The 72,089-nt window shown below is 43.9% G+C and overlaps 1 protein-coding gene and 2 pseudogenes across 12 annotated transcripts; 1 reads left to right on the top strand and 2 right to left on the bottom strand.

Moving 5' to 3' along the window:
• Positions 1–36,642: 36,642 nt before the first annotated feature.
• On the bottom strand, positions 36,643–37,543 carry LOC141735577 (recQ-mediated genome instability protein 1-like; annotated as a pseudogene).
• Positions 37,544–38,042: 499 nt separating this feature from the next.
• Positions 38,043–38,848, bottom strand: LOC141735667 (recQ-mediated genome instability protein 1-like; annotated as a pseudogene).
• A 1,480-nt stretch (positions 38,849–40,328) lies between these two features.
• LOC141735494 (heterogeneous nuclear ribonucleoprotein K) lies at positions 40,329–61,075 on the top strand. 12 transcript variants are annotated; one of them, XM_074568375.1, is made up of 15 exons: positions 40,329–40,520; positions 42,750–42,829; positions 43,729–43,826; positions 45,173–45,229; positions 46,690–46,733; positions 47,675–47,747; positions 48,332–48,445; positions 49,758–49,886; positions 50,370–50,677; positions 51,026–51,080; positions 56,314–56,364; positions 58,222–58,243; positions 58,318–58,400; positions 58,850–59,019; positions 59,870–61,067. In XM_074568375.1, exons 2-15 carry the CDS (start codon positions 42,781–42,783, stop codon positions 59,898–59,900), a joined length of 1,284 nt encoding a protein of 427 aa, XP_074424476.1. In that variant the 5' UTR covers positions 40,329–40,520; positions 42,750–42,780; the 3' UTR covers positions 59,901–61,067. The 12 variants fall into 12 exon arrangements, with proteins under 12 accessions (XP_074424476.1, XP_074424479.1, XP_074424474.1 ...); XM_074568378.1 differs by having other exon boundaries at positions 40,388–40,520; positions 58,333–58,400; positions 59,809–61,055; XM_074568373.1 differs by having other exon boundaries at positions 40,388–40,520; positions 59,809–61,055.
• The last annotated feature ends 11,014 nt before the right edge of the window (positions 61,076–72,089 follow it).

Genomic DNA, 72,089 nt, shown 5'->3' with positions numbered 1-72,089 from the left:
CCGAAACCGGCTGAAAACCAGACAGCTGTTGGAAGAAGCATAAAGTCAACAAAGATCTGCAGTAACTGGGGGAAAGGTACAGGCGGCAGTGAGAGATCATGACCACCAACTCAATTAGAGACTGAACAGGACTTACCCCCCCACGGTACTGGAGCATGCGCACATCAATTAAAGGACATTGTAACTTTAAATGAAAGTGAGAGACTGTACTAACTAATAGAAATTAAGATAAGGTACTAACCAATAATTATAATTAAGGGTGTGTATTTCTGTGTTTTGAACTGTATAAATATTCCGAGTAGGCCGGTGTGCTAGCTTTGTGGATTACCACCTAGCACCCATCTCTGCAGAAATGATTTAAATAAATACCTCTATGTAGGAATGTGTCTGAGAGAAAATGGTCACGTGAGCCAGCCTCCCTACTATGAGAGATTAGATTAAGAGCAAAACAGGTGGTAGAAGATGGAATTAGTACATGGGAAAAACAGGAACTGAGAAGGTAGAAAACATGTTGTGCTAATGACTAAGTAATTTACTATGTGAATTCTTGTAACCAACCTGATCTGTGAATGAACTGCATGGACAGCGCGTGAACAGAGACTGTAAGCCAATCATATAGCTGCCGCTAGCGCGTGCTCTTATTGCCTGTCTATATCTACTCTGTGAAAACTTGAATAAAGGGAGAACGATCATACTCATATTGAGATTCCATCGTTACTCCGGGTCCGTCTCCCACTCCGACATCCTCCGACATCTGGTAGCAGAGGATGGTTCAGCGCGACTGAGTTCTCCGAGACTGCGGTAAGCAGCTAGAGGAGGGGAGTGGGAAACTTCAGCTGGGAGACGTGCTGCTTGGGCGCATCAGCGGGAGCAGACAACGGCGTGAGGTCGCTCCTCACCTCCCAGGCGCAGCTATGGAAACAGAAGCTGCGGCCACGCTACTCGCTGGGATCCTCTCTAAGAGAGGGATTGAAACACCAGCGAAACTGTTGCTCAAACTGATTAAATTGGGCAGGAGATGGGGCAACAAGTAACAAAAGAAGAAGGGGCTATATTAAGACTTCTCCTGCATATCCTCTCTAAGAGAGGGGTGAAATACGATGAGCGTATGCTCCGAAGGTTGTTAACCTGGTGCAGAGAGAACGGATTTGCACCAGAGCCCCAGACAGCTTTCAAACCAGAAATATGGGAGGCTGTTGGGAATAAACTGTGGGAAGTGATAAGTAAAGGAGACAAAGAGGCATCACTGTTGGCGACGACATGGTGGTTGGTGTTATCGACCTTACAAGATATGAAGGCGGAGCGAGCCACGGCAGCCGGGGCTTTTGCAGCATTACAACCCACGGGAGGGGGATCGAACAGGCCAGATCCGAAGGTCTGGGACAATCCCCTGCTGATCCCCTCTGCTCCACCTGAGGCCGAGGGAGGAGGCAGAATGTCAGCAGAGAAGGACAGAGCCGGAGCTGTTTGCTCCTGCCATTGCCCGCCTCGCCCCCTCCCCTCCCCAGTCGTCTCCCTGAGAGAAAAGTGCTGGTTTTGTATGTCTGCTGTGTAAGTGTGTGTGGGCGCCAGCTTATACCTGCTGATCAGCATGTATGCTACTGTTTGGTTTTTGTTGTGTGCAGTGTCGTTAGGTGACTCCCCTTGAGCAGGTGTTCTGCCCAATGTGGTACTGTTCTCGTATGCAACTAGGGCTGACACTCCGTCAAGTGAAGAAGTTTGTATATACACAGTGTTTAGACGTAAGGCGAGCGCGCCCCAGGCAGATACACCAGCATGGGCTGTAGAACTGATGGAAGTCCTGAAATATTGGGGGAGTTTTCACCAGCCGACACGTTTACGGTCTCGGGAACGGCTCGCCTGTGCAGGGTGTATGGCTGGTTGTTTGTTGTTTGTCTATAAGATCATGGTTGATTGGGAAAAGGAGTTGAGCCAAAATCTATAGGATGCTCTGTAGGAAAATGAGAAACTTAAGGAAAAATGAGAAACTGAGCTCTTGTTGCAAAGGCAGACTTTTATGTCAGTCGTAAGTGACGAAGAAAAAAAAAAAAAGAGAAAAAAAAAAAGGAAAAAAATGAAAAAAAAAAAAAGAAGAAACCAAACAGGAGCAATTAGATGGGAAATGTGCCATGTTAGCACAAAAGTATGCCATAAGCATTACGAGAAAGCATCAGAAAAAGAGAAATAGGACACCTGATTCAAAGCAGTACCATTTTTTGTTTTTTTTCCTATATGTGTCTATGTTATTGCATGCCTTAGTAGATTGCTCTGTGTTATACCCTGCGAGACTAAAATGAACCCCAGCAGAAGCGGTCTCTTGAGGAAGGGGGTGGAATATGGGAAAGCAACGGAAAATCGGCGAGGAGGATTGTAAATACACTCAAGGGACTCGCACCTGGGTGCTGGAAAACACATATAACACAACAATTGTTATTCAGTCTCGGGTGCTGGCAAGAAAAACATTTGGATGACATAAGCCTGTAATGGACTCACAGACACCTTATCTAGCTGCTTGAGAATCTTGGCCTGTTGTGGAAGAAGATCAAAGCACAGCACCAGCAAGAACAGGGAGTCCGCATGCACTCTTGCTAACAAGGACTCTTTTGCTGCCAAGGATTCTTGATAACAAGGACTCTCTTGCTGCCAAGGATAAGTTTAGCAATGCTACTAGTCCAGCTATTTCTGAGGTATTGCTAGATGTAGATAGTATTCGATATGCGACGCTGCAAAACAGAGCTGCTACTGATTTTTTGCTTTCAGCTCACAGACATGGTTGTCAAGATTTTAAAGGACTGTATTGTATGAATCTAAGTGACCACTCCAAATCCATCCATGCCCAGCTGCAGGAACTGCACTGACCGAACCAGCAACTTGTGGAGACCACTGGGTGAAATGTCTTTGCTGGATGGACTTGGGGGTGGGGTTGGTTGAAGCAAATTGTACTCATCGCCTGTGTGGAAGGAATTTGTCTGTTATGTTGAGTATGCTGTTTACTGTGTTTAATAAGCATTATACGATCAGTTGTAGATGCCGCTTTGCATCGTACCCTTGTACAAGTTGTAGAATATGTTGCTCTAAAAACTATGTGTGTATCCATGAGAACCCGACCTTCACAGAAGAAGATAACAAGAAGGGATTACAACAATGTAGTCAGGTATCAGACAGCCGCTGTTAGCAAAGCTGGATCATGAGTTTGGTGAGACTCGCTGCATACGCTGGCCACACGTGCAGCAACTCGTAGCCTGTACTTTTCTACTCGATCCAGTGCAGGAGAGTCTGGTGGCACTTGCTGCGTGCACTGGCCATGCATGCAGCGACTCTAGCCTGTACTTCTCCACTCAGTCCAGTGCAGGATATAAGGAGGCTGCCTCGGGTCAGAGAGGGGGAGAGAGACATGAGCGCACTTTGAAGGTACAGGGGATACCCTGAAGCACTGTGTCTGCCCCCGCCCTCCCCATAAGTTCTATGTTCATTAACCCCAACAGCTCAGAAGGCATCACAGCATGTTGAAAGATAAGATATAGTCTACTACTGCTGCAAGACGCATTGAACACCTTCCTACAAGAATTTCAACTTTATGCCCTGATAGGACAGTGGGATGATGCAAAGAGCCTGACTGCATTAGAGTGGGTATTTTTGCCACATACCTTTTCAAAACCAGTAACTATGATGATTGAAATGTTACCACGATTGTTTTTCCAGGGTCGCTTGTGCTGTCAGCAACCGCAATGTATTTGAAATATTACAAAAGGATTTCTCGTGGGTAAATCCAAAGAAATTGGCTTTCTGGGCTAAATTTAGGAATCTGGGTATTTATTGCCTTAGCAGGGTTCTTTTTGATTCTGTTTTTAATTGTGTTTAGTATATGACCTGCTAAGAGCGTCACAACAAGGATAACATGTCCAAATTAAAAGCGGTCAAAAATGGTTTCGATGATTGGTCAAACTCATGGGGTATAACAAGATGGTTATCAGACTTACTAAAGCAAGGCCTCATGCTATTGTTGGTTATATTATTATTGATTATGGTAGCCTCATGTGTTCTCCGCAAAGTGACTGACATGATAGAAAATGCCATGCATAAGGTCTGGCTGGCTCAAGAAGAAAAAGGGGGGATTGTAGGAATGTGTCTGAGAGAAAATGGTCACGTGAGCCAGCCTCCCTACTATGAGAGATTAGATTAAGAGCAAAACAGGTGGTAGAAGATGGAATTAGTACATGGGAAAAACGGGGACTGAGAAGGTAGAAAACATGTTGTGCTAATGACTAAGTAATTTACTATGTGAATTCTTGTAACCAACCTGATCTGTGAATGAACTGCATGGACAGCACGTGAACAGAGACTGTAAGCCAATCATATAGCTGCCGCTAGCGCGTGCTCTTATTGCCTGTCTATATCTACTCTGTGAAAACTGGAATAAAGGGAGAACGATCATACTCATATTGAGACTCCATCATTACTCCGGGTCCGTCTCCCACTCCGACATCCTCCGACACCTCTACTCTGTGTGTATATTGGTATCTTGCACACCGGCTAAATGACCCTGCTTTAGGACAACAATACTATGCATCTCTCCACCCAGTAATTCATATTGCAGATACAAATGAGGATCATTCACATAATGGAGATTATTGTCTCCAGTGAGAAGCACTAGACTGAACTGCTGATGGGCTCAAAAAGGGATACAAGGGAGAGATCAAATATAGGCAAGGTGAAGTATAAACTCTGTAAAAAGCAAAAGAAGAAGATGACTTAACAGTTCCAGTTCAAAAGGAATGGAATCTCCAGACCTCAGTTGATTAGTAGTGCTAATCAGATTTCCTCCCACTTCAGCATTTTAGTTCCTGTTAATTTAGATTTGTTCATCTTGAACAGCCTGTTACAGCTGCTCAGGAACATGCTAAACATCTGCCCTGCAAAGACTTGTCTTAGTTTATACAACATTTTGATTAAATGCTGTCCCTAAGACAGCAAGAAATTGTCCATATCCAAACCAGTGTTACAGCCACTTGTTTCTGCAACATGGTTTTTTTTGTTACACTAGACAATGTTATTTGGGGTATGCTTGGAAAAAAAAAAGACAAACTTTTGATGGTTTATTTATTACTACTTCTTACTGACTCAGCTTTATTTTCAGTGCCACATATTGCATGGCTGCCAGCCTGTTGGAAATATTTCTGTATTGCATTTGGTTAGCGATCCTACAATTTCAAAAGCTTGTGATCTCTTATGGAAGTCTGCAGATGTAGTTCCCTCACCCTTTTCAGCTATAGCATGATAATGCATGCTAGAACACAGGCTCTGGCACAGACTTTGGAGACGGATGTGGAAAGATTACACAATTTTGCAATAAATTCATTATGACCAAGCATCACCAGTTAATGCAGTAAGTTATCTGGCCAAAGAAATAAGTAAGGAAAAGAAAAACAAAACCCCAAGTCTTTGCTTTTCTGATGTCCTGTTGCATCAAAACACAGGTTGCATCAAGCAGAGAAAGTACAATGATGTGCTTCAATGTCTTTTTCAGTTGCTATGGTACAGTTTCCTATGGAAAATTCCTTGTTCTGTGTGGTGTTTTCCCTGCCTCATTTAGGACAGCAAAACTGTTCCTTGTGTCACCTGAGAAACTGTACTGTCAGTTTCCACCTATTGGTGAGAAAGAAACTCATCAACAGCAAAACTCTAATGGAAAATGAATTGGATAGAAGTTTCTGTGCTGGAGGCCAGCATTACACTAGGGAGGGAGGATGGGTCAGGAGCCAAGGAGACATGCCACCACGCAAGAGATATGGCTTCCACTTCAAGATTGGCCACAGATTTACAAGGTGACAAAGACACTAGGATCTTACTTCCTCTCTCCCTTTGCATTACCGTGCAGGAACCACCCATTAAAGCCTATCATTAAGGACCATCTTGAGATCATCTTGACAGGATCATCTTGAGTGAGTTCTCAGGGCAAGTGCAGGGCAGACAAGGGATCAGGGCCAGCCAGCATGGGTTTAGGAAAGGGAGGTCCTGCTTAACCAACCTGATCTCTTTCTATGACCATGTGACCCGCCTTCTGGATGTGGGGAAGGCTGTGGACGTTGTCTATCTGGACTTTGGTAAGGCCTTTGACACCGTCCCCCACAGCATTCTCCTGGAGCAGCTGGCGAATCATGGCATAGACAAGTGTCCTCTTCACTGGGTTAAAAACCGGCTGGATGGCCGTGCCCAGAGAGTTGTGATTAATGGGGTGAAATCTTCTTGGTGGCCGGTCACCAGTGGTGTCCCTCAGGGCTCAGTCTTGGGTCCGGTTTTGTTTAATATCTTTATCAATGATCTGGATGAGGGGATTGAGTGCACCCTCAGTAAGTTTGCAGACGACACCAAACTAGGTGGGAGCGTTGATCTGCTTGAGGGTAGAGAGGCTCTACAGAGGGACCTGGACAGGCTGGATCGATGGGCCAAGGCCAACTGTATGAGGTTTAATAAGGCCAAGTGCCGGGTCCTGCATTTCAGCCACAACAACCCCAAGCAACGCTACAGGCTTGGGGAAGAGTGGGTGGAAAGCTGCCCAGCAGAAAAGGACCTGGGGGTGATGGTGGACGGCCAGCTTAACATGAGCCAGCAGTGTGCCCAGGTGGCCAAGAAGGCCAACAGCATTCTGGCTTGTATCAGGAATAGCATGGCCAGCAGGAGTAGGGAAGTGATCGTGCCTCTGTACTCGGCACTGGTGAGGCCTCACCTCGAGTACTGTGTTCAGTTCTGGGCCCCTCTGTACAGGAGGGACATTGAAGTGCTGGAGCGTGTCCAGAGGAGAGCTACCATTTTCTTCATTCTTATCCAGAAGCTACCAACTTTGACCCCCTGCAAGGGGAGGACTCAGAAGTCTGATGAGGAGTCAAGGACATGGCTCGGTGTGTGCAATCTAGTCCCAGTTCACGAAGCAAACATCCTGTCCCCACTGTTAATCATCAGGTCACAGTGACCCTAGCTTCAAATTATTGCAACATTGTATTGTTTGATGTGTAACTATGTGGGCATGATGTAATCTGCTGTCAAAAAGAAGAGAGTATATAAATTGTCAGGGACGTCCCTGAGCTGAGCCTCGATTGGACACCTGACCTGACCATCCGCTTTTCCCTTTCAGCCCTCTGTGCGATTACTGGGGCTCCCCATGCTGATTGAAGTGTGAATATCTTATCAATAAACTAATAGCTATCTAACCCCCATTATGGTCTTACATTTTGCCTGATGGTATCAAACTGCACAATTATTTCTCAGAACCTTTTCATCTACACTCCCCAAGAAACTTGTCCAGAGAAAAGCATGTGAAAGTAGAAAGGATGTTGAGAATAGAAGCTAAAACTTAGCTTTAAGCATGGCAAAGTTGTAAGCAAAATCTAATGAAGTTACAGAAGGGCTTGAACCAAAAATCAAGATTTGAATATAGCTGAATTTTGATAAACTTTGCATCCTGATCTGAATGCTTAAAAGCAATCATAGAATCATAGGGTTGGAAGGGACTTCTGGAGATCATCTAGTCCAACCCCCCTGCCAGAGCAGGGTCATCTTAGAGCAGGTTGCACAGGAATGCATCCAGGCGGTTTTGAATGTCTCCAGAGATGGAGACTCCACCACCTCTCTGGGCAGCCTGTTCCAGTGCTCTGCCACCCTCAAAGTAAAGAAGTTCTTCCTCATGTTTAGGTGGAACTTCCTATGCTCAAGTTTGTGCCCATTACCTCTTGTCCTGTTGCCGGACACCACTGAAAAGAGCCTGGCCCCATCCTCCTGACACCCACCCTTTAAGTATTTATAAGTGTCAATAAGGTCCCCCCTCAGCCGTCTTTTTTCCAGACTGAAGAGACCCAAATCCCTCAGCCTTTCTTCATAAGAGAGATGTTCCAGTCCCCTAATCATCTTGGTAGCTCTCTGCTGCACCCTCTCCAGCAGTTCCCGGTCCTTCTTGAACTGAGGAGCCCAGAACTGGACACAGTACTCCAGATGCAGCCTCACCAGGGCAGAGTAGAGGGGGAGGATGACCTCCCTCGACCTGCTGGCCACACTCTTCTTGATGCAGCCCAGGATGCCATTGGCCTTCTTGGCCACAAGGGCACATTGCTGGCTCATGGTCATCCTGTTGTCCACCAGGACTCCCAGGTCTCTTTCCACAGGGCTGCTCTCCAGCAGGTCAGCCCCCAACCTGTATTGGTGCATGGGGTTATTCCTCCCCAGGTGCCGCATCCTACACTTGTTGAATTTCGTAAGGTTCCTCTTTGCCCATATCTCCAACCTGTCCAGGTCTCTCTGTATGGCAGCACAGCCTTCCAGTGTGTCAGCCACCCCCCCCAGCTTTGTGTCATCAGCAATCTTGCTGAGGGTGCACTCTATCCCCTCATCCAGGTCATTGATGAATACTCTCCAAGACTAAACAAAATTATAATCTTCAAAGAAAGATACCGCAATTTAATTTCTATGCCACTGCAATGTACAAATTCTTTGGAAGAGCAAAAGCTTTGCATACAGCAGTAATTTTTGTGCTAAAACCCACCACCCACCATTTGAGTTATGATGGGCCACATCATCTTCAACAGTGTGTGCTTTTATATTAATATTCCTAATACAAAGAGAGTCTTGCAGAATTGCTCCTCGACTTTTTTGCAATAAATGCCGGTCGTGATACCTTTTAAATATCAAGTTCCTTTGATGATCATGAGAACAGCTGTTAAATTTCTCAACAGACCTTTTGTCTTTCTTATCTTTTATCTTTTTCCCTCACTCATCCTCTCCTTTCTTCTTTTTGTCTCAAAGAGGTAGAATTGTATACATCGTTGTCTCACAGGGTTCCACTTCTTATTTGAGCACTTTCTGATTATTGCTTGGATATTTGCAAGTCGTGGGCTTTTGTATTTTCCCTGTAACTTCCCTATAGTCTGAACATGATTTATCTGCTTCATCTTTGTGATGTTGGCTCAGTTTTGCCCCGTCTAAATAATTTGAGTAGTAATTATGTCTAGGAGTTTATATTTACGATGACAATTGCTATATGTAGAACAGCAGACACCTGTAACAACATGCTTGCTGGCTTAAATAACACCTACAGGTAAAAAATAATATTTTTGTTGTGCTTGCAACAGAAGAGGTATTCCCTGTAGCTAAAGCTTGAGGACATACAGTGAATTCTGTGCATAGGGATCCATTTGTTAAAGGTAACAAGCAAAATGCTAAAGAGTCTACATTGTATTTTCTTTGTTCCCTAATCTCACTATAAGAGAGTATCATGTTAAGAGATCAAATGTATTCATATTCTTCATATCTTTCCATTCATGGGGACAGTGTGCATTTAATAAGTCTTTACACTATTAATTATTTTTCCCTGATGGTTTGCTCCACCACCTCATTTCACTGTGTTGAAGAGGAGGGGAGAAGCTTTTGTCTCCTATGAATCAAGCCATCATCTTTTGTGGATCAAATTGGAAAGTATCTGCCCCAAAAAAGCATTATTTTACTTATAGTCACCCTACAGATTGCACAACTTAACAATACACATCAAGAAGCTCAATAATCGAAGTGTATTAGGATGTAGAACTGCTCAGCTTGCATAGTATTAAATGGCTCTTTAATTTATTTAAAACAACACAAAACCTAATTCCAAATAAACTGTTGTCAGAGACAATGAGGTTTATCACAGATATAGTTAGATAAAGCTTGTTCCATTAAAGAATGAGAGACAGAACAAAAACAGTGCTCACTCTTACTGGCTGGAATCTGTTCAAATAGACTTTGACCTAAGGCTTTCTTAGCCTGATTACCCAGAGTGTTAAAATGCCATGCAAAGCTCAAAGTTCAGCTCAATACCGACATGGCTTCTAAGAATTTGATGAACATGACTGGCAAACTGGTAACAACAGACAAGGAGAAGGCTGAGGTATTCAACAACTTTTTTGCCTCAGTCTTCACTGGCAATCTGTCTTCCCACACCTCTTGAGTGGATAGACCACAAATTCCCTCCCACTGTAAAAGAAGGTTAGGTTCAAGACCACCTGAGGAAGCTGAACATACACAAGTCTATGGGACCTGAAGAGATGCATCCCAGAGTCCTGAGGGAATTGGCTGATGCCAAGCCACTCTCCATGATATTTGAAAAGTCATGGCAGTCAGGTGAAGACCCTGGTGACTAGAAAAAGGAAAACATCACACCCATTTTTAAAAAGGGTAGAAAGGAGGACCCTGGGAACTACCGACCTGTCAGCCTCACCTTCGTGGCTGGTATGATCATGGAGCAGATCTTCCTGGAAGACATGTCAAGACATATGGAAGGCAGGGAGGTGATTTGAGACAGCCAACGTGGTTTCACCAAGGGCAAATCATGCCTGGCTAATCTAGTGGTCTTCTACGATGAAGGGATTGTGTTGGTTGATAAAGGAAGAGATATGGATGTCATCTATCTTGACTTCTGTAAAGCCTTTGATATGGTCCCCCACAACATCCTTCTCTCTAAATTGTGGAGATATGATTTTGATGGGTGGACTGTTAGATGGATGAGGAACTGGCTGGATGGCCATGCCCAAAAAGACACAGTCAATGTCCCAATGTCCAAATGGAGATCAGGTGTCCCTCACGGATTTGTATTGGGACCAGTACCGTTTAATATCTTCATCAATGACGTAGACAGTGGTATCGAGTGCACCCTCAGCAAGTTTGCAGAGTGGTGCAGTTGATTGGCTAGAGGGAAGGGAGACCATTCAGGGGGACCTTGACAGGCTTGAGAGTGGGCCTGTGTGAACCTCATCAAGTTCAACAAGGCCAAGTGCAGGGTCCTGCACCTGCGTCGGGGAAACCCCCAGTATCAATATAGGTTGGGGGATGAAGGGATTGAGAGCAGCCCTATGGAGAAGGACTTGGGGGTACTGGTGGATGAAAAGCTGGACATGAGCCAACAATGTGCGCTTGCAGCCCAGAAAGCCAACTGCATCCTGGGCTGCATCAGAAGAAGTTTGGCCAGGAGGTCGAGGGAAGTGATCCTCCCCCTCTACTCTGCTCTCATGAGACACCACCTGGAGTACTGCATCCAGCTCCGGGGTCTCCAGTACAAGAAAGACATGGACCTGTTATAGCAGGTCCAGAGGAGGGCCACAAAAATGATCAGAGGGATGGAGCACCTCTCCTATGAGGACAGGCTGAGAGAGTTGGGGTTGTTCAGCCTGGAGAAGAGAAGGCTCCAGGGAGACCTTATTGCAGCCTTTCAGTACTTAAAGGGGGCTTATAAGACAGACAGAGAAAGACTTTTTACCAGGGCCTGTAGTGACAGAACAAGGGGCAACAGTTTTAAACTGAAAGAGGGTAGGTTTAGATTGGACAGAAGGAAGACATTTTTTACGATGAGTGTGGTGAGACACTGGAACAGGTTGCCCAGAGAAGTTGTGGAAGCCCCATCGCTGGAAGCGTTGGATGGGGTTTTTTTGAGTAACCTGATCTAGTGGAAGATGTCCCTGGCCCATGGCAGGGGATCAGACCTAGATGATCGTTAAAGGTCCCTTCCAACCCAAATCATTCTATGATTCTATGATTTTAAAGAAATCTCATATAAACAAATCTTAAAGGGGGGAAACTGAGAAGGAATGCCCTACCCCAGCTGAAGTATTATGTTGTCTTAGAAAACAGGGGCTAGGGAAAGGAAAAGTCAAGGAAACTTTGCACCATCTTTGTTTGTTACTAACATGCTTCAAATGAACATGGGGATGTCTAGAGCTGACGCAAAAAACTACGAGCTGCAGGTGTAGCTCTGCACAGCAGCCCCTGGGCAGCAAATGGCAATGCAGGTGCTGACAACACTCCTCCTAATGCAGCCCAGGATACCATTAGCCTTCTTTTGCTGCAAGGGTACATTTTTGGCTCACGTTCAATTTGGTGTCTGCCAGAACCCCCAGGGCCTTTTCTGCAAAGCTGCATTCCAGATGGTCGGCCCCCAACATATATTGGTGCCTGGGGTTGTTCCTCCCCAGGTGCAAGTCTTTGCAGTAATTTAAAAAACAAAAAAGATGGGAATTCCATTTATTTTCAGTTTTATTCCACATCCCTCCTTCATATAGTCAGAATTTACAAATAACATTTTTTAAAGCTAATTTAATTTTACTTATTGTCAGGAGACCAGCTCCAGTGCAGGTAAGTCCGTACTGGGGAAGGGAATCGCGGCAAAAAAGGCCAGCAAGGGGATCGGTTTTGGGGCTTTTCGAAGCCTGGAAAAGTGGCCAACCCGGGCCGGTACCCGGCACTTCCGGGGGGCGGTGACAGCTGAGGAGCCGGGGGCGGAGCCAGCACCCCCGGCGGCAGGTCTGAACGAGGCGTAAATTCCCCTCCCCGTCCGTCGTTGGGCACTTGAGCAAACAAGCGGTGAGTGGGTGTCGCCCAGGGCATCGCCTGAGAGCACCACGATAAAGGCACTCTCTAAGGGGCTAAGGAGCTTAGCTATGGCTTCCACCCGGAAAGCCAGAAAGGATGTGGGAACCCAGACAGAGTTCCCACGGAGACACGCAGCCGTCCAGGTCACAGGCTGCAGGGAGTGCCAGAGCCTTTCACTGGCAATGGGAGGCAGCTATGAGAACTGCTGTGTGCATTGTGAACAGGTGAATGATCTGCTCAGCCTGGTGGCAGAGCTGAGAGAGGAAGCTGAAAGGTTAAGGAGCATTAGGGAGGCTGAAGAAGAAATAGACTGGTGGAGCCAGGCTCTGTCCTCCTTGAAACAGAAACAGGAGCACCTGGCAGAAAGCAGCCAGGATCAAGGGGCCCCTGTACCCTGCTCCTGTCAGGCAGAAGCCTAAATGAAGGGAGTGAATGGAGGCAGGTTCACGGTCGGGGCAGCAGGTGAACTCTCTCCTTGCCCCCCCTGCCCCCCCCACCCCAGTACCTCTGAGCAACAGATATGAGGTACTGAATGGGGACAGCCAGTCAAATGAGGACGTGGATGATGGGCAGTCTACACTAGAGACATATCCACAGTCAGAAAGGCGTATCTCCCATATCATGACCACGCCCACAAGGAAGAAAAGAAGGGTTGTATTCATTGGTGACCCCATCCTAAGGGGAACTGAGGGTCCAATACGCTGGGTAGACCCTCCTCACAGGGAAGGCTGCTGTCTTCCTGGAGCCCGGGTTAAGGACATCACCAGGAAACTTCCTAGTTTGATACAGTCCTCAGACTATTACCCATTACTGATTTTCCATGTAGGTGGAGATGAAGCTGTGACTTGTAGTCCAAGAGCAATCAAAGGGGACTTCAGGGCCTTGGGAAGGTTGGTGAGGGAGTCTGGGGCACAGGTTATTTTCTCCTCACTCCTTCCAGTCGCAGGCAGTGACGTGGGAAGGAACAGATGCATCCGGTCTGTTAATACATGGCTCCGTGGCTGGTGTTGCTGCCACAATTTTGGGTTTTTTGACAATGGGATGGCCTACACAGCACCGGGGTTATTGGCATCAAATGGGAAACACCTTTCTCAAAGGGGGAAGAGGGTCTTTGCCCAAGAGATTGCGGGGCTGATCAACAGGGCTTTAAACTAGATGTGAAGGGGGAGGGGGATGATAATATTAGGCTTGTCTGTGACAAGCTGTGGGACATCACATCAGGGTTAGAGGGACAGGGCGCTAGTTAAGGGCCTTCGACCTGTTGCCCCGAGGCATGCTGGGGACGCTGCATCACAGTCAAAGTCTTATGAAAGTGAGCTAGGGGCTCCTGAGGTAGTCTGAGTCAGCAGGGAAACACCCGTGAAACACCCCAAGGGGTGCTCCTCTAAGAAGGCGTCACAGCCAACAGCCTGGCTGAAGTGCCTCTACAAGAACACATGCAGCACGGGCAACAAACAGGAGGAGTTGGAAGCTACGGTGCTGCTGGAAAGCTACGACGTAGTGGCCATTACTGAAACCTGGTGGGATGAATCCTATGACTGGAGTGTGGCTACAGGCTGTTCAGAAGGGACAGGCGAGGAAGGAGGGGCGGAGGTGTTGCCCTCTATGGTAAGCAAGGGATAGAGAGTGAAGAGATGTCCCTAAAGAACAGCCAAGAGGAAGTCAAAAGTTTATGGCTAGGAATTAGAGGCCAAGGCAACAAGGGGAACCTTGTGGTTGGTGTCTACTACAGGCTGCCTGATCAAGGGGAGCCTACTGATGAAGCCTTCTTCCTCCAGCTTCAGGAGGCATCGCGCTCGAAGGCTCTCGTCCTGCTGGGGGATTTCAACCACCCCGACATCTGCTGGACAAGGAACACGGCGAGCTGTAGACAGTCCAGGAGGTTCCTGGAGTGCCTCGATGATAATTTCTTAAGACAGGAAATAGACAGCCCTACCCGAGGGGATGCCATACTGGACCTCATAGTCACCGATGCCAGTGAGCTCATTGGGGATGTCAAGACTGGAGGCAGCCTGGGCTGCAGTGACCACGCACTGGTGGAGTTCACAGTCCTAAGGGATATGTGTCACATGAGGAGCGTAGTCAGGACCCTGAATTTTAGGAAAGCAGATCTGCGGCTATTCAAGGAGTTAGTCAACAGGACCTCCTGGGAAACGGTCCTCAGGGACAAGGGGGCAGAACAGAGCTGGCAGCTCTTCAAGGATGCTTTCCATAGAGCACAAGAGCTCTCGATCCCCAGGTGTAAGAAATCAAGCAAGAAAGGGAAGAGACCAGCATGGCTGAGCTGGGACCTGCTGGTCAAACTAAAAGGCAAGAAGGAACTGCACAGGCAGTTCAAGCAGCATCAGGTAGCCTGGGAAGGGTATAGGGATGCTGCCCAGTTATGTAGGGATGAGGTCAGGAAGGCCAAGGCGCGGCTGGAGCTGAACTTGGCAAGGGATGCTAAGAATAGCAAGAAGGGCTTCTACAGGTACATCAACCAGGAAAGGAAGGTCAAAGAAAGCGTACCCTCCCTGATGACTGAGAATGGCAAACTGGTAACAACAGACGAGGAGAAGGCTGAGGATCTGAACAGCTTTTTTGCCTTGGTCTTTACTGCCAGCCTCTCTTCTCACGCCTCCCACGTCGAAGGACCGCAAGACGGGGACCTGTGGGACAAAGTCCCTCCCACTGTAAGTGAAGTCAAGGTTTGTGACCACCTGAGGAACCTGAACATACACAAGTCTATGGGACCTGAAGAGATGCACCCCAGAGTCCTGAGGGAATTGGCTGATGTCATTGCCAAGCCATACTTCATGATACTTGAAAAGTCGTAGCAGTCAGGTGAAGTCCCTGGTGACTGGAAAAAGGGAACCATCGCACCCATTTTTAAAAAGGGTAGGAAGGAGGACCCTGGGAACTACCGCCCTGTCAGCCTCACCTCTGTGCCTGGGAAGATCATGGAACACATCCTCCTAGAAGCTATGCTAAGGCACATGGAGGACAGGGAGGTGATTCGAGACAGCCAGCATGGCTTTACCAGGGGCAAGTCCTGCCTGACCAACCTGGTGGCTTTCTACAATGGAGTGACTGCATCAGTGGACAAGGGGAGAGCTACGGATATCATCTATCTGGACTTCTGCAAGGCCTTTGACACGGTCCTCCACAACATCCTTCTCTCTAAGTTGGAGAGATATGGATTTGAAGGATGGACTGTTCGGTGGGTAAGGAACTGGCTGGATGGTCGCATCCAGAGGGTGGTGGTCAATGGCTCGATGTCCAGATGGAGAGGGGTGACAAGTGGTGTCCCTCAGGGATCCGTACTGGGACCAGTGCTGTTCAACATCTGCATCAATGATATAGACAGTGGGATCAATTGCACCCTCAGCAAGTTTGCTGATGACACCAAGCTGAGTGGTGCAGTCGATGTGCCCGAGGGACGGGATGTCATCCAGAAGGACCTGGACGAGCTAGAGAGGTGGGCCCGAGCAAACCTTATGAAGTTCAACCAGGCAAAGTGCAAGGTCCTACACTTGAGTCAGGTGAATCCTCATTATCAATACAGGCTGGGGGATGAGGTGATAGAGAGCAGCCCTATGGAAAAGGGCTTGGGGGTACTGGTGGATGAAAAGCTGGACATGAGCCAACAATGTGTGCTTGCAGCCCAGAAGGCCAATCACATCCTGGGCTGCATCAAAAGAAGTATGGCCAGGACGTCAAGGGAGGTGATTCTGCCCCTCTGCTCTGGTGAGACCCCACCTGGAGTACTGAGTCCAGTTCTGGAACCCTCAGCACAATAAGGACATGAACCTGTTGGAGGGGGTCCAGAGGAGGACCATGAAGATGATCAGAGGGCTGGAGCACCTCTCCTATGAAGACAGGCTGAGAGAGTTGGGGTTGTTCAGCCTGGAGAAGAGAAGGATCCAGGGAGACCTTATAGCGGCCTTCCAGTACCTGAAGGGGGCCTATAAGAAGGATGGGGAGGGGCTGTTTGCAAGGGCATGTAGCGATAGGTACAAGGGGCAATGGTTTTAAACTAGAGCAGGGTAGGTTTAGATGAGATATTAGGAAGAAGTTTTTCACTGTGAGGGTGGTGAGACACTGGAACAGGTTGCCCAGAGAGGTGGTGGAGGCCCCATCCCTGGAGACATTCAAGGTCAGGCTTGATGAGGCTCTGAGAAACCTGATCTAGTTAAGATGTCCCTGCTTACTGCAGGGGGGTTGGACTAGATGACCTTTAAAGATCCCTTCCAATCCAACGCATTCTATGATTCTATAAGATGCAATACAGACTTGTGGTGGGTTGGCCCTGGCTGGCAGGTAAGCCCCCATCCAGTTGCTTTCTGGCTCACTTCCCCCAGACTGGTATGAGGGAGAGAATTGGAAGGCCAAAAGGGAAAAAAAACTCAAAAGAGAGTTTAAGTGAAGCAAAGCTCTGTGTGCAAGTCAAGCAAAATAAGGAATTCGCTCACTACTTCCCATTGGCAGGCAGATGTTTAGCCACTTTCCTGAAAAGCAGGGCCTCGCCCAGTATATAGGCCGGGGAGGGGGGGGGGCAGGAAATCGACGCTTGGGAGCAGGCTGGGGGCTTCCGGTTGGAGAGCAGTGGTACATTAATTGTGTTTTGTACATTCCTCTATCAGTATTATTGTTGTCGTTTTCCTCTTTCCTTCGCTGTTCTGTTAATCTGCCTTTATCTCAACCCACGAGTTTTGCCTTTTACTTCCAATTCTCCCCCCATCTCGCCGCTGGGGGGAGAATCTCGGAATTTATTAATAATTGAACCAAATCTATGGGGGAAACGGGGGGGGATACTTTCCCCCACTCCTTCGCCTCCCTTTTCTCCTTCAGGCCAGGTACAACAGCTTTTGAGAATTTTTAATATCCTTGGGATATTCAAGTCCAGGGTAGTGAGCTTGCTGCGCGCCCTCCTCGCTGCCCGAAGGATCTTGAATTCTACCATTTCATGATCACTGCAGCCAAGGCTACCCCTGAGCTTGACATTCCCCACAGCCCCTCCTTGTTGGTAAGGACAAGGTCCAGCATAGTTCTTCTCCTTGTTGGCTCCTCTACCATTTGAAGAAGAAAGTTGTCATCGACACATTCCAAGAACTTCCTGGATTTCTTGTGCCCCGCTGTGTTGTCCTTCCAACAGCTATATCGGGGTGGTTGAAGTCCCCATGAGGACCAGGGTCTGTGAACACGAGGCTGCTCCTTATCTGTCTATGGAGGGCCTCATCCGCTCTGTCGTCCTGGTCAGATGGCCTGTAGCAGACCCCTACTGTAATGTCCCCTGCCCCTGTGTTCCCTTTAATCTTGACCCATAAGCTCTCCATTGGGTCTTCATCCATCCCCAGGTGGAGCTCCATGCACTCCAGCTGGTCATTGACATAGAGGGCAACACCCCCTCCTCATCTCCCCAGCCTGTCCTTCCTGAAGAGTTTGTATCCCTCCATTCCAACACTCCAATCATAACAGCCATCCCACCACATCTCTGTGATGCCAATGAGATCATAGCCCTGGAGGCGTGCGCACATCTACAACTCCTCTTGCTTGTTCCCCATGCTGCGTGCACTTGCATAAAGGCATTGCAGCTGGGCGCCCAATGAAGATGCCTCACTGGCTGGAATGGCTGCATTTTCTTCATGCTGCTCTTCAGGTGGTCTTCCTCTGGGGTGTTTTATCTGTGACTCCCTGGTTTCTATTGCCTCAGGAGCCCCTGACTCGTCCCCATAAGACTTCGAGTGTGCTGCAGCGTACCCAGCACATCTCAGAGCAACAGGTTGAGGGCCTTTGCTAGTGACCCATCCCTCAGACCTTGGAGCATCATCCCTTGGCTTGCATTGGCGTGAAAAGGACAAAGCGGTTTCGGCAGAAAATAAACCCCCTTGCGTTCTAACGCTCCTCACCGAGGTGGGAGGCTAGGTACGGCTAGGTTTAAATTCTGAGTGATGCCCAATTCAGCACTATCAGTCCAATCACATTTAATATGTATTAAACTGTTACGATTTGGATACACTAATAGTGGACTGCACCTTCAGTCTAGTCGTGCTCATGAACTAGCACGGCCACTCTCGAGTCTTTGGTCGCGTTCAGTGAGAAACCGAAACAACTAGCTACTTAAAAAAGTGCAGTTTATTTAAACAACAGATATATAGGTTCTTAGGATTGCCGGTGATAAATACACTGTCTGCAAAGCACGTGCAAATAAGGGTATTGTTAATTATACAAAATGCACAACTAAGTTATAAACAATACAGCCTGGCTATAAATGTAGGAGAGAGACTTCTAAGTTTCCCGAGGAAGCACTCGGTATAATCTAAGTCTTACCCAAAGGCGTCCCTGTGGCGGGGGGAAGAAAGACTCAGTCTGTCGACTGGTCCCGGAAGTCAGTGATGGAGTCCTCCTTGACTTGTTCGTGATGGTGTCTTCCCTGATATCCCCCCTCTCTCGGGCTATTTTTATACTATTTGTTATCTTCAAGGTGGAGTTTGAGTGACTTTAGTCATACATACTTTTATCATGATTGGTGTAAAATTCTCTCGCTTCACAATTAAAGGTATAGTTTACAAGAAATTCAGGGTGCAGACTCAAGAAGGAGTGGTCACACCTTGGAGGCGGGTAGTCTTTGGGATGGAGGTGTGTTTTGGTATTATAATGACATTATAATGAGCAAAGTTCGCACAAAGGACAGCATTTCATCAAAATTTGACAAAATGTTGGCTCTGAGTATTGAGCGGGCAGCTAATTGGCAGCTTATCTGTTTCATGGTATCATCCCATTCCCATATCCGCTATACATCATAAGGTAAAGCCGCGGAATAATTGCATCCCGTCCCGTACCTCATGTAGCTTATCAGGGAACCACAGGTGTTGTATCCTTCATGCCAGCTGCAGCTATTTTCTACCTCAGAAGCCTCTTGATTTTGAGTTTTTTGAGTGTCTCCAGGGAATCCTGACATTGATCCTGGCAATAATACTATTTTTATTATGTATGGCTACCTGGAGGCTCAAATTCTAAAATGACGAATTGGCAGATGGAATTGATGCTATTCAGTTTTACCTTTTTATTCCGTTGTTTGTAGTCAAAGAGACCCAGAGTGGCCATGGTCTCAAGCCTTTGTTAAACACAATGCGATGGCAGGAACAAGAAAGGGAGACTTGAGTTTGGCCACTGTAGTTCTACAGGAAAATGAGGTGTTACATGAGTGGACCTGGAATAGTTGGTACCCAGTCCTGAAAGGTAAGGCAGGGGTGGAAATCCAAGTAGGGTGTAGAATGATCAACGGCTCAAACCATGAGAAGGCCATAAGAGTAGAGATATTTCGCCCTCAGAACCCACGCTCAATGACGACAAAGCACTGTGTCACCGACGAGTGGGATTGCTGGTATAATTTTACTCTTGTGGAACCCACTCTTGTAACTTGTCGTTGGCAACAGGATGAAATAGCGCTGCTATTTGAATTCAAGATAGACGTAGCACCTGAGCTTTGGGATAATGCACTGTCACGGTACACTGCAAGCACTGGAACACCAGAAAACAAAAGGGGGTTAAATCTCTCCACTCTGGTTATACAAGGAAGTGAAGTATATTCCAGAGATAAATGGAGATGGAATGAATCACTTCAAATGGCTAAAATCGAGGCCGCCCTTGGAAAGAGAATACACATTGGTTGCCAATTTATCAATGGGTCTACTCACCACAGGCCAACTGTAATTAAAACCATCTATGTAGACTCTACCAAACCGGACAAATACAACACTGATTGTTACAAAATTATGGAGCCAAATTCAGATTGCTGGCACAATTTCACTTTCATCAAACCTACAGTAGTGTATTGTATTTGGGGCTACGAGGGCACAGAATTGTTATTTGAATTCATGATTGACTCAAATACACCTGAACTTGCTGAAATGAATCCAGAACCTACACCCCCACAAACTCTCAAAGGCGTACCTTCTAAGCCCTCCATTAGTCTAACTCCTTACATTTTCAACATTGGCCCTTATGTTATTAAACACACAGGTCAACAACAGATACTGTTTAATCCCACATATTCCCTCAAACGAGTAGAATTGTCAATGCAGATTAAAATCTCTGCGATCAAACCCACCTGCTTACCATTCCTGAGTACATCTTATGCAGGATGGTCAGCATGGTTACGCAGACGAACTCTTGCCACTTCACAACGACTGAAGAGGGATGTGACTGGTATTTTAGGAACAGGCCTGGGAGTCTTAAATAGTATAGATGCTGAGATACTTGCCAACAAACTAGTCACAACCACTACTGATCTGGACAAATTAAGACATCCCCTACAGTCCTCTCTACTAGCATTGGGAAACCACCAATGGCTTTTATCGAATATATTGCCTCAGTGGGAAGAAACGGGTGAAAAAGACCATCAGCTGATCACAGATGCACTTGGTACAACCCAAAACAATGTTTCCTTGGCTCTTAGTTGTATCCAAGCCCAATTGTGGATGCAATCTATGACAGCCGCAATCATAAGGGAAGGTGAAGAAGGCACCTTGCCCACCGAAATTCGAAAAGTAATATGGGATAACGCAATTGAATTTGAGAAAAAATTTCAGTCCTGGTGGTATCTGGTTAATTTCACCTATGATCCCATTGAGACCAAGGCCACAGCTTTTGTCTTAACAATACGCAATGCTTTGGTATACACCATATACCCAATCATTGCGCTGGGGTTGAATCACCAAGGAGCCATACTCTATCCAATAGAGCACAGAGTGTGGGCACAACAAAATGAGAATAAAGGGCAAACTGTTGATGTTGACGCATGCGTTTCACGAGACCAACAAGGATTCATTTGTGAGAGTAATACTCTCAAAGCACAAGACATTTGTCTTGACACCAACCAGAATGTTTGTCACTTTGAGATACATCCCGATGAAACCCCAGAGACTGTGCTTGTATATATTGGGAAAGGGTGCGTTTGCATGAGGTCTCCCTGTAGTCTTGTATTCATAGATGACATAGTAGTTGATATAAGTAATCACTCAAATCTTTGTGTTTGTAACTTTACTAACATTATCGGATGTGACTTCAATTATTCAGCTCCTGTTACATCTTTTCAATTGCTACAATCTAATTACACATTGATTCGAGATTTGTTGCCTACCCCTATCGGAATGAATCTCTCACTGGTGAAGAAGCTGCTACAACACGATGAATTGAAGCGACTGTTGAAAGAGGCCCAAGAAAATGGACAGAGAACTTTGATTACCGTCCATCATGATGTTGAAGAAATACACCAAGTGCTGGAAAGAGTCAAGAGAGACGGAGGACATGGATGGGGAGATACTCTTTTTGGATGGTCGCCGACACTTACAGGACTTTATAACAAGATGCTCCATCCTGTTGTTGTTTTACTAATACTCATTGTTTTGTGCTTCGCTTTGACAATTGTTTTGTATGATAGACTTTGGATTATGATGAAAAGTTTAACTCATTTGATCACTCCACGAGATGTATTTGCACTTGATATCCCTCACCACAAGAACACATGTGATCTTTCCTATCAGTATTGAGTATCGTGGAGCTTGAGTGACTGTAGTCACGGGGTGGATTATGTGGAATAAATACTAAATTGGCTAAAAATACAAAAGTACAGCATTGTTCTCACATTAAGGAAAAGTATAAAATCAAGAGGCTTCTGAGGTAGAAAATAGCCGCAGCTGGCATGAAGGATACAACACCTGTGGTTCCCTGATAAGCTACATGAGGTACGGGACGGGATGCAATTATTCCGCGGCTTTACCTTATGATGTATAGCGGATATGGGAATGGGATGATACCATGAAACAGATAAGCTGCCAATTAGCCGCCCGCTCAATACTCAGAGCCAACATTTTGTCAAATTTTGATGAAATGCTGTCCCTTGTGCAAACTTTGCTCATTATAATGTCATTATAATACCAAAACACACCTCCATCCCAAAGGCTACCCACCTCCAAGGTGTGACCACTCCTCCTTGAGCCTGCGCCCTGAATTTCTCGTAAACTATACCTTTAATTGTGAAGCGAGAGAAATTTACACCAATCATGATAAAAGTATGTATGACTAAAGTCACTCAAACTCCACCTTGAAGATAACAAATAGCATAAAAATAGCCCGAGAGAGGGGGGATACCCAGGGAAGACACCATCGCAAAGAATTCCATCACTGACTTCTGGGATCAGTCGATGGGCTGAGCCTCTCTTTCCCCCCCTCATAGGGACGCCTTTGGGTAAGACTTAGACTATACCGAGTGCTTCCTCGGGAAACTTATGGAGATTTCTCTAGAGAGTCTCTTTTCTACATTTAGAGCCAGGCTGTATCGTTTATAACTTTGTCGCGTGTTTTGTATATGTAACAATACTTTCATTTGCACACAGTGTATTTATCGCTGGCAACCCATAAGAACCTATACATCTGTTTTTTAAATAAACTGCACTTTTTTAAGTAGCTAGTCGTTTCAGTTTCTCACTGAACGCGACCAAAGACTGGAGAGTGGCCGTGCTAGTTCATGAGCACGACTAGACTGAAGGTGCAGTCCACTATTAGTGTATCCAAAGCGTAATAGTTTAATACATATTAAACGCGATTGGACTGATAGTGCTGAATTGGGCATCGCTCAGAATTTAAACCCAGCCGCACCTGGCCTCCCACCTCGGTGAGGAGTGTTAGAACACAAGGGGGTTTATTTTCTGCCAAAACTGCTTTGCCCCTTTTCACGCAACAGTATTATAATGACATTATAATGAGCAAAGTTCGCACAAAGGACAGCATTTCATCAAAATTTGACAAAATATTGGCTCAGGGTAGCGAGTAGCAGCTTATCTGTTCCACAGTAAGCTAGTTAGGCAGCTTATCTGTTTCATGGTACGATCTCGTTCCTGTATCTGCATAAGACAAGGCCACGGAATAATTACCTTCCGTCCCGTATCTCATGTAGCTTCGCAAGCATCCTTGTACAGGGAACCGCAGATGTTGCATCCTTCGCATGCCAGCCGCAGCTGTTTTCTACCTCAGAAGCCTCTTGATTTTATACTTTTCCTTAATGTGAGAACAATGCTGTACTTTTGTATTTTTAGCCAATTTAGTAATTATTCCACAGCTTGTCACGAGCAATCCAGGTAATATCCCCCTTCCCCAACAAGCCTGATTTAAAGCTCCATCAACGAGCCTGTCCTGGTTCCGGCGGGGATAGGGTTAATTCTCCCCAGGACAGGTATTCCATGCCATGTGAGCCATGCCCACCCTGAGCTGCCGGGGGAGGGGGCAGGAAGCCGCCAGGAAGTCGCCGCTTGGGGCTGGGGCATCCTGTGTCCAGTCGGTGAGCGGTGCAGCGGGTTCGGTAATCGTGTTTGTATATTCCTCTGTCCGTGTTATTGTTGTTGTTTTCTTGTTCCCTTTGCTGTTCTGTTAAACTGCCTTTGTCTCAACCCAAGAGTCTTGCCTTTTTTTCTTCCGATTCTTCCCGTATTGGGAAGGCCCGAGCGAGCGGCACGTGGTTCTTTGTTGCTGTCTGAGGCTAAACCACAACAGAGCCCCACTAGCTCATGAGCAAACGCCCTCTTCCCCCTTTCAGAAAGATGTGCCCCGTCCGATGCCAACAAGTCTGGTACCGTGCAGGCCATCCCATTGTCAAAAAACCCCAAAACTGTGGCAGTGACACCAGCCACAGAGCCATCTATTGACAGACTGCACACATCTGTTTCTTTCAGAGTCCCTGCCTATAACTGATAGAATAGAAAAAAGATAACCTGCACCCCAGATTCCCTTATTAACCTTCCCAAGGCCCTCAATCTCTTTTGATTGTTCTTGGAGTATGCGTTGCCACCTCATTGCCACCCACATGAAAGAGCAACAGCGGGTAGTAGTCTGAGGGCCAAACCAGGCTGGGAAGTTTTCTAGTGACATCCCTGACCCGGGCCCCAGGGAGGCAGCATACTTCCCTATGAAGAGGGTCTGCCTGGCATATTGGACCCTCTGTTCCCTTCAGAAGGGAGTCACCTACTACTATAACCCACCTCTTCTTCCTTGTGGAGGTGTTTTTTAAACAGGGGATAGGCCTTACTGGTCCTGGCAACTCTTCTGATCTAGTCGAACCATCTTCCATATCATCCATGAGCTGGCCTACCTCCTTGAGAGCCTCATACCTATTATACAGAGGCACCTGGTTAGGGGATGTGGGCAAGGAGGGGGTTCGCTTGCCACCCCTAGTACAGGCTAGTTCTCCTTTTGGCCACTGCCTTCGGTCTGGCAGGGGGAGGGTACCAGATCTCCTTCAGCTCAGGGTTTTTTGGTGGCTCTTCTGTTTTTGTTTTTTTTGTTTGTTTTTTTGTTTTTTCCCTCTCAGGGAGGTCAGAGCCTGATTCCACCTATCAATTTCTGTCTCACACTCCCTGATGCTCCTTAGCCTTTCCACTTCCTCTTTTAGCTCTGCTACCAGGCTGAGTAGATCATACACCTGGTCACACCTCACACAGCTGTCATCTCTTCTACCACCCATTAGCCTTAAGAGGTTAAGGCACTCCCTGCAGCTGGCAACCTGGGTGGCTGCATGCTTCCAGGGGAGCTCTGTATGTATGGCTACGTCTGCTCTAGCAAGTGCAGAAGACACAGGAAGCTGTGTCTTTCAGGTAGAGACCATGGCTGAACTCCTCTCTTGAGCTTTACTCACCCTTCTTGCATGCCCTTCCATGCAAACTGCCACGCCACACCTTGTTTGCCATGCTCCTGGTTGCTCACACTCCCTAGGGCTGCCTTTTAAGGGGATGGGACTGGCCTCTGCTGCTGCAGGCTCCGCCCCTGCCCCATCAGCCACCCTCGCGTGAGCTGTGGATTCCCTGTGGGTCCTGTCCTTTTTCGCACCCAATGTGGGGCTTGAAGGGTTGAGATAAGGAAAGATCTGACCAGAGTGTTTTAAAACAAATTTGTTACACACATTTATTATATTAGTTAAATAGTCACTAGTCACAATGTTGCTTCGTTTGTTCACATAGTTGTGTAAATTCGTATGTACTCCCCGCGATGCTGTTTATCACCTCTGGGAGAGGGATCAGGATCATCATTCTGCTGTCCTGTGTAATAACAACTTATGATACGATAACATCACTGTTCAGGCGCTTATGTTGGGGTGTTTATGTGGTATTACTGTCCTGCCCGTATCTTGATCACCGTGTCTCAGAATTTATTAATAATCGAACCCAATCTATGGGGGAAACAGTGGGGGATACTTTCCCCCACTCCTTCGCCTCCCTTTTCTCCTTCGGGCCAGGTACAACAGCTTTTGAGAATTTTGAATATCCTTGGGATGTTCAAACCAGCATGGTCCTATTGCTATGTCTCCTGAATGTGTTTCAGTTCTTACTTAGGGTTAAACAACTATTTAAGAATACTATCCAGAGATCTGCTCTGAGGCTGGATACTCATGGGTGGCATGGCATGTGGGAGAACATGGAGAGTTATCTAGAGAACTTCTCACCTAGAATGGTCTGAAACTTCATTCCTAAACAACTTCAGGACCCTGATAAAGTGGTAGAATATTTGAAAGGAAAATGCTGTGGCTATTCCAGAGAGGCACAACTTACCACACTGTGCTGGGCCCTGGCCAGTATCTACCAGGCACTGCTTGATATTATGCAGCACTCTCAAGGGAAAGAGATGGAAACCAGACCGACAGACACTGCAGCTACTCCAACCCCTGAAACAGGTACTGTGGCTACTCAAACCCTGGTAACAGGCACTGCAGCTAAACCAGAAAACCATCCCATGCCGGTATCAGGTGCCCCTATACAGAAGAAGAAATAGACGAAGAAATCAGTTCGCCTACTAAGGGATGATGATGAACCAGGGCCATCATGAGAACAGGAGGAAGAGGCAGAACCAGAGATAATCATCCGATCCCTATCCTTGAGCGAGCTGCGGGATACGCGCAAAGATTTCAGCTGCCATCTGGGCGAGCACATTGTCACCTGGCTGCTCTGATGCTGGGATAATGGGGCCAGTAGCCTGGAATTAGAGGGTAGGGAAGCCAAGCAGCTGGGATCCCTGTCTAGGGAAGGGGGCATTGACAAGGCGATTGGGAAAAAGACACAAGCCCTCAGCCTCTGAAGGCAACTCCTGTCAGGCGTGAGGGAAAGGTACCCCTTCAGTGAAGATGTTGTATGTCATCCAGGCAAGTGGACCACCATGGAAAGAGGTATCCAGTACCTGAGGGAATTAGCCGTGTGGGAGATGGTTTATTATGACACGGACAGTGCGCAGTTACCCACAGGTCTTGATGAGGTCCAATGCACAAGGCCCATGTGGCAGAAGTTTGTACGGAGCGCACCATCGTCGTATGCCAACTCATTGGCAGTAATACAATGGAAAGGCGAAGAGGGACCAACAGTGAATGAGGTGGCTGTCCAACTATGGTGAGACAATGAAAGTGTCTCTTCCCCCCCTCATCTCGGCTGTGGAGAAATTGTCCCATAAGGTCCAGTAACTCAAAGAGAATATGTCCTACTCCCCACCTGTATGGGCCAGTATCTCAGCTATCAGGAGTAGGTGTTTCTCTGCTCAAGAGAGAGGATATAGAGGGTACATACCATGAGGCACCCTGTGGTTTTACCTGCGTGACCACGGAGAGGACATGAGGAAGTGGGATGGACAACCTACTTGGATCCTGCGGACACGGGTGCAGGAGTTGCAAGGAAGAACAATCACAAAAGGGGATCCCTCCAGGAAAAGTGCTGCTCCAGATTCCAGCGGACAGTTCCCCAGTGTTGTGGGTTTTGCCAGACTGGCCACTGAAATGAATGACAGATGCTCTCCCTGAAAGAGGAGGAGGAAGAAAGAGAAAGAGACTTATGAGTTTAGAAAAAAAAAATGAACTACTTTAATGACATATTAATAAAATAATAATAAAAAAATAACGAAATATATACAATATATACAAAACCGTATCAAACTCCCAGGATGACGATTACGTCACCGGCAGGCACAGGGAAAGTCCCAGACTGGACTCAGCGACAGATGGGAAATGGATACCGGATCTGGATTCAAAACCTAAAATAATGCACAGATTGGGATCAAAGGCAGATGACCAGACAGGGTCCTCCTCGGTTGCCAGCCACTGAAGAAAGAGGGCTGACCCTTTGATCCTTCAGCTTTTATACTGAGCATGGGGCAGATGGGATGGAATACCCCTGTTGGTCAGTTTTGGGTCACCTGTCCTGTCCGCTCCTCCCTGCAGGTGAAACGCTTTTCTGCTTCCGACTCTCCAACATGGCAAATAACAAAGTTAGCCGACCTTGTTTGTTATAGCAATATGTATAAGCAAGAGCCTCTCTGCATACCATTCTTTGGCATAAATTATAAATAATCAGGTCTTATCTCTCTGAGAGCGAATAATGTCTGAACAATATGCTGTTAATTTCAGAGAGTTCAGTTAGTTAGAAGAGGCTTAGCTCCAAAGTAAAATTACTGAACAGAAAATTGGTTCTGTTTTACCTCAAACCAGGACACCCTGACAGAGCAGGCGGCCTGATCTTACATCTGATCCTCTTGAAGGGACTTCTAAGTCATTTCTGCAAGAAGTGAGTAATGGATACTATGACCAGGATTAGAGGGGCCCTGCCTCCGGCCAGGTGGAGGAAAGGGACAACCGGGTTTATTGGATGGTGTGGATTAGATGGCCTGGCACATCAGACCCACAGGAGTATAAGGCTCTAGTGGACACGGGTGCACAGTGCACCCTAATGCCATCAAGCTATAGAGGGGCAGAACCCATTTGTATTTCTGGAGTGACAGGGGGATCCCAAGAGTTGACTGTACTGGAGGCGGAAGTGAGCCTAACTGGGAATGAGTGGCAAAAGCATCCCATTGTGACTGGCCCAGAGGCTCCATGCATCCTTGGTATAGATTACCTCAGGAGAGGGTATTTTAAGGACCCAAAAGGGTACCGCTGGGCCTTTGGCATAGCTGCCTTGGAGATGGAGGAAATTAAATGGCTGTCTACCTTGCCTGGTTTCTCAGGGGACCTTTCTGTTATTGGGCTGCTGAGGGTCAAAGAACAGGTGTCAATCGCAGCAACCGAGACTCCCTGATTCCCATCCATAAGCTGATTCGTCAACTAGAGGTTCAAGGAGTGATCAGCAAGACTCGCTCACCCTTTAACAGTCCCATATGGCCAGTGCAAAAAATCTAATGGAGAGTGGAGGCTAACAGTGGACTATCGTGGCCTGAATGAAGTCACACCACCACTGAGTGCTGCTGTGCCGGACATGCTAGAAGTCCAGTATGAACTGGAGTCCAAGGCAGCCAAGTGGTATGCCACAACTGATATCGCGAATGCATATTTCTTGATCCCTTTGGCAGCAGAGTGCAGGCCACAGTTTGCTTTCACTTGGAGGGGTGTCCAGTACACCTGGAATCGACTGCCTCAGGAGTGGAAACACAGCCCCACCATTTGCCATGGACTGATCCAGACTGCACTGGAACAGGGTGAAGCTCCAGAACACCTGCAATACATTGATGACATCATCGTATGGGGCAACACAGCAGAAGTTTTTGAGAAAGGGAGTAAAATAGTCAGAATCCTTCTAAAAGCTGGTTTTGCCATAAAACGAAGTAAGGTCAAGGGACCTGCGCAGGAGATCCAGTTTTTAGGAATAAAATGGCAAGATGGGCATTGTCAGATCCCAATGGATGTGATCAACAAAATAGCAGCTATGTCTCCACCAACTAGTAAAAAGGAAACACAAGCTTTCTTAGGCATTGTGGGTTTTTGGAGGATGCACATCCCAGATTACAGTCTGATTGTAAGCCCTCTGTATCAAGTAACCCGGAAGAAGAACAATTTTAAATGGGGTCCTGAGCAACGACAAGCCTTTGAACAAATGAAAGGGTTATTAAGCATTGGAACAGGCTGCCCAGGGAAGTGGTAGAGTCACCATCCCTGGAGGTATTTAAAAGATGGGTAGACATAGTGCTTAGAGATATGGTTTAGTGATGTTTTTTGTCAGAGTTAGGTTGATGGTTGGACTAGATGATCTGAAAGGCCCCTTCCAACCTAGGTGATTCTGTGATTCTATAAATTAAACAGGAGTTACTTCAGTAGCCCTGCGGCCAGTCCGAGCAGGACAAGGTGTTAAAAATGTGCCGTACACTGCAGCCAGGGAGAATGGCCCTACCTGGAGCCTCTGGCAGAAAGCACCAGGGGAGACCCAAGGTCGACCCCTAGGGTTTTGGAGTCAGGGATACAGAGGATCCAAAACCCACTATACTCCAACAGAAAGAGAGATATTGGCAGCATATGAAGGGGTTCGAGCTGCTTCGGAAGTGGTTGGTACAGAAGCACAGCTCCTCTTAGCACCTCGACTGCCGGTGCTGGGCTGGATGTTCAAAGAGAGGGTCCCCACCACACATCATGCAACTGATACTACATGGAATAAGTGGGTCGTACTGATCACACAGCAGGCTCGAATGGAAAACCCCAGTCGCCCCGGAATTCTGGAAGTGATCATGGACTGGCCAGAAGGCAAAGATTTTGGAATATTACCAGAGGAGAAGGTGATGCATGTGGAAGAGGCCCCACCATATAATAAACTGCCAGCAAATGAGAAGAAATATGCCCTGTTCACTGATGGGTCCTGTCACATTGTGCTGTATGGAGTCCTATACGTCAAGTCACAGAAACTGCTGAAGAAGGTGAATCGAGCCAGTTTGCAGAGGTGAAAGCCATCCAGCTGGCTTTGGACACTGCCGAACGAGAAAAATGGCCAGTACTTTATCTCTGTAATGATTCACGGATGGTGGCAAATGCCCTGTGGGGGTGGTTAAAGCAGTGGAAGCAGAGTAACTGGCAGCGCAGAGGCAAACCCATCTGGGCTGCTGAATTGTGGCATGATATTGCTGCCCGGATAGAGAATCTGGTTGTGAAAGTACGCCATGTAGATGCCCATGTATCCAAGAGTCGGGCCACGGAGGAACATCAGAACAACCAGCAGGTGGATCGGGCTGCTAGGATTGAAGTGGCTCAGGTGGATCTGGACTGGCAACATAAGGGTGAACTATTCATAGCTTGATGGGCCCATGACTCCTCAGGCCATCAAGGGAGAGATGCGACATATAGATGGGCTCGTGACCGAGGGGTGGACTTGACCATGGACACTATTGCACAGGTCATCCATGAATGTGAGACATGCGCTGCGATCAAACAAGCCAAGCGTTTGAAGCCTCTTTGGTATGGAGGACGATGGCTGAAATACAAATATGGGGAGGCCTGGCAGATTGATTATATCACACTGCCACAAACCCGTCAAGGCAAGCGCTATGTGCTCACAATGGTGGAAGCAACCACCGGATGGCTGGAAACATACCCTGTGCCCCATGCCACTGCCCGGAACACTATCCTGGGCCTTGAAAAGCAAGTCCTGTGGCGACATGGCACCCCAGAGAGAATTGAGTCGGACAACGGAACTCATTTCCAAAACAACCTCATAGACACCTGGGCCAGAGAGCATGGCATTGAGTGGGTGTATCACATCCCCTGTCACGCACCGGCCTCTGGGAAGATAGAACGATACAATGGACTGCTAAAAACTACACTGAGAGCAATGGGTGGTGGGACCTTAAAACACTGGGATGCACATTTAGCAAAAGCTACCTGGCTACTTAACACCAGGGGTTCTACCAATCGAGCTGTCCTTGCCCAATCAAAACTTCCATGTACTGTAGAAGGGGATAAAGTCCCCGTAGTGCACATGAAGAATATGCTAGGGAAGACAGTCTGGGTTAGTCCTGCCTCAGGCAAAGGCAAACCCATCCGTGGGGTTGCTTTTGCCCAAGGACCTGGGTGCACTTGGTGGGTGATGCGGAAGGATGGGGAGGTCCGATGTGTACCTCATGGGGATCTGATTTGGGGTGAGAGTAGCCAATGAATCAAATTGTATGATGTTAATTGCTAAATAACCCTGCCACTGCACACCATCATTACTCTAATTGCTATCAGTTGTACTACAGTAAGAATCACCCAAACTAATGAAGGATGGACTTTGATGAACCCGAGAAAAGTGCAGCAGTGATGGGACCAGAAATGGCTTCAGCAACTGGCACCCAGCAACTTCCTCAAGATCGACATCTTCAACCTGCAGACCGTGGGCATGAGCTGCACCAGGTACACCAGCCATGAGCTCCGAATACAGCATGCAACAGTCCAGCACCACACACAATCTCTCCTGCCCTGAGACGCTGTTATAACAGATGGAGACCAAAGTCATGGATTAAATGAACTCAACGAACATTTTAAAGGGTGTAAGAGATGGACTGTAAATTCCCTGACGAGGGGCAGAAGGGCCTCCAAGCCTTCAGTGGAATGCCTCAAACACTTGCAAGGAAATAAATAATGCAGGCCTGGCCTTCAAAGAACTGATAAGGCTCACACTTCTGGCACCTGAAAGCGTGGGAGAACTGTCTTGTGAAGACAGGATAGTTCTGCCACTCGTGTGGTGAGCTTGCTAGTTCTCAGTTCTCGAGGCCATTGTGTCCGATGAGTGACCTTTGCTTCATTATCCACGAAATGCATATGAAAGCGCACACCCCTGCATATGCTAACGAAGATTATAGAGATCATGCTAAACATGTATGACTATGGCACTCGTCTCTCCACCCAAATCATGCTACACGTCACCTGGGAGAAGGGAGAAACCTGAGACGAGGCTGTCCTCAGCAAGAGGGGTGGACCATGCTAATTCAGCAAACATAAAAGGGGAAAATAAGTGCCCCTGAGGGGGGAATTCACAGAAGATTGCTCCTACAAGACACCCCCCCCAAGTTTTGGCTGGCTCAACGCTGGAACTGGGATTGGTAAACTCTTCATCTTTATCTTTTCCCTCTATCTTTTCTCTATCCCTCAGTTTCTCTTTTCTCTTAGAGTTGTTAAGTAATGATTAGAATAATTAATGGTTAGAGTTTGTTAAGTAACAACCTTAAGTACTGCTTGTCATAAGTTGTTGCATAACTGTTGTTAAGTAACACGATGTATACCCCACCACTTGCCATAATTTTTTATAGACCTAACCAATTATCGTGGACTTGTTAAGACCTATACTAACCATTTTGGGAAGCTAATAAATGTTTCTATATGTACCTTGAGATTTATGTCACCTTAGTCTGTGCCGTTGGGAATTTATGAATATGAAGTCACTCACCCCCCCTCTTTCCTGAGAGTGGGACATGACAGAGGGATGGCCCATAGACTAGGGGAATGATATCTGTGTGTGTATATATATATATAATCTCAAAGACGGGGAAAAGTCGTGGTAATGAATTGGAAAGTGTAAGATCTGGACATAACATAGATGGTACAGAATAAGGGGTGGATAATGTCCTGGTTCCAGCAGGGATAAGGTTAATTTTCACAAGAAGCTGGGATGGGATACAGCCAGGACAGCTGACACAAACTAGCCAAAGGGGTATTCGATACCATGTGACAGTCTTGCTCAGTATACAGCTGTGGAAGCTGGGGGGGTGGGAGGCAGGAAGAAATTGCTCCTTGGGAGAGGGCTGGGCATTTTGGGTTCCCCACTTGGTGAGCAGTAAAATGCATATTAATCATTTCTGTATATTCTTTTATCAGTAATATTGTTTTTATCTTCCTTTGCTGTTCTGTTAAACTGTCTTTATCCCAACCCACAAGTTTTGCCTTTTTCTTCTGATTCTCCTTCCCATCCCAGCTAGGGGGGGAGAAGTGATAGAGCAGCCGCATGGTTCTTTGTTGCCAGCTGGGGCTAAAACAGAACAAGGTACTTGAATGCATTCAGAGGAGGGCAACAAGGCTGGTGAAAGACCTGGAAGGCATGTCCTATGAAGAGCAGAGGACTCTGGGTTTGTCTTGTTTAGAGAAAAGGAGGCTGAAGGGTGACCTCATTGCTCTCTACAGCTTCCTGAGGAGGGGAAGTGGAGAGGGAGGTGCTGACCTCTTCTCCCTGGTATCCAGTGAGAGGACACATGGGAATGCCTCAAAGCTGCAGTAGGGGAGGTCCAGACTTGACATTAGGAAACACTTCTTTACAGAGAAGGTAGTTAAACACTGGAACAGGCTTCCTAGAGAGGTGGTCGATGCTCCATGCCTGTCAATGTTTAAGAGGCATTTGGACAACGCCCTTAATAATATGCTTTAACTTTTGGTCAGTCCTGAAGTGGTCAGGCAGTTGGACTAGATTGTTGTAGGTCCCTTCCAAATGAAATAGTCTAGTCTATTCTATAGCTAATAACTGAAGAATATTAAACCTTGCTGGCTGTCCAGTCAAATGGAAGCAAGTCTAAGGAAATCAAACCTCCCACTAGACAAAAGCTTTTTCTGTTATAAATCATGCACAGTCTCCAACAGCCTCTGTGATGGGTTGACCTTGGCTGGCAGCCAGATTCCCACCAAGCCACTCCATCACTTCCCTTCCTCTGCTGGACAGGGGGAGAAAATAAGACAAAAGACTCATTGGTCAAGATAAAGGTAGTTTAATCAAGATAAGCAAAGGCTGCATGCAGAAGTAAAGAAAACAAAAAGATTTATTCACTACTTCCCATCAGCAGGCAATGTCCAGCCAGTTCCTGGGAAGCAGGTCCTCAGTATGCATAGAGGTTCCTTCAGAAAACAAATGCTTTAATAATGAATACCCCCTTCTTCTTTCTTTTAGCTTTTATTGCTGATCATGACATCATATAATATGGAATATCTCTTTGGTCAGTTTCGGTCAGCTGTCCTGGCTCTGTCCCTTCTGTTGCGTTAAGAGGCAAAGTAGTTTTGGCAGAAAATAAACCCCCTTGTGTTCTAACACTCCTCACCGAGGTGGGAGGCTAGGTGCGGCTAGGTTTAAATTCTGAGTGATGCCCAATTCAGCACTATCAGTCCAGTCGCGTTTAATATGTATTAAACTGTTACGATTTGGATACACTAATAGTGGACTGCACCTTCAGTCTAGTCGTGCTCATGAACTAGCACGGCCACTCTCGAGTCTTTGGTCGCGTTCAGTGAGAAACCAAAACGACTAGCTACTTAAACAGTGCAGTTTATTTAAGCAACAGATGTATAGGTTCTTATGGGTTGCCAGCGATAAATACACTGTCTGCAAAGCACGTGCAAATGAAAGTATTGTTACATATACAAAACACGCGACAAAGTTATAAATGATACAGCCTGGCTCTAAATGTAGGAAAGAGAGTCTCTAGAGAGATTTCTAAGTTTCCCAAGAAAGCATTCAGTATAATCTAAGTCTTACCCAAAGGCGTCCCTGTGGCGGGGGGAAGAAAGGCTCAGCCCGTCGACTGATCCTGGAGGTCAAAGGCAGTCTGTGATGGAGTCCTCCTTGACTTGTTCGTGATGGTGTCTTCCCTGATATCCCCCCTCTCTCGGGCTATTTTTATACTATTTTTTATCTTCAAGGTGGAGTTTGAGTGACTTTAGTCATACATACTTTTATTATGATTGGTGTAAAATTCTCTTGTTTCACATTTAAAGGTATAGTTTATGAAAAATTCAGGGCACAGACTCAAGGAGGAGTGTTCACACCTTGGAGGCGGGTAGTCTTTGGGACGGAGGTGTGTTTTGGTATTATAATGACATTATAATGAGCAAAGTTCGCACAAAGGACAGCATTTCATCAAAATTTGTCAGACCGTTGGCTTAGGGTAGTAAGTATGCAGTTTATCAGTTCCATAGGACCATCTTGTTCCCATATCTGCTGGATTATCACAGGGCGTGGCCGTAGAATTTCCACTCCACTCCATCCCCCGTGTTTCTTTGCAAGCAATATTGTACAGGGAATCACAGATGCAGTGGATTCCTCGCGTACCAGCTGCGGCTGTATTCTACCCTAGAAACTTTTTGATTTTATACCTTTCCTTAATGTGTGAACAATGCTGTATTTTTGATCATTTTAGTAATTATTCCACACCCCTCCGAATCTCTTGTCCTCTCACAGCCTACTGGCCTTTTGGGGCAGGGGCATTGGAGATAGCCTTGATGCTGCTCAAGCACTGCTTAGCAGTAGCCAAAACATTGGTGTGTTAACATTGGTAACATTCACCAGAGGGTGAAAGGTGCAGCACTTACCCAGAAAGGCGTCCCTGCCTTGGGGTGGAGGAAGAGAATGCAGCCCATGGACTGGTCTGTCAGGTATCAAGTTTCTTCTCTACTCTGCTCTGGTGAGACCCCACCTGGAGTACTGTGTTCAGCTCTGGAGTCCTCAGCACAAGAAGGACATGGACCTGTTGGAACAGGTCCAGCAGAGGGCCACAAAGATGATGAGAGGGGCTGGAGCACCTATGCTATGAGGACAGGCTGAGAGAGTTGGGGTTGTTCAGCCTGGAGAAGAGAAGGCTCCAAGGAGACCTTATAGCGGCCTTCCAGTACCTGAAGGGGGCTTACAGGAAGGATGGGGAGGGACTCTTTACCAGGGAGTGGAGTGATAGGACATGGGGTAACAGCCTCAAGTTGAGAGAAGGTAGATTTAGATTGGATATCAGGAAAAAATTCTTTACTGTAAGGGTGGTGAGGCACTGGAACAGGTTGCCCAGGGAAGCTGTCAATGCCCCATCCCTGGAGGTGTTCAAGGCCAGGCTGGATGGGGCTTTGAGCAGCCTGGTCTAGTGGGAGGTGTCCCTGCCCAGGGCAGGGGGGTTGGAACTAGATGATCTTTAAGGTCCCTTCCAACCTGAACCATTCTGTGATTCTCTCCCAATTTAACAGTCATTTTCTCCATCCTTTTATCCCCAAAATGACGAGGTTTCCCTCCCCTAGGTGACATGTAGTATGATTTGGGTGGAGAGATGAGTGCTATAGTCATATATGTTTAGCATGATCTCTAAAATCTTCATTAGCATATACAGAGATGTCAACTTTAATATGCATTTCACAGGTAATGAGGCAAAGGTCAATTATCAGGTATGGTAGCCTCTTGAGGAAACAAAGAGCTACACAAAGTCTCTGTTATCTTGATTTTACTGTCTCTGCTGATGAAAAGCAGGGCTATCCTGTCTCCAGAAGACAGCTCCATTATCCATATATACTGTGATAGCCAGACAAGTCTTCACCCCCCTGGGTTGCACAAGAGATAGCAAAGCCAGTCTTAATTGCTCTTTGAGCACAGAGACTTCACCTCATTATCTAAATTCCACAGAGAGAAAAGGCATACCGCTTAACTTTAAAATTTAATTTTCAATAGTCCTTCAGGGGAAATCTTGACTTTAACATTTCCTAATATACAATCTACAAGCTTGCGCACATTATTTGTTCAAACAATTCAACTGTTCTAGATGCCTTGCATCCGTATCCTGTAGAATTAATACAGTGGCTTTGGACTGAAAAACGATTAAACTTTATAGTCTTCAAATAGAGATGTATCAGTCATCTTTGACATTTCTCTAAATCATCCTTAAGCTTTGGATGTGAAATGGGATCTTTTTCAACATATTCATTTCAGGCACTGAAAATCCAATGAAATTTGTTAGAATATCATCAGCAAAATCTACTTTGAGATAAGCTAAACCATCAGAAATTTTTGTCTTTATGCCCCTGGACCCATTGCTGCTTGTGAGGTTTCTATTAAGAGTACAATAAAACATCTAACTTTCAGAATTGCCTTTTTTGCAAGAACAGAAATATAGGTGAAAGGTGGAAAAACTATATCAAGATCACATGCCTCTACTGCTCTATAAGGAAAGGATTGCATATCATTCTCTGTCTGATCTGCTTTTGGATCCAGTTTTGAAAACATACTGGTTCATTGTTAGCAGCTTGCTGTCAAAAGTGCGCTGGAATTTATGTTCCCTCTCAACTAGGTCTATACTATTCCACCTTTCTTTGGTAGTATTTTCCAAAGAGAAATCTGCAGAACTGTAAGTCTGATGTATGCTATTATGCTGTGAAAAGTTACTTTTACTATTTTAATCTCCAGCAGATACTGTTCTTTCAGAAGTCTTTTGCTTGCTGGTAGCTTTTACAGGCTTCTCACATTTATATCATCTTTTTCGTAAGTGCCATTTAAAGATGAATCACATGAGCTTCTAGATGTATGTAGAAGCCTCTCAGTAATTAAATTTATGTTTCTCTTCATAAAATCATAGAATTGCCTAGGTTGGAAGGGAATCTAGTCCAACCATCAACCTAACTCTGACAAAAAACATCACTAAAACGTATCTCTAAACACTATGGCTACCCGTCTTTTAAATACCTCCAGGGATGGTGACTCTACCACTTCCCTGGGCAGCCTGTTCCAATGCTTCATAACCCTTTCAGTGTAAAAATTTTTCCTAATATCCAGTCTAAACCTCCCCTGGCGTAACTTGAGGCCGTTTCCTCTTGTCCTACCGCCTGTTACTTGGGAGAAGAGACCAACCCCCACCTCTCTACAACCTCCTTTCAGGTGACCACTGACACCACTTCTTCCAGCTCTCTTTGGATCTCTTCTTCCAGCTCTCTTTGGATCTCTTCTTCCAGCTCTCTTTGGATCTCTTCTCCCAGAAGAAAGTCATCTTCCAAAGGTAAGTAATTTTAAAAGCCATCAACATTCTACAGAAGGTGAAATTTGTTCATCTGAATGAGGCAAAGGATTTCCAAATTCTTATTACAAAACATTTTCATCATGTGTAGTAAGCAAACCTGAGGCTTTACTAAAATTGTCACTTCAATTTTCACTTCTGCAGTATCCACTTTCTGAAGGTATTACATTATTTAAAGCAAATTCATTATTTTCATCAAGACTAGCTAAAAGATCTTCATTTGAAGGGCCTAGAGTTTGTCCTAATTCATCTACGGGCCTTGGAACAATTTGTTCATGATCAGTTTGTCCAACAGGATTCTCAGCTTCCCCAATTAATCTAGCAAGGACTTTTCCCTGAGTATGCTCCACTATAAGAACCTCCACCTAATCCAATTCACCAAGAATTTCACATTTTCTGGTTTAAGAAGGACTCCAAGACAACATGTAATATTCTCCTGTACAGTGTTTTTTGTTCCAGGAAGAAGATTACTATGGAGAACAGGGACTGGTTAATATTCCACGCCCGAATTTGATCTATCTCATCAGTTAGTTGCAGCATCGGCATTTGAGTACACTTTGCTTTCCAGGATTCTTGGGATGCTGTTACTTTATTTATAGTATTTTTTCCTCTGAGCTTTTGCAACTGTGAACATGCTGGTTGGCTAACATCAACCAGTGAATCAATCTGTATGGAGTAGAAGCCAGATAACTCTCTTCTGGGAGCATCTAAAATGCAATCAGGCAAAATGGGATATTCTAAATCTCTTAGATCTGGTAAGAAGCCATTGCTCAAATATTTGTCTGTTAATCTTAGCTTGACTTAAGTTACTACCGCTATTTTTTTCACAGATACAATTAATACAGGCTTCCAGACACATCAAAGGAACTTCAACATGCCAAATAGATGAAAGCCAAGTTTCCACTCTTGCTGCAATGTTAGATGCAGACATTTATTTTAAGTTACAAGAAAAGAAAAGTGAATTCTCTAGAACAAAACCCAGAAAGATGGTTTCATTCTTCTGACAATAGCTAAAGTCTCTCACTTGCATTGTATAGAAATTTTCTCTCAATTCAAAGTTCATCTAAGTGTGACAACGTAGAAGCAATTACAATTAAAAACACTTCCATTGATGATAATAATAAACATGCAGTTACAATAATTAAACAAGTAAACTTCAACCAGCATAAACAGCCTATACAGATTACTCATCACAAAGTATCAGGAAAGTACTGAGACTTCTACAAGCAACCCTTCTTGGTGGCTTCATCTTTTTGCTGTGGATAGAAAGATAACATATAATAACTACAAGAAGAAAGGTTCTACTCCAACTGGTTTTTGTTTTATTCCTATCAGTGCTGCTGTTCACACCTAGCCTACTTTAAAAATTGACCCAAGAAGTTATTCTCCCATCTTATTAGCACTGTTAAGAACACAAGTGAGAAGCCCCATTTACAATACAAACAAGTTGGGATCTGTAAGTATTTGCACCACAGGGGTGATTTTTACACAATGAAAGCTTTGGAACTGACAACAGAAGGCTAGCCTGAAATATTGATGTTATCTAGAGACCCAGTCCAGGGTTTGGTTGCAACAGTACCAAGTTTTGGTGGTCATTGTCTCAAGAACATCAGTGGTTAATAAGCTCTAGCTTCTTGTTAGTTTTGGAAGTAGCTATGCACATTTAAGCTGTATAACTGCATTTGGAACCTGTTTATCCCCTTAAGGGGGACGACCAAGGAGCTCAACCTCCCTACAGAATTACACCAAAGAAAAATTACTGTAAGAATAGTTAAGAAACACAAGGCTTGTCTTCTGACATTATAACCCGCAGTTAAGAAAAAAATACCCTGCCTTAAAGTTCTCACCAAAACTCCACCACTTAGAAGAAACTGTACAGTTACTTAAGGGAAATAACCCATTTGTTTACTCATCAACGGGTCTAATCCCGTGGGTTTCTTGTAAAGTAAGGACCAGCACGTCACGCCATTTTCAGTAAGTTTCTCATCTCAGCCGCACAGTCCTTAGGCAGCCTGTCACCCACTTGGCGCTGCTACCCTGTACCAAGAGCCCCGGGGGCAGTGAGGCCATCTGCCACCCCGCATCCCTGCGGGCACCGATAAACTGCAGTGGACAGCGATGGACGCTGAGGTGAGATGGCCGGCCCCACCAGAGTCATATCGAGGACGGGGCACATACCTCCCTACTCCTCAAACAGGCTGACTGAGCCTGAGCCCAAGCCCCTTCCCCCACACCCTACCCTCAGCCGAGCCACCCCACGCTTATCCAGGGCAGAGGTGGTGCCGAACGAACGGGCAGAACCAGCAGGGCAGCCTACCTCCCATCACCCGAGCTGCGGGTGGGAAGAAAGAAGAAATACACCTGCTCTCTGTGCACAGCCTCCAAAAACCCCGCGCAACCCAACAGCCAATAGGAGGCATGAAGCCACGCGCGCCTTTAAGCATCACAAGAAGCCTGCTCCACCTCCTCTAGTGCTAGGGGACAAGCACAAGGCGGAGTTTTCGCAGACGCCATTTTTTCCTCAAAAAAACTGAGGTCGTTCTCTCTCTCCTTTACCGCCTTCCGTTGTCGTTGCTGCTCTTCTCGTGGCTCCCATCAGGCAGGTAAAACAAACAAACAACCCAGGCACACTACGGCGGTGCACGGTGAATCGCGCTCCTCTCCTCGTGATACCCAGGCCCGTTTCGCCGTGGTCCACACGGAGGGCGGGGCAAACTAGAGGCCATCCCTGCCCTGACGGGCAGCTGCTTTACCCAACGGAACTGCAGTGGGTCTCCACTGGGGGGAGGAGAGGAGGTGGCGGGGCTAGTCGTCTGGTGAATGCGTGTGTTGGTGGTGGGATCTGCTCGCCTTTCTCGTACGTGGTGGGTGCAGGTAAGCGCGGCTCGCGCGTGTAGCTGATGGTGAGGATGGGGTGTTGCGCGCGCGCTGTGGGGGGAGAGCTAAGCCGGGCCGATGGAAGTGGAGCTGTTGATCGCACCCCTCTCCATGCTACTGTGTGACACAGTAACGCGGGACGCCTGTGTCGCCGCCGGGACCCAGGATTTTTGTGGGCCCCCGCAGAGACAGCGCTTTTCCCCACTGTCGGGGCGGCGGAGTTGAGTAGGTACGGGGACTGCTGTGTGGAGAAAGAGGGGGCCCGGAGTGACTCTTCCTTAACTAATGTGGAGTGGCTTGGCACAACCTGCGAGCCTGAGGGGCACCATCTGTCCTGAGGGAAGGGCGAAAAATGTGATCTGTGTCTCTGCCGGCAGCCGTTGCGCTTCGGTGATCTTAGTGCGGGCACGGCGGCCCAACTGATGCGGCTCCCGGAATAGCGATGGGATACAGGCCGGCTGCACTAGCGGGTGCGCGCTAAGGACGGGGGAGCGGCTGCCGCCGCCTTCCTGCGCCTACCCTGAGTAACTGTGTATGGGGCGAGCTTTTGGGAATTATGGCGGGCAGAGAGGAAGAGGAGGGAGGGCGCTCTCGGCTGCGGCCTGTGCGGAAGCGGCTGTGTCAAACTGATTGGGAAGCGCTCTGCAGCAGGGCCTGCTTTTAGTGCCGATTGCGGCGATAGTGTTCTTCTCGTGGCGGGGCTGTTGCGTTCTGTCGGCCCCGCTCGAGTTCGGGTGAGGGCCGCCGAGTGCCTCCTTTGTGTCTCCCTGGGCAGAGCGAGGGAAATCTTGTGACCGCGTGGTGATGGCTTTTCGGCTCCCGGCTCCGCCTAGCAGTGGGTAGGCGCCATTACAGCGGCCGCCATTTCTGCTGGTCCCCGCCACCGCGGAGGTGGGTCTCGGGCTGTGGGGGTTATGTAACGCCGTCGGCGCCTCTTCCCCCTCTCTCCTCTGGGAGCGAGCTGGTCTTCCGAACGCTCGGCGGTGACGGGCGGGCGGACTGGCTGTGGAAGCCGTGCGAGGGGTAAAGGTTAATGTCAGACCGTGGCGCGGCTTGCGCATGGGCTGTGGAAGGAGAGGAATCTGGGCGGGAAGGGCCGTTCGTCCCAGAGGAAGCGGGGTAGAGACGCGCCGGCTTCTCCCAGCCCTCTACAACATGTTCGTGGCCGTTTTATCCTTTCGACTTTTTAAAAATTATTGTGTTAGCCAATCCCGCAAACTCGATTTACACAACAGAGCACATCGAGAGTATCTTGTCCTGGACACTATATTACACTTCGTCCCCCCGCAGCTCTAAAATTTTTGGGAGTGTCGTAAATAGAAGAGGGTCTGGAAGGTCTAGCCATTTGAATCTGGTGAAATTTCTCTTCCCCCCCCCCCCCCCCCCCCGCGCTCTGGCAACGTCTGTTTGAAACTTGGCTGTTCTTTAAGCGGCGCTTTTCCATTAGCTCAAATTAGGGGCCTGGAAATACCAGCATGTGCTGGGAAGGCAGTCTGTCAGCAGCGGCTGTAAAAGAGCGCATGCCTACCGGCAGTACTTGCTGTTAGCCTGCACAAACGGGGTAACTGTTAGAAATTAACAGATGATTGAAAGGATGTTTTAAAAAGTTAAACGTACCCCGCTTTTTCTTCACGGATACGTGAGTAAGTGTCAACCGTTTGTTCAGGTTATGGAAGTTGGGCAATAAAATCCAAGGGGGAAAAATAGCATTTTTTGTTCACCTGTAAGTGAACAGAGCCTGATCTATGCTGTTTTCGTAGGCTTCTGAAGCAGTAGGCTGTTAGGTTTTGATCTCTCACAGAACACTTGGGTTTTGTTCTGCAAGCGTATATAAAACTGGTAAGTTCTAAAAGCGGGCGGGTGGGCATCTCTTTTTGTTTTTTCCTTTAGTACAATGTACAGTTTGCCCCCCCCCCCCCCAATAGATGTACTACCTTTTTTTTATTCTGCAACAGGGTTTATCTGCACACCTAAGAATAAAAGGTAATGGAGACTGAACAACAGGAGGAGACCTTTACCAACACAGAGACAAATGGTAAATTTTTTAAAGGACTATTTTATTTTATTTGGGGGAAAGAGAACCTTTTTAAGTCTCAGTGTTTCTAACTATTTTGGAATGCTTTAATTGTATCAAATGTTTGTATTGGCAGTATTTTTGCATTTAATCTTTTAATTTTTAAGTGTCCCATATGGTTTTACATGGTTTCTGTATCATCAATATGCAATTTTTCTTTGGGAGTATTTTAGACATGGCATAAGTAACTAAAAGTTATAACTAAGGATTTGAAAATATTTGATAGCTAAATACTCAGTACTTGTCTGGACAGTGTGATCATGTAAAAATACTGTCAGACATATCTATTACTGTTTTTTATTTATTGCAGTTGTTACTTTGAAGGAATTGTGTATATATATATGTGAAATATCTCTAAATATTAGCTAAACAAAAACCTTTTGGACATAATTAGTAAAGAAGAGTTAAGGCATTAGCATTGAGTTGATTCATGCCAGTGTTTCAAAGCTATTTGAAATATTGCTTTTCTATTGTTCCACCAGTATGTCAGTATTGGACAAACTACTTATGATCTTTTGGGCTTTAAGGTTTTTTCAATTGTAAAAGAAGTACTAGGTAGGTTGATGCAGCACTGCTTTAAACAACGTATAAATTTTTCACTAAGTTTGCAGAACTCTGATTTCAGCTGTAGTTCATAGATTTGGAATGAGTTCAATAATTAATTGATACGTAGGCTGATGAAGTAAAAAACTGTTTCTGTGCTATAGATACTCGGGGTAGATGTCAGAAGTTAGCGTTGGGCTAATAGGAGGGAATGCTTCATTAGGAATACAGTGTGTAAGCTTGATATACAATTTCGTTGTGACTTAGAAACTTAAATATATGTTTGTGGTTTTTCCCCCCTATGGACCTGTCTACAGGCAAACGTCCTGCAGAAGATATGGAAGAAGAACAGGCCTTCAAAAGATCTCGGAATACAGATGAGATGGTTGAATTACGCATCTTGCTTCAAAGCAAAGTATGCTTTTTCAGTATCGCTATATTCCTGCTTATACCATTGCTTAAGACAGTGGTGACAAAGTGTATGTTGTGGTGTATGTTTAGAAAGAACGTGTGCTTTATTTAAAATAAAATAACTTGATAGGAATATTTGTAAGTATGCATGAATTATAGTAGAAGTGTATTGCAATGGTATTATCTTCAATAAATTTTTTCAAGGATGAGTCTTTAATGATCTATGGGACTTCTCTGATTAAAAAAAAGTACTCATTGAAAAAATAAAACAATAGAAATTATAAGCCACTTATGTTTAAATGGAACGTAATTGTTTCCAGGGTAATGACTGTGTATTAGTCTTTAGAAAGCAAGTAGTTTAGAGAATGATCAGCTTATGATTGTAAATTAAATATGAGAGGCAAGATGAGGACTTCCTCAGGATTTTAGTAATTTTCCCAGATTTAGTAAATCTGTACGTATCAACAGGAGGAAATATGGGAGTAATGTTGCAGGGATTGCAATTGCTTCATTGGCTAGTATAAATTGTCTCCTTTAGTGTTTTCAGTCGTTACAGATGTTTGTGTTGTCTGAAGTAACTCAGTCTTTTGTGTTGGGGCAGGGGAATGTTACCTTAACTCTGCTGAATAGTCCAGTTATGTGGAGTGATGCAAAATGTTTGTGGTGCTGTTAGCATCATGTATGAACTGCATAATAAAAGCAATAATTTTGCATGTAGTTCTTGAAATAGCCTGGTAAAAATGTAGTTTTACAATTGCCCCTCTTGAATATCTGAGTTTATTCCTGTTGATTTTAGCAACTGGAGATTAGTGATTGTTTATATTGGCTTTACATTCTTCAGACTGTACCTACCTGAGTGGTCAGTTGAGTTACATAGGTTTAAACCAAAAGTAACATTTGAAATTATCAAATATTTTGAGTGCGAAAGTTAAATTTGCGAGCATATTAAAACAAAATAATAAAATCAAATAAATTGGGAAAATCCTTGACCTACATAACATGCATGGAATCCCATAAAGTATTTTTTCAGTCATACTCTAAACTATGAGATCGTTTTAACACAGGCAGAATTTTCTAGAAACTTAAATTTGAAATTGAAATAATATTATTGAGTATTTTTATCTCTTTCCAAAGTTCAGTGGTAAGAGCTGTTTTGACCTTTTTTTCTTCCCCATGTCAGTTTATATTTCAATTTAATTTAAACCTTTCAAAAGCAAAACAAGCCCCACCCCACCCCTAAATGCATCCCACAAGGTAATGCAGAAATAGATACATTGTTCTTAGTCTTCAGTCCAAAACTGTAGTCTGTGCTGTATTAGCATAACATAACTTCTAAAAACTATTTTCCAGAATGCTGGAGCAGTGATCGGAAAAGGTGGCAAAAATATTAAGGCACTTCGTACAGATGTGAGTATATATGAGTTTGAATTAATTTAACACCAATTCTTTCAGAGCACTACATTGAAAACTTGATTGCATACATTTCTAAAAATTGAGAAATTAAAATCTAAACAATAATCTAATTATAAGCCATTTATAATGATTGTTAGAGGAGATAAATTTAGTTTTTCAGTTTGTGTTGTAACTGAAACCCACATTGAGTTATGTGGGAGGAGAGGTTTATATTAAACCTCTTTGCTTTCAAACAGGGTTCCTCTAAATTGCACGCTTCAAATGAGTTAACATCTTTAATTAGAAATATTGGCAAAGTTTAAAACCCTTAACCATACCATTTCCCATACGTGTGAATCAATTACAGTCCTGTTGAAAACTATTGCAGGTGGCTGGCTTAACCCAGTGATAAAGGAATTCTTTAACTTCCTTTAAAAAAAAACCAAAACAACATAATGGTCCATCTGTTCTTACTGTAACAGCTTGGACATAAAGCACAAAAACACTTGTGTTAAGGTTGCATGATTTAAATACGGATATAGAACAGTAAAGAAACATTTTATTCTGTTACTTGGAAGCATTTTTAAATGGTCATGACTTATTTACCTATTCATATTTTATAGTGGGTTGACTTGTGATTAGGCACGTGTTCAGCATAAATGTTATGTATTTATAAAACTTGGAAATGCTTCTTAAATTCCAGTTATTTACACTCCTGTACTTAGCATCAGCTACAATTTCAGCAATTTTTTCAAGCAAAACTGTGTTCAACACAATATTTGCTAATATATCATTACAAAATCAGTTCCATCTAAGTTCATAAACTGTAGCAACTAGAATTGAGGATTAAGCTGAAATGGTCAGGAATCATACATACACTTGCTAACTTTGGCAGCTAGTATGTTTGTTTGTTTTAAATAAATAAATACATCACCTAAGTCCAGATAACTTAATTGGTCTGGAATACTAACTCTCCCAACTTGCCCAAGGTTTCAGTAATATGTATCTCAACAGTTTTTGTGTCTACATTCATGAGCCAGCCTGCTACTGAAACATCATTATGTTAAAAGTAAAAAGTAGTTTAGTCAGATAAAGTAACTCATTAAGATCCATACTGTTAAGCCACAGTTGATGTAGCAATCCATTATTGTGTTAGTCTTCAGAAGAACTTAAACTTGCTTCATTAACTGAGAGTAATGAGTATAGTTTGTATTAAATTAAAATTTATTGCTTTTCCCCCTTTTCCCTCTCCTTGTTTTTTTGGCCATATATCTCCGTTACCCATGTACTGGATCGACTTGCCCCTGCGTTGCCCACCATGACGTTGGCCCATCCGCCCCTGAACGCCCATGTGAAAACCCTGGTTGGCTATGCCCAAAAATGTGCTCGTTGCCAAACGGGTACCATACTTGACAACTTCTGATTGAATACCCATGCCCAATGCCAACATCCACGAACGCCAATGACCAATGCAGTACAATGCAAGTGTTTCAGTCCCAGACAGCAGTGGCCCCGAGCGGTATGTCCCAACAGTTTATGCCTCACTGCCTGATTAGAAAGAGAGAAATGTATTTTATTACCTGCCTTTCGTATAATTAAATAGTATCCCCTTATAGACCATGTATTGTTTTTTTTTTTTAAAAAGTTTTCTGTCTTATTTTCCCCATTAAGTCTTTTTGTCACTGAACTTTTACGTGAGTTGGCCACCCAAACAATCCACTAATTTTATTTCAATGGAAGGAGCACAGCTTCAAGTGTTGCATATTCACTGCATTATAAATCAAATTGTTTCAAGAGTCTCTTGCTCTGTCTTTGTAGCCCACCCTGCTCCCCCCAACATTGTCTGTTCATAATTATTTCTGATGAAATACTAACTCTAGTTTACTTTCCGTCACTTCTCATTTGTGTTATGTTTTTGTTTGTTTGGGGGGGTTGGTGGGTTTTTTTTTGTTTGTTTTGGTTTTTTTTCCTTGTATTTATATTCCTTTTTTGCAGAGACCATTAGTAATCTAATTTTTAACTAGTCTCTCAACCTTACTCCAGATCTAATGTTGACCACTTGTATATCCCCACTCTTTCTACAAGAAGGTGTACCAGTTTTACCAATGTAATGGCAAGGGTATACTAAATTAGCAGTGGTGGGGAATGTGAATATTCACTTCTATTTCAGTTCCGCGTCAATTTCTTGCCTGCTTAATCTAAGCCCTTCCAAAAGCTCTCGCTTGCTTGCTCTCTGTAAGACCTACCTAGTCTTAAATTTATCACACATATATATTGGTCATAAACAAATACGCATGTGTTGTAAATCCAGTGAACAGGTTTACTTTAAATGGGGAATATTAATTGTAAGTTCTTCTGTGTAGTCTGTCTTGTTAGAATTTTGTGTATGATTATGAATACTAAATTTATTACTTCTACTTTTTCACCTTCTCCATATTTTCTGACACTGGCCTCTAACAGCATCTTGAGTATAAGTGCAGATACAGAGACAATTGGAGAAATCTTGAAGAAGATTATCCCTACTTTAGAAGAGGTATGTCTCTTAGGTTTGTTTCTACTTCAGAGGCATAAATTTAGATTTTAAAATAAGATAATTCTAGATGATTGTGTGCTGTTTTTAATATGTTAAATTAGAAAATAAAACACAGCCTTTTTTGAAAGGAGGCCTATAGCTCTCAAGCTACATGTTGGCATTTTTTTTTGTTAGAGGACAGAGGCAATCTCTTCTTAAAAAATTAATATTTGGAACAGCCTCCTCCCCTTCAAAACACCAGTCTCCTGACTTGTTTAGTCCCCAATTTGAAGTAGCTCTATTGTAATTTCCATCCTGCCTTGGCTTTGTAAGCATGTGTGTTGTGCTCTTTGATAACTTAAAATTTTATAAAACAATAATAAAAGAAATAAGGAAAACTAATTTGACATCACCTCATGTTGAGGCAAAGTACTTAAATAGGTGTGGTTCTATCGTAGCAAATACAGCATTACAGTTCAGCAGCAAATTAAGTCATACCATATTGTTTGGAGAAAAACCTTAACAAAAAAAAATTTGATTTTTTTTCAATTATTTTTTCCCCTGACTAATATTTTATTCTTTCCCTTTATGCATCTTACTTACAGTATCAACACTACAAAGGTAGCGACTTTGACTGTGAATTAAGACTTCTAATTCACCAAAGTCTAGCAGGAGGAATTATTGGTGTCAAGGGTGCTAAAATCAAAGAACTCAGAGAGGTACTGTTTCCTATTCTTTTCAGATTCTGCTTTTATTCTATAAATAAATTAGGGTTTTTTGTGTTCATAAACAGTGAGTGTAAGCATCATCTCTGCAATAATTCCTTCAGAATATATTTCATGCATGATTTCTGTGTTCTGAGATCAGAGTTACTTATTACAACTTTCTTGCAAAAAGTCAGAAAAAGTGTCTGTTGGTGATAGAGCATATGACTTCTTATAAAGCTTTTAAGCATATTAGCAGTAGAGTAATCTTTATAAATAAAGGCTACTTTTTAAAATTGAAATGCCGTTTATCATTCCTTCTGTAACGAACTGCTGAATAGACTATATTTGGTGTTGGACATAGAAAATGGTTTAGTGTGGACACGTTTCCATAAACTCTAACAATGATAATTTATTAAATGTTTGATTATTGCTATAAAAAGGTGGTATGGGGTGGGTTTTTGGGTGGGTTGGTTTGGGGTGGGTCTTTTTGTTGTGAGTTTTTGGTTTTTTGTTAGGGTGGTTGGTGGTTGGGGGTTTTTGGTTGGTTTTGGGTGGGTTGAGGTTTTTTTAAGTTCTGTTTCCTTGAAGTCCGTGGTTTCCTTTGTGAAGGATCATTCCTTGTGAAGGAATGAGGTTTTGTTCTAAAAAGCTAGTGGTCTCTATGAATCTAGAGTGTTGTTTTCTATATTTTCCTGGTACTGTGTCAAAGGCCAGTTTAGGCATATTTGTGTGGACTGAGGAAAGGCAAGAGGACTAGACATAATCCTGGCAACATTGCTGTCTTGCATCCAAAGCATGTTTTTATGACATATGAAGGTTTATATAACCTGTAAGATTATAATGGATATGTGGTCCTTGTGCTAATTGATTAAATGACCATGTTGATGAGCCATAATTGAAAGATTTAAAAAATTGAACTTTTTTCCTCTTCATTAGCATTTCATACAAACTGATGTCGTTGCAGGTCTTAAAGATATAATATCCTAAGATATTTTTATATCTTTTTGTTATTTATATCTTATTTTTGTTATTTTTGTGTTATGTTTTTGTTGCTATTTGTTATTGTCATGATTTATTGTCATGATTTATTGTCATGATTTATTGTCATGATTTATTGTCATGATTTATTGTCATGATTTATTGTCATGATTTATTGTCGTAAGAACTCAGAAGCAAGCATTCACTTAAAATGATTGGAAGTTTAATGGTCTGATTTGATTGTTTCTTTAAAAATGTTTTAGTGTGTGTCTTACCCATTTTGTTTTCAATAAGTTTATAAAATTATTTAAAAGATTTTTGGGGTTTTTTTTCTTCTCTTCAACAGAACACTCAGACCACCATTAAGCTCTTCCAAGAGTGTTGTCCTCATTCCACTGATAGAGTGGTGCTTATTGGTGGAAAACCTGATAGAGTTGTGGAATGTATCAAGATTATCTTGGATCTTATTTCTGAGGTAATGTGTCTTAAACTTACTATTCTTTCATTGTTTTTCATGAAAGTTGGGATGATTTGGATGGAAAATTTTATCTTTCCATTTCTGTTTTTAATTCAATGCCTCTTACTTCTCCAGTAACAAAATAAGCATCCTTTGAAATTTTTCTGTTTTCTAGATCTGGGGTGTACCTTATTGGAGAGGGAAGTCAATAGTCATGCTTTACATATCAGTAAAATAAGAAATTTTAAACTGGGGAGGAAGTGAGACAAATGTATGTGCCACCCATCGGTGGCAGCCATTTCTCTATTATAGTTAAGTTCTTAGGAAGTATATCACCATCCCTGCCTTTCTTATCAGTATTGTGAAATCAAAAACTTATTCATAATGCATAAATTCATATTTATAGCTCATTAAATTACTATATTAAATGTATAATAATCAGTGCTAACCAGGGGGGAGGGGTCATGGTGTTTTTGGTTTGTTTTTTTTTGTGTGTCTTAGTCTCCAATTAAAGGACGGGCCCAGCCTTATGATCCCAATTTCTATGATGAAACATATGACTATGGCGGCTTCACAATGATGTTTGATGATAGAAGGGGACGTCCAGTAGGCTTTCCAATGCGTGGAAGAGGAGGCTTTGATCGAATGCCTCCTGGTCGTGGTGGACGACCTATGCCTCCATCAAGAAGAGATTATGATGATATGAGCCCTCGCAGAGGACCTCCACCACCTCCGCCAGGTCGTGGTGGCAGAGGTGGTAGCAGAGCTCGTAATCTTCCTCTTCCTCCTCCACCACCTCCTCGTGGCGGGTAAGCTGTTGCATAAATGCGTTGTACAAAACTCAAGTTGAGTAAAATTTGCTGAATTGTGCTCATGTTTCCAGGACTTGTTTCACACTCCGTGTTGGTAGTGATTATGCAGGATTGAGTGTGCATTGCACCAGAGAATTTCAAAAAGTATTTGAATTTAACTATTTCTGCAATGTAGCAGTCTATCGGGGCTATAGTCAGTAGTTCTGTAACTTTATTTTATGTCATTCAGAACTTGGCTAAAGCATTCATAAATTCATAGTTGTGTGCAAATAATGAAAACTTGAATTAGAATATATAAAATAGTTTATAATAGGAGTCATGTGCTGCTGCTTTTTCTTACTTTAGAGATCTTATGTCTTATGACCGAAGGGGTAGACCTGGAGATCGTTATGATGGAATGGTAAGAGTTAAAATTCATATTGTTTTGTTTAGTAAATACAGATAGCACTTTGAATATCTGAGGAAATTGTTCTTGAATACATATATTTAAGTGTGGGGCATGCGTGCTTCTGATAAACTTTGATATCACCAAAATGTTTTGGCCATACAAATGGTCCCCCCAAGAAGACAACTCTTTGCGGTGTAAAGGGTTTTTGGGATGGTCTTTTTTCAGACCAACATCTTGGAGATGTTGAACCTACAGAAATCCTCATTTTCTGCCAGTTCCCTTCTCTGCTAAAGGAAGAAAAATTCAGTAGTTCAAGACTTGTAACATGGTGAACCAAGACTCGATGGTGAAACTTTAATTTTCTGAGATGCAACAATACTGACAGCCTTGTAAATTCTAAGACGGGAGGAAAAAAATAATTTGGATTTTTTATGTATTTAATATATATAATCTCTGTTCTGAGGCATTTTACTGAAAGACACACATGCATTGTTTCTCTTATTAGAGGTATATATTTTAGGCTGTAACTACTCCAAAACAAATGCCTATGGACCATAATGGCTATTTTGATAGCTGAGAAAACATGAACGCGTTTCCACTATTTCTTTTTCTAACTTACCTACTGTTTCCGGGGTGTACCAGACTTCAGGATTTATTTTCTCTTCATCTATTACTCGTAAGGGACACAGTTTAATTTTTTTTTTTTTTTTTTTTTTTTTAGTGTTTCATTTTTTTTACTTCTAAGCCAATTCCTAATTCAATCATCAAATCTCGGCCCAATAAATTATAGTCTGCTTCAGGCATGAGTAGCAGGGACCCCACCCCTACCTTAGAATGGGTTTCAAAAAACACATCCTTTATTATGGGTATTCCAAAAGGTTCTCCTTTTGCTCCAATAACCTGTATAGTCGCCGAGGATATTTTACATCCTTGGGGCTATTTTTGAACGGTAGATCTTTCTGCTCCCGAGTCCACTAGGAACTCAATTTCTTGTTGCTGGGGACCCACATTTAGTTTTATCAAGGGCTCTGTGTTTTTTGTTTTTTTTTTTCTTTTTTTTTTTTTTTTTCTCGGGTTCCCAGCAAATAGAGCCCCTGACACCCCTAGTCTTTGAACATTTTCTCATCCATCATTCTCTTTCTGCAGTCCTTTTTAACATGCCCTTTTCCTCCACAATAAAAACAAACCACAGTTCCCCATTCTCTCCCTCTTAAAGGTTTTCGGGTCTCCTGTCTTATCTGGCGAGCTTCAAACCCTTTTCCAGGGGTTGACGTCCTTTGCCCTTCTCTGACTGCAGCTACCAACATTCTGGCTTGTTTCTTATGTATTTCCTCCTCCCTGCGGACATACACTTTCTGGGCTTCCCTTAACAATTCATCCAAACCCCTATCCTGCCAATCCTCCACTTTCTCCAGCTTCTTTATAATGTCCGTCCATGATTTAGCTACAAATTGTTGTTTTTTTTTTTTTGTTTTTTTTTTTCCTACCCCCCTGTTTCTTCTCTCTCAAGTGATATAGATTTACTCTAGTCTCTGACCTTATCCACAAGTGTGCATATTCACTCTCCTCCAGGCTAAAGGGTTCCTTAGAATTAACATAAAATATGTAAAGCCTGGCATATCCAATCTTCAAAGGACCCAAAAACCGGCCAATACAGGTGGTCACTTCTAATTTGCTTCCCACCCCAAACTTCCATACAATAACGTATCATTTTTGCTTTATCCTTACCCTGCCTAGAAGGGTAATCATCCCAATATTTAATCATTAATCCTAACGAACTGTCTGGCGGTATCTGGGGTAACCTAACCTTAGGCACCGACCCACCCATGGGATCAGAAGGCTTGCTTTTCTTCAGTCCCATCTTCCGGAGTGCCTTCACACACACACACAATCTTTTCCCCCTGTTCGTGGCCCAGTCCCTCGCGGGAGATGGGAACCGCACTACTAAGGGGTCCGCACTTGCTTCATCCTCAAGTGGACGTCTCACACAGGCACACTCCAGGATACCCAACCCCAACCGAACGGATCACCGGCCTATACTTACTCACTCCTGAGTCTTCGTTCGGGTCTTCGTGCACAAAGTTTACGGGGTTGCCGGCTTTTATTTGCTTGCTGCCGAATTTCGAGTTCGTCGGTAGAGGTTTTGGGTGTAAAAACCCCCAACAGGGGCCGCTTACTCAGCAGGGCGCCCCCCCTGTGAGGTTTACAGCCAAATTGCCTCTATCCGAGTCACGGCACCAAATTTGTTATAGATTGTGGCCCAATAATTGACAGGAACCAGTCCAATTAATCAAATTAGTTTATTAAGCAAGCGGCAGCAAGCAAAACAGCGCTGGGCGGCCGGGGAGTCTTTGCTCCGCCAACGGCGCACACCCACTTCCCGAAAGTAGCTGATTATATACTCTTCTGGTTCCCGTATATGTGTCAATCCTGGTGTATTCCGTGTCTGAGCGACGTGTTGCTAGGGGGTCGAGACCGCCTCCTGATGGTCGTGGGGCTGAAGGCTCCTCATCTTTATCAGTGTCCTTGGGGAGACTCTTTTCAGCTTATCTCACAACTTAGCTCTTCCCTTTGAAGTGTTAAAACACACCAGATGCCTGTGATTTAGGCCTTGAGGTGTCAAAGCGCCCCAGACAGCACACCGGATGCCTGTGATTTAGGTATGTGAAGAGTCAAAACAGTGTAAGTTTTCACCAGCCTTTAAGAAGGCCTGATTTGATTAACAAACATGATTCTATTTATTACACACTATTTCTTTTTTAACACCCCCATCCCCATGGGTGTTATAGATATACAAATGCACAAAAACATATTGGGGAGGGGAATAAGGTGGAGAAGTGCATATAAAGCCATTTAATCTTTGCCTCCCCTTTTTTTAATGGTCAATTCCTAATGCTTTCAAAGTATTTTTAAATTGTAGTTAAATGAGAACTAAACCAGAATGTCTGTTTAAAAGTAGAGTGTATGTTCAGTCGTCTAATCTGTTCTTGCTCATTCAAATGATTCCTACTTCTTGATATTTCTTAACATTATATATATGTATGTGTGTATATACATGTGTCTGTATAAGCACTTCAGTAAAGGTACATACACTAAAAAAAAATATATTAAAAGTACTTCATGTTTAAGAGATTTGACATTAAGGAGCATTTAAAAAAAACAGTGAAGGAAAGATGTTTGAAGATGTTTTGACACATCTTATTTTTCTATATAAATACTAGAAGAAATTAACAAAATTTCACTCTTCTAGGCCAATCCCTTAAAAATAAGGGAAAGTTACAATAAGGAAATTGCCATCGGTTAGGATTGCATGCATATTTTTTTTTTTTTATTAGATGTAAAAGTCAATGAATTCTTATTAATACTATGTGCTTTGTCTTATCTAGTCAGTGTTTCATTTAGTTTTGATTTCATTTCCATTGGCTACCAGTAGTAGCTAGCACAAGTGATTCTGTAGAGAAGAAAATTCTGTTATGTATCTTAAGTTATCATGCACCTAGTATTTTAGGAACTGTTTTTAAATGAGCATATATATATTTTAATGTGCTATTCATGTTGTATTGTTTAAGGAAAAGCCGCTGCCCAAGCATTCACACACCATTCAAGGAGTTGCACACACACCACCCGAGTCTTTAACTGCTAGGACCAGGGTCCCTTTGCAGCAGGCAACCCCCGTGGGCTGACGGGTGCCCCTTTCAACTCATCACACACGCACACACTTACTCTCGGGCGCACTCCCTCTTTCTTCAGGCTCAACCCTAGGTTTCCTGCAGCAGAGTCTCAGGCATTGGATTTTATAAAAATAATTCATTTAATTGGAAGGGACAGCAGCAAGATCAGCCTAGTCTGGGTGCCTCCAAAAGGGAGGGACCTCAAACAAAGAAATCCCTGGGCAATTATACCCTTGTGATCTATACACCCGCCCCTCACGTGCTGTTCATGCGTCTTTTAGTCCAATGGTGATTTTTGGTCTGGGGTCTTCTAACACCTTATTGGATTGTTTTTCTGTATGTAGGCAGGCCATTGACTGCTCTTATCTTGTTGGTTTGCAGTCTCTGCTGAGGGTTGTAGCCTCGTTATCTTCTGGTTTATGCTTCTTGTGCACCTGTGCTTGCTGGCAGAACAGGGGGAACTGGAGAGTTCCAGACTTAGGGAAAACACTACCAAAACATCAGTGTGTTATCAACATTTTACTTATACTAAAAGACTAAACACAGCACTGCACCAGCTGCTAGGAAAATTACTAAGAAAATTAACTCTATTGCAGCCTAAAGGCTTCAGCAAGTCTAGCTACTCGTGCTAAGTAAAGCTAAGCAAACAGCATAAATCACACCATGTTATAACCCTAAGTAATTTATTCTAATTAAAACTTATTTAAGCTAAACAACTAATATTTCTCAACTGTGTAGCATGTTTTAACCCAGAAATGGTCTTTGCCTTAATAGTAATTTAAAGTGGATTCTACAAATTATATTTTTAGAATCACAGAATGATAGGGGTTGGAAGGGACCTGGATATTATCTAGTCCAACCCCCCTGCTAAAGCAGGTTCACCTGCAGGTTCAATTGTTTGTTGATTATTATTTTTTTTCACGTTTGTAGAATTCTGAAGGAAATAAATGCTATATATCGCATTTTAAAAAATAATAATTGAATTTCCAACATAATTAGGCAGTAGTAGATTGATAGTTTAGCTATTGGCTATATGAGGTATATGGAAACTAATTAATATGAGAAGGCACGTGCTTCCTGCTTGACCTGCTGTTGACATAAATATATCAATAACAGTTACTTGTTTTATTAAATGCCTTTTCTGTTTTGTTTTTTTTTTTTTTTATGCATGAGAGAAATAGAAGGCTTTGGTATCTGAGAGTAATATCTTTTAGTATATAGTACAGTTTTATTACTCAAAGGTGTTTAAAAAAACCAAACTGTTTCAGCTTTGCTCTCCCCTTAGCTGTCTGACATTCTCTGTAAGAGGAAAAATCTGTTTACACCAAAGAAACAAGGAAGAAAGACATGTGACCAGTTACAGTTCCCTTGCAGTGAAAGTAAAAGGGAGTGAATCTTGTAACTGGTCTATATCGTGTACTTTTGAGTCTTTGTAGTAGTTTAAGTAGTGCGGAAAAATGTTTCTTTATATTGGTATGTATGTGTTTGCTTGCCAAGTTACCTATAAGCCTTCATGACATGGACTTAATTTGGATTCATTTCCTCTTATCCTCCTATTATGTTGTGCCTGGAAGATGATGCAGTGTCATGTGGATGCCTGTGATGACATGCAGCCACCAGAGTTGGTGAGTGTGCTTATGCTTTTGACTGGTTTAATAGTTGATTTTTGAGAAAAATCATTTGAATTGGTTAAGTGATAACTAGAATTTCTTGAGACTGAATGTAGTCAGTGGCAGCTTGCACCTATTGAAAAATCCCTAAAGCTTTCCTTCTAACTCAGGTTATTGTCAGTTTATGTCCTGAACTATCCTGTACAGGCAGTTAACGTTCCACAATGGAAGTATGCAGCAGTACAGCCAAGTGAGAGAAGCTTTATTGCCTCTTTTGTACCCTATTTTAGTGTTCTAAGTTGTAACTTTCACTGTAACTCTTGCTTTTCAACACCCTGTAGGTGCATCTATTTAGGAATATGTTTTATGTTAACTTCATCGTGTTGTGTTTTGTCCTGTTTCAAACAAGGCATGTTAAAAATAATTCTTTACTTATGGATAAACTATTATGCATTACCTATCCATATATTTGAAAGTATTCCATTTGATTTGTGTTTATCAAAATTTTTACTCTTAGGGGGTTTAGGAAGGAAAGTTCAAAGGGTGTCAGCAAGTGTTCATGCTGTCTAGAAAATAGCAAAGTGCTGCCAAATATTAAATGTTAGTTCCTAGCTTACATAAATACTGCAGTTACAATTACTTATCTGCTGTGAAATTCATTTGCTGTCTTGTAGTCTGGGGAGGAGAAGCAGCAGAAAGGGTTAAGAAAAGGATTGTTAAAACAAGTTAGCCTGGAAAAGGGATTCCCTGTGCAAAATATCAGCAAAAACAGGTGGAAGAGTATGTGTGTGAAATATGCAGCTCTGATCAGCCTCTGAATTAAGTTCTAGGTGTCCTTCATTCTTTTGTATTTTGCACTCTACTACAAGCTCTATTATGCTGTATTATGGTCTGTATTGCTAAGCAACATGATTACATAACAAAGGTTGCTTAGAAACAGATGATCAGCTGAACAAGTTTTTTCTGAATGGTTTCCATTTTGATGTGGCTCCAAAAAGCTAGCAAGTAAATATTTTTTTGGAAAAAGATGCTGCATTACAACTTCTGCAAACAAATAATTCACACAAATTCCTGTATTTCAGTGATATAAGTTGAATTCTAGAGAAGTGTGCAAATCTATTCTCTGCTTCTGCAGCAAGATATTAAAATGGGTATTTGTGCATTTAGAAGGCATTAGATCAAATTAAGCACTTAATATCAAGTACCAGTCTACAAATCCTGAAAATAAAAGCAGTCAGGAGTGCTATATTACAGTGATTTGTATTTGGTATATGGTAGTTTTAGCAGAACAGTAGTAATTAGTGTCATGATTGTCCCTTCTATGATACAAAGGGATTGTAGCATAGTCTGAATGGAGAGACCAATTATAAAGTTGTTATTAGAGTTGACTTGTTTTTTCCTCAAGATATAGATGGAGTAGGAGGGTTGACAGTTACCAGGTAAACATCTTGTCCTAAACTGAGACTTTAATTTCTCCTAAGCTGTATAGGTAGTAGTAATAAGGCTGAACTCTGATCTTTTGATTTGAATGTTACTTTAGTCCAAGGGTCAGGAGTAGATGAGCATCAAGAGCTGTTTACCAGTTGAATTAATAAGGTTGCTTGGTAAAACTGGTATGGCTGGATCTTGATGACTTCTTAAAGGTTTTAACAGAGCAAGCTAAGAGGGTCTTATGAGATATTCCCTCCCCCCCTCTTTGTTCCTGGTCTGCCCTCTTCCCCAGTTTGCCTTTAAGGACACTTAGATTAAGGTTGTGGTTTAGGATTTTTGCATAAAATAGGCTCAAAGTTAACAGTGTGATACTTGAGATTAAAACATTAATGAATCATGACTATTTGCTATTTAAGGGTTTTCTTTCTCTTTTTCTTATAGTTTGAGGGTGGCTCTGGATATGGTAAGTTTTTATAGATAATTTTGACATGCACTTTATTTAGTCAGTAAGAGGCTTGATGCATACGTTTAAATCAGACTATTCTTACACAGGGGGCCGTGGTTCATATGGAGATCTTGGTGGACCCATCATCACAACACAAGTAACAATTCCCAAAGATGTAAGTGAAGCTGGCTTGCTTTCCACTTGTGTTTAAATAAATAAATAGGAAGTCACAGCCTTTTCTCAGACTATGTCAGTAAATCAAAAGTATTTGGGATGCTTGACAAGTACTTTTAATATAAAGCAAGTGTTTCTAAATCACCGAATGTTTATTCTTCAGGATGTTTCTTGTCTCTTCGCTTTAGAGATGCACTGAACTATTTTTTTAAATTGTTAATATTCAGTAATAGAGATGATCTACATAACTTGTTTTTACAAACAAGCATCTGGTTCTTCCAACTTTATCCCACCTCTGTTTATATAATAAACATTACAGAGGATGTTTTGAGGCTGTAAAAGAGTTCTGTTGTAACTCTTAAAATTAAATTGATGGAAGTTATTTGAACAGTACTGTGTTCTTGCAGAGAAAGTTATATCAAGAAATGAATGCTTTATTTTCTCCCCTAGTTGGCAGGATCTATTATTGGAAAGGGAGGCCAGAGAATCAAACAAATACGTCATGAGTCAGGAGCTTCAATCAAAATTGATGAACCACTAGAAGGCTCAGAAGATCGAATAATAACAATTACGGGAACACAGGACCAGATACAAAATGCTCAGTATTTACTGCAGAACAGGCAAGTTGAAGCTTAATGCTGTCTTTGCTGTCAGTTTTAAACTGACTTTCCAACTACTACATTCTAAAGCTCTTCTCTGCAATATAGTTTTTTGAAGGCAGGATTTAAGTAACTATTGAACCTAACTTCTCCAGTGGTAGTTCTGCCTTGATTCTTTTCTTTTCTCTGTTCTAACTAAAATGAAGATTCCCTCAAAACTAATCTTGATGGAAGACACCTTAACCAAGCAGTCCTCTCATTTCTCTGGTGAAAAGTGCTGCAAAAAAACCTACTTGTAATAAATTACATAGAACCTGTAAAAAATATAGAAGATTTCAGTGGATGTTGGTCTAGTTCTGTGTGGAAGACTAGTGATTTTGTTGTTTTTAGATAACTTAACTGACAACAAATCAGAGTCTGCCATATGGCACAGGCCATGCCTCTACATACAGGACAAGTTGAAATCAATTGGTGCTGTTATGCAGCATTTCACACCTTGCTGGCATTACTTTCTGTTCTGCCAAATATGAACCATTTTGGACTTAGTTTGCTTAGTTTTGCTTTAATAACATGTTGGCTGTCATAGCATTTGTTAATGTTTAACTTGAATGTGTGGCTTTAGATTACTAATATTTAAATGTGTTTAAAATAATTCTATGCCTATAATTATTAGCCATTAATCTTTTAAAATTATTTGCTTTTAAATGTATTGGGAATTTGTAGTTTATCTTTAAGAATGCCATTGTGAATGTTGATGCAAGATGTATGGTCAATCATTCTAATACATGCTTTTTTCTTTTTCTTTTATAGTGTGAAGCAGTATGCAGATGTTGAAGGATTCTAATGCAAGATTATTTTTTCTTTTTTATAGTGTGAAGCAGTATTCTGGAAAGTTTTTCTAAGACTAGTGAAGAACTGAAGGAGTCCTGCACCTTTTTTTTTTTCCTTCTTTTTTTTTTTTTTTTAATATCTGCTTCTGTTTAAAAAGCCAACATTCCTCTGCTTCATAGGTGTTCTGCATTTGAGGTGTAGTGGAATCTGCTGTTCACCAGATGTAATGTTTTAGTTCATTACAAATATTTAGGGGAGGGAAAGGCCGTGCAAGAATAACACTGAAATTTTCAAACAGCAGCAGAAAGTGGATTTTATTTTTGTTCATTGTTGGTGGTACATTGTAATAGTTTTTCTGTAACTATTGTGAACACCCGACTTCATGTACACTGTAATTATTTTTTTTTTCTTTTTAAGGGAGGATAAGACTGGTTGTCCACATGTCCCTAGCATCTTTTGAGAGCAGTGTGCAGAATGTAATGCTCTTTTTTTTTTAAGGTATATTTTATGGTTTTTAAATAAATTTAGTGAACCTATTATTGGTGATCATTTTTTTATATACATGAGGTAATATCTAAAATGGAAACACCTTTTTTTTTTTTTTTTCCCAATGCATCAATGGAAGTTGCTGTTAAGCTTGCTCTTCTGCTTCTTTGATATAGATGGAGTTACATGGTTTTGGCAAATTAAAGAAACAGTATGAAAACAGTGGCTCAGCTTTGCTATTTGGGGAAAAAATTACAAAAATACTAATGCAAACATTGTGTGAAATTTTACCTTTTTGCAAGTTTTTGGCCCTCTTTGCAATACGTATATATATATTGGTGACAGTATATAAATAAAATATTTTAAGTTTGTGATGCCCCTGAGTTAACGGTGGGTTAAATACACCTGGTTCTAGACAGCTTGCTTGATGCAAATAACAATGTTTAAAATAGCAGTTGGTGTATCGTTAATAATTGAATTGTAGTTTTCAGAGCTTTAATTTGTGTCAGATAGAAACTTTTATGAATTGACAAATTGGCAGCATCTAACTTGATTTTCATTGTATACAGAACTTAAACTTGTTTGGTTTCCCTGTTGTTTGTTGGATTACATTGGAAATACTTGTGAGAAATTAAAAAAGATAAAGAACCTCTGAAAATTTCATGTAATACCTTGGCATTTGTATTTATAGTTTACAAGTTTTAATTTCACTTCCTAAATAAAAACAATTTTAAAAATGCAAAAGAACTTTGTAAATCTGATCCAGATTAAGTGGGTTCTTTCACTTTGGGGGGGATGTCTATAGAACGTTTTACTTTTCTTATCTTTTTGAAACATATGGAGTAATTCCTGTCATAATAAGGAACTACACTTACAAGGTAATGGGAAAGGGCAAGGAGGTAAGAGGTGACCTCCTTATCAGAGCTATATTAATCCTCAAAAACCTGCTTTTGTCTAGGGCAAGGAGGTAAGAGGTGACCTCCTTATCAGAGCTATATTAATCCTCAAAAACCTGCTTTTGTCTAGGGCAATGAGTATGGTGGGTTTCCCAGTGAATAAACGTACATGTAGAATTGGCACTTCCTTGGGAAATGCTAAACATAAGATATGGAGAAATCAGCAACCTAGAAAAAGGTGTCAGACAAAATGCAAATGAATTAAGAGGAAAAACATGGGTGCAGGATTTTTTTTCCTATGCACTTCTACATTGTGTATGTGCACGTGGTTTGTGGGGTTGTGTTTTTAAAATATTTTAGGGAGGAGGAAAGCTGCACAGTGTCGATATACTAGAGAATGTGTTTAGTTTTTTCTTTTTAATGATCTGCATCTTTTAAGAAGCTAATCTAGTCTTACAAAGAAGTTGAGCACTGCTCTAGCTTTAGTAGGGTTTTCATAGGATGTGTTCGGTTGGAAGGGACCTTTAAAGGTCATCTAGTCCAACCCCCCTGCACTAAGCAGGGACATCTTTAACTAGATCAGATTGCTCAGAGCCTCATCAAGCCTGGCCTTGAATGTCTCCAGGGATGGGGCCTCCACCACCTCTCTGGGCAACCTGTTCCAATGTCTCACCACCCTCATTGTAAAGAACTTCTTCCTAATGTCTAATCTAAACCTACCCTGCTCTAGTTTAAAACCATTGCCCCTTGTACCTATCGCTACGTGCCCTTGCAAACAGGCCCTTGTAGGCCCCCTTCAGGTACTGGAAGGCTGCTATAAGGTCTCGCCAGAGCCTTCTCCAGGCTGAACAACCCCAACTCTCTCAGCCTGTCTTCATAGGAGAGGTGCTTCAGCCCTCTGATCATCTTCGTGGCCCTCCTCTGGGCCCCCTCCAACAGGTCCATGTCCTTCTTGTGCTGAGGGTTCCAGAGCTGGACACAGTACTGCAGGTGGGGTCTCACCAGAGCAGAGTAGAGGGGGAGAATCACCTCTCTGGATCTGCTGGCCACACTTTCTTTGATGCAACCCAGGATGCAACTGGCCTTCTGGGCTGCAAGCGCACATTGTTGGCTCATGTCCAGATTTTCATCCACCAGTACCCCCAAGCCCTTTTCCATAGGGCTGCTCTCTATCACATCATCCCCCAGCCTGTACTGATAATGAGGATTATCCCAACCCAAGTGTAGGACCTTGCACTTGGCCTTGTTGAACTTCATAAGGTTTGCACGGGCCCACCTCTCTAGCTCATCCAGGTCCCTCTGGATGACATCCCGTCCCTCGGGCATGTCGATCACACCACTCAGCTTGGTGTCATCAGCAAACTTGCTGAGGGTGCACTTGATCCGACTGTCTATATCATTGATGCAGATGTTGAACAGCACCGGTCCCAGTACGGATCCCTGAGGGACACCACTTGTCACCCCTCTCCATCTGGACATCGAGCCATTGACCACCACCCTCTGGATGCGACCATCCAGCCAGTTCCTTACCCACCGAACAGTCCATCCTTCAAATCCATATCTCTCCAACTTAGAGAGAAGGATGTTGTGGGGGACCGTGTCAAAGGCCTTGCAGAAGTCCAGATAGATGATATCCGTAGCTCTCCCCTTGTCCACTGATGCAGTCACTCCATCGTAGAAAGCCACCAGGTTGGTCAGGCAGGACTTGCCCCTGGTGAAGCCATGCTGGCTGTCTCGAATCACCTCCCTCTCCTCCATGTGCCTTAGCATAGCTTCTAGGAGGATGTGTTCCATGATCTTCCCAGGCACAGAGGTGAGGCTGACAGGGCGGTAGTTCCCAGGGTCCTCCTTCCTACCCTTTTTAAAAATGGGTGCGATGGTTCCCTTTTTCCAGTCACCAGGGACTTCACCTGACTGCCATGACTTTTCAAATATCATGGCGAGTGGCTTGGCAATGACATCAGCCAATTCCCTCAGGACTCTGGGGTGCATGTCATCAGGTCCCATATACTAGTTTGCCGTTCTTGGTCATCAGGGAGGGTACGCTTTCTTTGACCTTCCTTTCCTGGTTGATGTACCTGTAGAAGCCCTTCTTGCTATTCTTAGCATCCCTTGCCAAGTTCAGCTCCAGCCGCGCCTTGGCCTTCCTGACCTCATCCCTACATAACTGGGCAGCATCCCTATACCCTTCCCAGGCTACCTGATGCTGCTTGAACTGCCTGTGCAGTTCCTTCTTGCCTTTTAGTTTGACCAGCAGGTCCCAGCTCAGCCATGCTGGTCTCTTCCCACGAGCTGCTGGGTTCCGGCCTGGGCTAGCTGCTTTTCTGGCTTCAAAAAGCCCCCAAAGGACCCCCTTGCCAGTCCTTTTTGCTGTGATTCCTTTCCCCAGCGCGGACTTACCTGCACTGGAGCTGGTCTCCTCAGTGGTGTCTCACCACCCTCATTGTAAAGAACTTCTTCCTAATGTCACCGAAATTGGGAATGAACTTCTTAACACCAATGTAGTCTTAAGAAGCAGGCATTCTTTTATTCGGCACCAGGGACATGGGGGATCTCTCCACCTAACATGTCCACTGAATGCGAGATTCAGAGACACATTTCCATACAGAATATGCATGGTCATTACATTTCCCAGCACTCACTGCCATATTCATTACATTTCCAGAACTCATATCCATATTCATTACATTTCCAGAACTCATTTCCATATTCACATCACCTTGGCACATGCGCATTAAGTCTGTTAGGGGCTTCATGGTAGGTTTTGGGTGGTTCCTAGTGGTGTACGGTGGCTGGTTTGAGCTGATAATAGAGGAATCTCTTTGTGTGGATTGGGGAAGATAAATGCAGAAGCTTTTGCAACTCCCCCATTTATTTTGCAAGTTTGTTATTGGTCCCTCCAGTCTCTTCGAGGATGTGGTATTCTTCGCTGTTTGTTCTTCACAAGGAGTTACATTTACCTATTTACCAGACTCTCAGTCCCTGTTTGTAACATCAGTGTTATTGTTGTTGTTTTCCCCTTTCCTTTGCTGTTCTGTTAAACTGCTTTGTCTCAATGCACCAGTTTTGCCTTTTTCTTCCGATTCTCCCCCGTGGCTGGGAGAGGGGTGGGTGGGGAGGGTGAGAGAGCGGCTATGTGGTTCTTTGTTGTCATCTGAGGCTAAACCACGACAGCTATGTAAACACCATGCTGAAATATGAGGACTAAGCAGATGAGAAAAAATTACATGCAATCACAGTACCTTTCTTTTTATATGTTGGAAATTGTTATCTATAGAAGGGAACCCTGTACAAACACAAATTTAGATTGGTTGTTCTTAAGAGTTAATAGACTTTTAAATCTTAGTTGTAGTATGAATGCTCTCATCTGTAGTAGCTCACTACATTAGATCTTTAGATATGGTATGATAGCATAAACATTTTTACTTTTCTGAAGGAGTATCCATTACCAAAGCATTGTATTATGCCACCATGACACTTGACCAAGTTAGACATGTATTTCACTCTGACACAGAAGTCCTTTTGCCTTTCATTGAAGAGAGCAATTGTGTACTGAATTAAAATGGAACAGTTCTGTTGGAGAGGTTTGGAGGCTCTTTCCTCACCTGTCTTAAAATGAGTAAGAAAAGTCCTTAGAAACTACTATGTTTTCCTTCTTACAGAGATGAAGCAATATTTGAGGTAAGTTAGTTCTAACACTGAGTTTTTTATGGTAAGAACTTACTCCTTACTGATTGTGGCTTTAAAGAATAGCTGTTGTCTATGAAAATTCTTCTGAAAGGATAGTTAGTTCAGAATTGATCTAAAATTTGTGAATCGTTGGGGTTTTGTAATCCAGAAAATGGTAGGTGAACAGCAATGTTTATGTGGATGTTAATGTATACAAAAGTGCAATAAGAAGAAACATTTTGCTTTAAATCAACAGAGATGGTCTAGATAATGAAAAGAAAATCAGACTTTGAAACTGTTCTTTTTAATATGTAAATTGGTATTAGTAGTAAAAATAGGGAAGAGGGTTTTTTTAAATAATACTTTCGGACCAAAGTATACTCTCTTTTTTGTTTGTTAAAATGGGGTAAATGGGGATTTAATTTCTCTCTGAAAACAAAATCGTAGTTTACTAACAATAAAAGAATCTTGCTTAAATTCTTGAAATACGGTTTTGTCAGTATTTATAAGTCCTGAACTAGCCAAGAATGTATTTCTTATGACAAGACGCTTTTTTCCAGAGGAAAGCCATTTTTTCATATGCTGTCTCTGTCCTCATCACTCTTGGAATTAATTTTCAGGGTTATGCTTGTATCCCTTCAAAGGAGATGATGTTCTGTAAATATCACGTTTTCAGTAGCCATTGTTGTTGTCAGCTAATAAAACTGGCGGGCAGGCAGAGCTCAGCCTCTTCCAGCTATTGCCTGTTAGAGCCTTCACATCCAATGTTTTTGTCTCATCTTGGGCCTTCTCTGACAAGCTTTTACCCCTGTATTATGATACTGTCCAAGGTCTCTGTTGTGGTTTAGGCCGAATTGGCCAATGATGAAATGATGCTCTCCCCCCACCTCTCACTCAGCCAGTTCTCTCAGGTACTTAATACCTTTTTCCATGCTGGTCCATTTGGTTGGACAGCATTCAATATCATCCTTAAAGGGATACCTGCCCTTTATGGCTGATGATAGCAGTTGCCTCCAAAGACTGAGAGTGTTTGTACTTCTCCCAATTGCTTCATCAATACCTCCATCTTTGGACAGGTTTCCCAACTGCTTAGCTTCTCTACCTTCTAAGTCTATGGTATATCAGCCCCATTGTCCCAGCATTGGAGCAACCAGGAGATAAGTGTCTCCCCTTCATGACGACTAAAGTCCTTCCTTATAGTTCACAAATCCTTCACAGTGAAGAATTTAATGATTATCTCTGCACCTGAGTCCACCTCCTGCGTTAACGCTGCCTGAGAAGGACCCTTTCCTTTATCTGCATTAGAAGGACCCTCTCCTGGATCTTTGTCAGAGGAACCCTCTCCCATGCTGTCTGGCTTGGGCTGGTCTCTGTCAAAAGAGGCAGGGGAGTGAGCTTTCTTTTCTGCTTCCTGATCACCGGGGCAACTTGTACCAGTTCTGCTGGAGTTTGAGTAGCAGCAGTACTCGTTGTCGGGGCTGGAGCAGCCGGTGCCGCTGCGGGCGGGGGAGGGGCTGGCGATACAGGTGTTGGGGGGGCGGGCAGCGGAGTAACTTTGACCGCAGGCTGCTGAGTGACTGCTGCTGGGATGGGCCGGGGCCGTGGCTTTTGCCGGTACGGGCGGAGGCGGGGGCCTGGCCGGTGCCAAGGCCTGTGCCCTGGCTTCCACCAGTACAGGTGGGGATGTTGGCGTGGCCAGTGCCGTGGCTGGTGGGGGGGTAGCCGATGCTACTGGCTGTGGTCTGCCTTGGGCAGTTGTTTGTGTCTGTGCTATCTGTGATTTTGCCCGTGGGGTTTGAGTAGCAATATCACATGTCACATAATACTCACTCCTGCACTGATATTTAAGAAAAAAACACCCCTGCAACACATTCTGGAAAACCGACAACAAAATCAAGATCGTATGAAAGTAACATTCATTCTCTAAACAGCCCGAAGGTTTTCCATCCCCTAGTTCTGATGGTGTCACTTTGGCATAATCATTAAAGGGCGAAGTAAACTTTCCCCAGGTAAAACCAAAAGTGTAATTAGTAAAGGAATCCATCACGTGATGCTCGAGATACCTCTCTCTCCAAGGAGAGGAGGAGGAGGAAAGAGAAAGAGATTTACAAGTTTAGAAGGAACTAAACTACTTTAATGAAATATTAAAATAAAAAAGAAATAATGAAATAGATACAGTATATACAAAACCGTATCAACCTCCCAGAATGACATCACTGTCAGGCACTGGGGAAGTCCCAGACTGGACTCAGCAATGGGTGGGAACTGGATTCCAAAGCTGGAGTCAGGAACACACGGATCTGGATCAAAGGCAGATGAACAGGCAGGGTCCTCCTTGGACGTCAGCCATTGAAGAAAAGAGATTGACCCTTTGATCCCTCAGCTTTTATACTGAGCATGGGGCAGATGGGATGGAATACCCTGGTTGGTCAGTTTTGGGTCACCTGTCCTGTCCGCTCCTCCCTGCAGGTGGGACCCCTCTACGCTTTTCGGCTTCTGACCCTCCAACAGGGCAAATAACAAAGTTAGCTGACCTTGGTTGTTATAGCAATAAGTATAGGCAAGAGCCTCTCTGCATACCATTCCTTGGCACTAACTGTAGACATTGGTCTTATCACTCTGAGAACAAACAGTTTCCGGCACAGTATGCTGTTAATTTCAGAGAGTTAGAAGAGGCCTTAGCTAAGAAGTAAAATTACTGAACAGAAAGTTGGTTCTGTTCTATCTCAAACCAGGACAGTCCCAATTGGATCAGAACTCCATTTTACCCCTTATAAATATACATAATGTTTGAGATAAATTTTGCCTGAAAAGTCAGTCTGTTTGGAGGGTGTGGTGTGTGTTATTTATTTAATCTTTATCTTTCCTCCCTCGCACCTCTTTTTCTTCCTTTATCTTTAGGATTTCTGTAGCTAATAAAGGAAATGAGACTGGTAGAATTGTGACAATGTACAACTACTGTGAATCCACACTATAATTAATGTTGATTCAATAGATTTTGCACGAAGGACTATGTGAATGACCAGAATCAACCCCAAATATCATACTTTTGTCAGGGTTGACAGTATAATGTCAACTGACAGTATATATTACAGTGGGGGTCTGCTAAAGGCCACCTGACCAGGAAGACCGAGGCCCTCTATAGACAGATAGGAGCAGCCTCATATTCACAAGTCTTGGTCCTCATGGGGGACTTCAACCACCCCGATATTTGTTGCAGGGACAACACAGCAGGGCATAAGCAATCCAGGAGATTCCTGGAATGCGTTGATGATAACTTCCTTCTCCAAGTGACAGAGGAGCCAATGAGGAGAGGTGCCATGATGGACCTTGTTCTTACCAACAAGGAGGGACTGGTGAGGAATGTCACGCTCAAGGGCAGCCTTGGCTGCAGTGACCATGAGATGGTGGAGTTCAAGATCCTTAGGGCGGCAAGGAGGGCGCACAGATCTTCAAGAATCTGCTTGATGGAGTACTGTGGGATAAAGCCCTGGAAGGAAGAGGGGCCCAAGAAAGCTGGCTAATATTCAAGGACACCTCCTCCAAGCTCAGGAGTGATGCATCCTGACAAAGAAGTCATCAGGCAAAAACACTGGGAGGCCTGCGTGCATGAAGAAAGAACTCCTGGACAGTCTCAAACAGAAAAATAAAGCCTACAGAGGGTAGAAGCAAGGACAGGTAGCCTAGGAGGAATACAGAGAAATTGTCCGAGCAGCCAGGGATCAGGTTAGGAAAGCTAAAGCCCTGATAGAATTAAAACTGACCAGGGGCATCAAGGGTGACAAGAAAGCCTTCTATAAGTATGTCAGTGACAAAAGGAAGACTAGGGAAAATGTGGGCCCAGTCAGCATCCTAGCCTGTATCAGGAATAGTGTGGTGAGCCGGACTAGGGAAGTGATCATCCCCCTGTACTCGGCACTGGTGAGGCCCCACCTCGAGTACTGCGTTCAGTTTTGGGTCCCTCGCTACAAGAGGGACATTGAGGTGTTGGAGCGTGTCCAGAGAAGGGCTACAAAGCTGGTGAGGGGTCTGGAGGACAAACCTTATGAAGAACGACTGAGGGAGCTGGGGTTGTTTAGCTTGGAGAAGAGGAGGCTGAGGGGAGACCTTATCACCCTCTACAACTACCTGAAAGGAGGTTGTAGAGAGATGGGGGCTGACCTCTTCTCCCTGGTGACAAGTGATAGGACGAGGGGAAACAGGTTCAAGTTACGTCAGGGGAGGTTTAGATTAGATATTAGGAGACATTTTTTCACTGAAAGGGTTATTAAACATTGGAATAGGCTGCCCAGGGAGGTGGTGGATTCACCATCCCTGGAGGTGTTTAAAAAAGGGTAGATGGGGCACTTAGGGACATGGTTTAGAAGTGGCTCTTGTCAGGGTAGGCTAAAGGTTGGACTCGATGATCTTAAAGGTCCCTTCCAACCTCAACAATTCTATGATTCTATGATTCTAAGAAGGAAACAGGAGACTTGGTCACCCGGGACATGGACAAGGCTGAGGTATTCAACAACTTTTTTGCCTCAGTCTTCACTGGTAAGGGCTCTAACCACACTGCCTGAGTTGCAAAAGGCAAAGGCAGGGACTGGGAGAATGAGGAACACCCCAATGTAGGTGAAGATCAAGTACAAGATCATCTAAGGAACCTGAAGTTGCACAAGTCTATGGATCCTGATGAGATTAATCTGCAGGTCCTAAGGGATCTGGTGGATGAAGTTGCTAAGCCACTATCCATCATATTTGAGAAGTTGTGACAGTCTGGTGAAGTTCCCACTGATTGGAAAAGGGGAAACACAACCCCCATTTTCAAAAAGGGAAAAAAGGAAGACCTGGAGAACTACAGGCTGGTCAGTCTCACCTCTGTGCCCAGCAAGATCATGGAGCAGATCCTACTGGAAACTATGCTAAGGCACATGGAAAATAAGGAGGTGATGCTGACAGCTAACATGGCTTCACTAAGGGCAAATTGTGCCTAACAAATTTGGTGGCCTTCTACGATGGCGTTATAGCATTGATGGATAAGGGAAGAACAACAGACATCATCTACCTGGACTTATGCAAAGCATTTGATACTCTCCTGCATGACATCCTTGTCTCTAAATTGGAGAGACATGGATTTGATGGATGGATCACTTGGTACATAAGGAACTGGCTGAACAGTCGCACTTAAAGAGTTGCAGTCAATGTCTCGATGTCCAAGTGGTGACCAGTGACAAGTGGCGTTCCTCAGGGGTCGGTACTGGGACCAGTGCTGTTTAACATCTTTGTTGGCGACATGGGCAGTGGGATAAAGTGTACCCTCAGCAAGTTTGCTGATGACACCAAGCTGTGTGGTGCCATCGACAATGCTGAAGGGAAGGGATGCCATTCAGAGGGACCTGGACAGGCTTGAGAGGTGGGCCCATGTAAACCTCATGAAGTTCAACAAAGCCAAGTGCAAGGTCCTGTACGTGGTTCAAGGCAATCCCAGGCACAAATAAAGGCTGGGCGGAGAACAGCTTGAGAGCAGCCCTGAGGAGAAGGAGTTAGGGGTGTTGGTGGATGAGAAGTTCATCATGAGCTGGAAATGTGCACTCACAGCCCAGAAAGCCAACCATATCCGGGGCTGCATCAAAAGCAGCGTGGCCAGCAGGTCAAGGGAGGTGATTCTGCCCATCTACTCTGCTCTTGTGAGACCCCCACCTGGAGTACTGCATCCAGCTCTGGAGCCCCCAACATAAGAAGGACGTAGACCTGTTGGAACGGGTCCAGAGGAGGGCCACGAATACGATCAAGGGGCTCTCCCTATGAAGGCAGGCTGAGAGAGTTGGGGTTCTTCAGCCTGGAGAAGACAAGGCCCCGGGGAGACCTTATAGCAGCTTTTCAGTATCTGAAATGAGCCTACAAGCTGGAGAGGGACATTTTACAAGGGCATGTAGTGATAGGACTAGGGGTAATGGCTTCAAACCCCCTCCCCCACCGCCCCACCCCCCTTCCTCCCATTCCAGCTCCTTGTAAAAGTTAACCCTATTCCTGCCAGATCCAGGACATTATCCAACCCTTATTCTATACCATCTACATCATGCTCAGACCTTACAGGATCCAAATAATTGCTACCACTTTTCCCTGTCTTTGATATATACGTACATATATATACATAAAGATATAATTCCCTTAGTCTATGGGCCATCCCTCTAAAAGGTCCATTGAGTTTATTTAATCCATGACTTTGGTCTCCATCTGTTATAACAGCGTCTCAGGGCAGGAGAGATTGTGTGTGGTGCTGGACTGTTGCATGCTGTATTCGGAGCTCATGGCTGGTGTACCTGGTGCAGCTCATGCCCACGGTCTGCAGGTTGAAGATGTCGATCTTGAGGAAGTTGCTGGGTGCCAGTTGCTGAAGCCATTTCTGGTCCCATCACTGCTGCACTTTTCTCAGGTTCATCAAAGTCCATCCTTCATTAGTTTGGGTGATTCTTACTGTAGTACAACTGATAGCAATTAGAGTAATGATGGTGTGCAGTGGCAGGGTTATTTAGCAATTAACATCATACAATTTGATTCATTGGCTACTCTCACCCCAAATCAGATCCCCATGAGGTACACATCGGACCTCCCCATCCTTCCGCATCACCCACCAAGTGCACCCAGGTCCTTGGGCAAAAGCAACCCCACGGATGGGTTTGCCTTTGCCTGAGGCAGGACTAACCCAGACTGTCTTCCCTAGCATATTCTTCATGTGCACTACGGGGACTTTATCCCCTTCTACAGTACATGGAAGTTTTGATTGGGCAAGGACAGCTCGATTGGTAGAACCCCTGGTGTTAAGTAGCCAGGTAGCTTTTGCTAAATGTGCATCCCAGTGTTTTAAGGTCCCACCACCCATTGCTCTCAGTGTAGTTTTTAGCAGTCCATTGTATCGTTCTATCTTCCCAGAGGCCGGTGCGTGACAGGGGATGTGATACACCCACTCAATGCCATGCTCTCTGGCCCAGGTGTCTATGAGGTTGTTTTGGAAATGAGTTCCGTTGTCCGACTCAATTCTCTCTGGGGTGCCATGTCGCCACAGGACTTGCTTTTCAAGGCCCAGGATAGTGTTCCGGGCAGTGGCATGGGGCACAGGGTATGTTTCCAGCCATCCGGTGGTTGCTTCCACCATTGTGAGCACATGGCGCTTGCCTTGACGGGTTTGTGGCAGTGTGATATAATCAATCTGCCAGGCCTCCCCAT

This window comes from Larus michahellis, chromosome W (genome assembly GCF_964199755.1).
Source record: "Larus michahellis chromosome W, bLarMic1.1, whole genome shotgun sequence".
Lineage (NCBI taxonomy): Eukaryota > Metazoa > Chordata > Aves > Charadriiformes > Laridae > Larus > Larus michahellis.
Note: the sequence above shows the minus strand (reverse complement) of the source record. Positions and strands in the feature narration are given on the sequence as shown.

Excerpts from the sequence above, each read along its gene's own strand:
- LOC141735494 (XM_074568370.1), top strand. The coding sequence starts at position 42,781 with ATGGAGACTGAACAACAGGAGGAGACCTTTACCAACACAGAGACAAAT. Across the intron at positions 50,678-51,025 it reads CCACCACCTCCTCGTGGCGG|AGATCTTATGTCTTATGACC; the intron begins GTAAGCTGTTGC and ends TTCTTACTTTAG. Across the intron at positions 59,020-59,808 it reads CAGTATTTACTGCAGAACAG|TGTGAAGCAGTATGCAGATG; the intron begins GCAAGTTGAAGC and ends TTTCTTTTATAG.